This window comes from Panicum virgatum, chromosome 9K (genome assembly GCF_016808335.1).
Source record: "Panicum virgatum strain AP13 chromosome 9K, P.virgatum_v5, whole genome shotgun sequence".
In the NCBI taxonomy this organism is placed as follows: Eukaryota; Viridiplantae; Streptophyta; class Magnoliopsida; order Poales; family Poaceae; genus Panicum; species Panicum virgatum.
In genome coordinates, this window is record NC_053144.1 from 63,353,259 (window position 1) to 63,413,888 (window position 60,630).

Genomic DNA, 60,630 nt, shown 5'->3' on the forward strand with positions numbered 1-60,630 from the left:
AAACGGTGTAATCCAGACGTCTGTCGGTTTAAGGATCGAAAAACACTGGAAGTCTCGCACAAAGACGAGCACAGATGATTACAAGCAGACAAAAGTTCTCAAGGTTAATTTACAAAGCGGAGTTTTACAAACAAGTTTACGTAAAATATCAGAGTTCAAAATGCAGCGGAAACTAAATAGAAGTTGAGTTTAGAAAAACAACGATTACAACGATGACGTGAGGACGTCACATCGAGCCCACCGATGTGAATCCTGATTAGCTCCAGCCAGCAGCAGTTACCTGAAAACAGGGTGACAACAAACCCTGAGTATACTAATACTCAGCAAGGCTTACCCGACTATGGGTATACTTAGCCCACTATCTAGACATGCAAAGCTTTTTGGCTCTGGAGTTTGTTTTGCTGAAAGGCTACTACTAATGAATCCTTACTTTCAATATTTTAGCTCAATTTAAGTTTATCTAGTACCAACTAGATTTGCCTGACATCTAGAGCAAGCATGGTTGATCACATCAATTTTTATAGAGTATCATCATCATTCCAATTCTTTACTACGATGTGACAAAGAGATCAAGGCTCTCATAACCGCGAGTCACGGCGAATCGATCTGATTTAACCTTGCAAGGTGGACCTAACCAACACGGCACGTATATGCCCCGTCGGGCTATACACACCAACCCTTCACATATGCACACCAAATAGTCGAACTGCCCTGCGACCCGGGACTGCTAGCCCCACCGATACCAATGAAGGGTCAGCCATGAGTTTCTATACTAGCTCCACTGGTGAAGACAGTATCAAGTCCGCCTACCGGTGCGCATATGGTACTGAGCTTACCGGTTTCGACTACCTCATACTTCCGGCATGTGGTTAGTACTGTTCAATCCTCGATCAACACTGCCAACAACGGAACGGTCCTCAATCGACACAGGCGGAGGCTTACTTTCCATCCATTCCATATCCATAACCAATTCATCTCCGCCCGGTCTCCAGTTTTCCTTTCTTTTCTCAAAGATTCCTTCTTCAGTAACTTTCCATAAGTAACAAGCCTAAATCTCGCGAGTGACAGGAATCACTCGACTTCTACCGGGTCTCTAATTAGCAAAGCATTTCTAACGGTGCCTGTATACTAGTAGAGACTCATAGGTACTTAGGGAGAAACATGCATACTAGGGTTTCATTCAACTTCTAAAAACTGAATGCACAATACTTAAATAATAACCTTGAATACTTGAAAATAAAGGTTATGCTCCGGGGCTTGCCTGGGATCAACACTGAATTAGTTAGTGTTGGTTAGATGATATTCGCTTGGCGGACATTTTCCTTTGGGTAATGCACATCGGGTCCATCCATCCATCTTCTGGGTGCGTCCACCGTTACACCACCTTCTGGCTCGGCTGCTGCTTCGGCTTGGGGTTCCCCTGCTTGCAGCTCCGAGATCGTATCCGCAACCAACTCGTAGACGGCTTCGCTCGTAGTGTCTATACGTATGAAAGGATGCCATGCTAAAGTCAGAACCACAGCAATGCATGGATGCTCATGATGCGACCCATTTCAATACAAAGCAATTGAAAGAACCGACAGAGCTGACATGCATCAACTGAGTAACCACCACAAAGGAAGTAACAACTAACGATTTGAGTGCTTAGGTGCGGTTCCGAAGTTCAACTCGTTTTAGCCTGAAGTGTTTCCTTCAAAACAATAGCTACTAAACTACTTAGGACGACTAATCGCCCAACTAGAGCACAAGGAAAACATAAAACTACGGACTTAGAATTTACTAACCACAAGAATCGGGGATAAAAACCGAAACTAAGAATTAAATAAAGATCAACACTTAACACGCCACAAGGATCTAGTAGCATAACTTTTCTATCATGAAAAGGTACTGATGAGGAGTGCATAAATAAATTACCAACCTTTACTGATATAGAAAAGTATTTACTTTAACTCTAGGAAAGAACATCAAACAACAATATATCCACAAACATGCACATAGGCCAGGCACCTGAAAATTTTCCAGTGGACTACACATACAAAGAGTAATCTACCGAATAAATTTCATAATTGTTAGAGCAACGGAACAACCGGGGTTAATTAAACTAGCTAAAACGCAAACCACAATTTTAGCAGGGGCAAAAGTGACATTTCACAAGCGTGAGCATTTTTCTTCTAAAGATCTCGATTTTAGAAACCTAACAAAATTTATTTTGCATTTTTCTCACTTCTCTATATTTTCTTACAATTTTCCCTAGCTTTCAGCTAAAATATAGAAAAACAAAACAAAACAAACACTAAAAAGGGGGCTGACACCCGGGCCCCACATGTAAGGGAGCCCAGGCTCGCCCCTCCTTCCTCTGCTTTGCCCGCTCGGGCCGTGGCCGGCGCGCGGCCAGGCCTACCGCGGCGGCGGTGTGCCTCGCCAGCGGTGGCCGGCCAGCGGCTGGGCCGAGCCGCGGCCAAGGTCGCCCGAGGGTGCGGGGGGGGGGGGGGGGGGCGGGGCTGGGGCGCAGGGGTGCGCGCGGCGTCGGCGGCGGCGCACGCGGGCAGGAGCAACGGCGCGGCGGTGGCGGCGGCGTTCCGCCGGCGCGGGAGCCTTTTGGCAGGGCCAGGCAGAGGGGTCGCGGTCCGCGGGGGCTGGCGGCTGCGGGGCACATGTCAATATGTAGAATCTTGCTTCCATGATCCTGCTCATATTTGGCATCCACATTTTTTTTTGTGTAGAAGGATTAATTCATAAGGAAAAGAATGACATGGAGTTGAAGCAAGAAATGTGGTTAATTTTTCTTAAGCAGGGCGCAGTACTATCTGGTACTGCTTTGGTCAACCTTGCGCAACCTGGACCTTCTGCCTTGATGACGGAGCAAAGCAAGAACTGGTACGGTTAAGCACTTACTAAGCATCAGCTACTGGTCAAATCTCAGCGGTAAAGTGCATAGATCCTGCACAAGTCCTTGTATGTCACAAGTTCCCTTCACATGCCAATTGGCAGCCTCGACCAACGCGGGCTGGTTTGCAGGTCAGCCTGAGCTCTTCCAGGGCCGTTCAACTGGGGCAAAATTCTGTCGGTGCAGAAATCCTCGGCGCGTTTTTTTTGTCTCTTTCTCTCAACAACCATCCCATTTTGACACGCTGATGGGCACGTTTTTGCACGACAGAAAAAAGAAGAAGAATAAAAGTATCGTTACGCAGAAATTAATCGCCGCGCAATATATGCAAGCGTTTCTTTTTCTGGTCGATGAGGAATCGCTGTCAGGTGAGTCAATTTGACAGCTTCAAAGCTTTGATTGTGTAGTCCTACCTGCTCACGCGATGTCTCCATTGGTTTCGTCTCTTTTGGGGGGCTCAGCCGTTGCTTCCTCGTCTTCTCGGCTCAGCTTCTTCCCTGGCCTTCCAGGAAACTGGCGCGCTATAGAGCGTTCAGATTTCAGAAAAGTTGACACGGTCTGATGATCGGGGTAGATGTGGGAGTAACTAGAGAGGGTTACGTCGGAAGAAGACTCAACCAAGTTAAAATTCAAAGATCATGAGCCGTTTCACTCAAGGTGAATGTGAATAATATCATGAACTAAAATTGGTATATGCTCCATCACCATATAAAAATTGATGGTCAATTGTCTCTAGACCATTGTAAAATGGTAAGATGCGCTATGATATAAGAGAATTTTGGTGAAAATAGAAGGACACTCACCTTTTGACGAAATCGCCAATACACGTGCAAGAAAACGATGGTATAATATTCTTTGAAAAAATAATTCATGTACAATACATTACATATTTTTATAAACTATAAAACCATGCTACGACATATAATCCACAAGATCAATAACATCCGCCAATAACCGACTTACGTTCAAAGTATAAATATTAAAAGATCTCAAAGCTAAGTTAGTAAGCTTTCAAAAAATTGCCCGGAGGGGAAAGAGAAACCCACGAATTTGGAGAAAAAAAAGGTAAAATAACATTTATAAAAGAGACAAAAGGAAGAGAGAAAAACATAAGAACCAAACAAAATCCTCCCTCCCCTGCTGGCGCGCGCGCGCTCTCTCTCTCTAGCCGGACGGAAGCGGAAGGGGGAGAAGCAGCAGGCAAGCAACCTGAACCTGCAACCCATAGCCGCGGCCATCGCCTAGCCCCGGTCCCGGAAGAGAAATCCCCAATCCCTCGTCCCCAAAATCCCCTGCGGATTTCGCCGATAGGCCCCTCGCGCCGCCCCGTATTTGCACTCCCGGCACGCGGCGACGCGCATTGCTATTCCCTTCATTATTTTCCTCTTTTTCTTCCCTATTAGTATCACCCGTGCGATTAGCATGTCTCTGCCCAATGCCACCGCCTCGCCGCCGCCGTCGCCGGAACCCTAGGCCGCCGGAGTCGGAGCTCCCGTCGGCGGGGGACCGGGAGGGGGAGGATGCAGCTGCGGATCTCGCCGAGCATGCGCAGCATCACCATCTCCAGCAGCAATGGCGTCGTCGACTCCATGAAGGTGCGCGTCGCACCGCAGCCGCCCCCACCGCCGCCGCCCCCGCTCGGGCCCGGCCGCCGCGGCGGGGGAGGGGGCTGGGGCGCCGGCTGGTACTGGCGGGCGGTCGCGTTCCCAGCCGTTGTGGCGCTCGGCTGCCTCCTGCCCTTCGCCTTCATCCTCGCCGCCGTCCCCGCGCTTGAGGCCGGCGGAAGCAAGTGCTCCTCCATCGGTAAGATCGACGGGCGCGATCTCGCGGCGTTTTTTTTTATGTTTGCATGCGATGGGTTGAGTTGTTGATTTGGTGCGTTTGGGGAGGTAAAGCTTGGATCTCAGCTCCCTTTGGCGTTGGATTTCGCGGTGTCGGTGGGAATGTGGTAATGTAGAAATGCTTACTGTCTAGATTCAATGTAACAAGGTCTGGGCGATCTCATTTGCTCGCCCACGAGCTTGAGATTCAATGTAACAAGGTCTGGGCGATCTCATTTGCTCGATGTGCTGTTTTGAACTGAAATAAAGGGAGTTGACTATTTGGGTTTATGATTCAGTTTCCAGGTGGGTAAATATGTGGATCTTAGGCATATAATTTCCTGGCATTGGCCAAAATGTGGCATCCGTATGCTATAGTTTTAAGCCATAACTTTGGTTAGATTGGGGGGCTGCATTTAGTGCTATCAGCTGGAGTGTTGGCTTTGGAAGGTTTCTTGTCGTAGTTTTGAGCTGAATCGTGCAAGACTGTAGCAGAAACTGTACTATGATTGATTCCTGAAATTTACTATCACTTCTTCCCTGTGATCATTGGTTCATGAAGGTATATAAAACCGTAGCAAAAATCATACCAATCTGACTGCATACCTGGTTAATTGGACTCCAAAATATTTGGCCCTCTTGATTACTGTGGCTTCATGGATGGATATACAAGTTACTGGGATATTGCTAAACCCTTGATGCACCCACCCAACTTATTAATTGTAGGTAGAAATGCTAAGCTTCAGCAACATCACTTATCGGGGCCCCGTTTGGTTGCTTCCTGGAAAGTTTTTGAAAATACATCTCTCTACATTTGAAGTACTAAACATAGACTAATCACAAAAATAATTACAGAATTCGTCTGTAAATCGCGAGACGAATCTAATGAGCCTAATTAATCCGTCATTAGAGGTTATTTACTGCAGCACTACTGTAGCAATTTAGCATCTGATTACAGCCTAATTAGGTTCATTAGATTCGTCTCGCGATTTACAGGCAGCAGTCGCAATGCGTTTTTTATTTCGTCTAGATTTAAGTCTCCATGCAGGTGCCGGAATTTTTTTTTTGGAATTTTGATTTTTGCTTCTAAACACGGTTATCTTCAGCAACATCACTTATACTGGGGCAGAACCTAGAGTTTGTGCAAAAAATATATTTTCAGTTTTGGTACTATGAACACCTTAACCGTCATATGCTAGGGATATTTGTACTTGTAGCCTGATATTTGTACTACGATTTGGGACTTAGAACTTGATCTTGTCTGAAAAGCCTCCATGGTATGTGGATGGCGGATTGTATCAATTTTTGTTTGTAAAATTTATTGACATAAACTATCTAGTATGATTTTCAAAAAAAAAAACTATCTAGGATATTGTTTTCTGTAAGTTGCTGATACAATGAAAATTGTTGTTATTCATGCGTCATAGGTCATTTGGTATGTCAGTGGTGCTATATGATTATTTTTCACTGCTTACTGTAGGTGCCCCACCCTGTTCCATGGTTAGCTAGTGTCGGTACCCCAGAACTGGGGTACCCCCTCTTGCAGTGTCTAGACAAGAGCCTTGTGGTTATCCTTAACTACATCCAAACAGCCGGACCCCTGCGATCCGGAGCCCTGTTCACCTGACAACGGTCCCGGACCCGTCCCCCGGCTGGGGAAGGTCTGGGAGCACCACGTGTTCCGGAAGAAGCAGGCGCTCAGCCCAAACGGCCGGGGCTCCGGACCTCCCGTAGAGGTCCGGACCCCCGTGGGGTCCCGGACCCCCCATAGGGTCTCGGACCCCTTGTATAGTAACCGGACCCCCCACTAAGGGAGGGGATTGACACCCCGCCTCGGGGAGGTCCGTAGCTGCCACGTGTCTGCAAGCACAGACACGTATGTAAGGCCGCTTGGTCTCCATACTAAGGTTCACCTACCACTACATTCATTGTGGTAGGTGAACGTCCGCATTGATATAGCAGAGGCCGAGGCGAGTCTTTGACCAGGGGACACTATTGATCGCGTATTACCAAGACGTGTAGTGGAGCCGCTGGCGCCGCCCACGCCACGCCTGTCAGTCTGCCATGACAGATGGACACGACGGCTCGGCTTCATCCATTATGACGCCTACATAATAGCCACAACAGGTCACGCCGCAAGCTACGTTCCCCCAACGGGCACCTTGCTGACGGAACAAGAGAAGACCTCCCTTCGTTAGAGGGACAGCAGGGGATGGAAGCATATCGGAGGAAAGATTCGTAACCACTGTAGCCATTTGAGTACTCTGCGCAGTATGCTGCACAGTCACGTTGGGCCCACTTGTCGGGGCCCCAACGTCCTATGTATCCGCACCCCTTGGTCTATAAAAGGGGGCGCCCGCTAGAAGAAAAACCCAGGCTGGGTAAAAAGCCAAGACCCGGCAGAGGATAGATTCATACACAACCAAGATCAAAACCTCTCCCAGTGGATGTAGGGTATTACGCTCCGGCGGCCCGAACCACTCTAGATCGTGTGTTCTTGTGTGCTTGTCTCAGAGCTAGATTAGCCCAATCGCCTAGTACCTTCCCGAGCACTCCCTCTCTGGGAATAGGCGGGTGCGTTCCGCCACCCGGCTGTGGGTACCCTAGAAATCCCGCGACAGCTAGTTTCTCTGTATGGAACTGACTTTGCATCTTAGGGCTTGCAGCATGTGTTGTAACATTTGTAATCCTGTTTTGCAGATTGCTTGGGGAGGCGGATAGGGCCTAATTTCCTTGGTAGGCAGGGAGGCGATTCTGCAGTAAGTTAATGATTTAATTCGAGTAAATCATTGCTCTTTGTTTCACTGGTTTTCTTAAAGGCGAAGCAAGATTAATTTGTCGATCTTACAACCTTACTCAATGTGAACAGAGGCTGGTGCAAGATCTGTACAGAATTTTTGATCAAGTTAACAATGAGGAGTCCCCTTCCAATGAAAAGTTACCAGAATCATTCAGGGATTTTCTTTTGGAGATGAAGGATAACCATTACGATGCTAGGACATTTGCTGTTAGGTTGAAAGCTACGGTACGGAACTAACTTTCCTTGTTTAATCTCACATTGTTTCATGCTTTTTCTTTAAATCAGCAATACCTAAAATTGAAATAGTCTTTTTGTGATGTTTATTTGGTAGCCCCAAATATGATATGAACTATGTATGTTTTTGGGCACACATAGTCCATATCATGTTTAGGACTACTAAATACACATCACAAAAACCAATTCAGCTGTACAGGAATGGCATGCACATGGGAACTCCACCCTATTCTGTAACAATACTGATAGTGTGGCATTATATGTTCTGCTTTGTTAAAATTCTGAAGACGCGCTTGGTTTATTTTATGTGTTCTCTGAAGGAATGATATGAGCTCTGTTTTTTAATAAAAACAAAAGCGCAAGACATGACCGCTCAATAAATGGAGTTACAGTAATGTTTGGCAGTTGCCTGAGTTTATACTATTTCTGTTCTAAATAACACAAGTATTGGTATATATTTACCATTTTCCAAATTTAGTTTACCTTTTATGTTGATAATCTTTTTCAGCATGCTGGTCACCTTTATATTAGTCATTCTTGTTGTGCACCGCGTAATGCAATATCGAACTTTGGCTCTTACTCCTGATAAGGTTCTTTAGTGCATTATGTTGTGTCTTCAACATATATATTCTAATGCATATGCTTTTTTGCAGATGGAAAGCATGGATAAGGAGGTAAAAGGGTCAAGGTTGGCAGAACAGCTGTATAAACATTATGCTGCAACTGCCATTCCCAAAGGAATCCATTGCTTGTCTCTGCGCCTTACTGATGAATACTCCTCAAATGCTCATGCACGGAAGCAGTTGCCACCACCAGAACTGTTACCTTTGCTTTCTGATAATTCCTTCCAGCATTATATTCTAGCCAGTGATAACATTCTTGCTGCTTCAGTTGTTGTCAGCTCAACTATACGATCTTCCTCAGTGCCTGAGAAAGTAGTCTTTCATGTCATTACTGATAAGAAAACATATCCTGGGATGCATTCATGGTTTGCTCTTAATTCTATATCACCCGCCATAGTTGAAGTAAAAGGTGTTCACCAGTTTGACTGGTTGACAAGAGAAAATGTCCCAGTACTAGAGGCTATAGAAAATCATCGTGGAGTCAGAAATCACTATCATGGAGATCATGGTACAGTTTCCAGCGCAAGTGACAATCCTAGGGTGCTCGCTTCAAAGCTGCAGGCTCGAAGCCCCAAATATATATCCCTGCTGAACCATCTCCGCATTTATTTGCCTGAGGTGCCTTTTCATCAGAAACATTCTATTTTAGCTTTCAATCTGTTGCACTTACTATACAGCTGTTTCAATTAATATAGTTTTGTCATCTCCGCATACTCTACCGTTAAATGAAGTAGGACATGCTCAAACCAATTTCAATGTAGCGAATTAATATACCTTAATCTGCCACATTTATATGCATTTAATTTGATTCAATACCGTTAGAATGGGCTTAACGGTTACTAACCCAGATCATTACCACGCTAACCATCTCACTATTAGGATGCATGCTTAGTTCTCTTTCTAGCATGCATGAAACTTCGGAGCAGATTTCCCACGCTAACCATCCCACTATTAGGATGCACGCTTAGTTCTCTTTCTATATGTGATTATAATGAAGACAATCAAATGCGTTTCTATTTTCTGTATGATTACCACGTGTCGTGTTGTGCACTTACGCATGCTGCTAAAATGTGCCAAGCTGCTATATTCCACTTTCCCTTTTTAAGTTTCCATTATCTTTTTCCTTTATTCTGGTGATAATTGGATTGCACAATCAGCACCTTACAAATTTCAAGTTAACTTATAAGAAATGTCATGAAACTTTGTGGTGTGGATTTTTTTTTTACCTGATCGATCCCATTTATTCAACCAGCTCTTTCCAAACCTCAACAAGGTGGTCTTCCTTGATGATGACATTGTTGTTCAGCGTGACTTGTCTCCCCTTTGGGAGATCAATCTTGAAGGGAAGGTAAATGGAGCTGTGGAAACGTGCAGAGGTGAAGACAATTGGGTGATGTCTAAGCGTTTCAGGACATATTTCAACTTCTCTCACCCAGTGATATCTCGAAGTCTTGACCCAGATGAATGTGCTTGGGCATATGGGATGAATATCTTTGATCTGGCAGCTTGGAGGAAGACAAACATCAGGGATACATATCATTTCTGGTTGAAGGAGGTAATGTTCCATTATGTAGTTCATTGACTATGTTTTTGCATTGAAAATGTTCTTGTATTTTGCATGCCTATTTTGTGCTGTGTCCATCGTTCCAAAATCTTGAAAAAATATTGATTCAACAATCTGGTCTAAATGTAAAAGGTTCAATTTCATTCCCTTCTATCCGCTGTGGCACCATGTGTCATTATTTGCCATCAAAATAATTTCAATTCGATCTCTTCTGCAGAATCTGAAATCTGGTCTTACTCTCTGGAAATTTGGTACTTTACCACCTGGGCTTATAGCATTCAGGGGTCATGTGCATGGAATAGATCCATCTTGGCACCTGCTTGGCTTAGGATACCAAGAAAAGACAGATATTGACAGTGTCAGGAGGTCTGCAGTGATCCATTATAATGGCCAGTGCAAGCCATGGCTAGACATTGCTTTTAAGAACCTACAACCATTCTGGGCAAGGCATGTAAATTACTCCAACGACTTTGTTAGAAACTGCCATATTTTGGAGCCCCAGTATGACAAGGAGTGACTTAGCAAATACTGGACACAGTGAGTGATTATAGTTCACGATTCATTTGACGGCTGGAGAGGCTGATTGCTGTTGGATATGAAAATATTGGTTACTCAGGAAAGCTATCGGCATTGGATACAACTGACCATCCCCTGCATCGACCGGCATGCAAATACATGGAGTTTTCATCTGTATCATAGGGGAACACATTCTTTTCATCTGTATCATATGGGTGCATCATTCTTTTCCATACTGTAACTGCACAAAAGAGCTCTGGGACTGGGCTGATCCGTCGTCACAGAATAAGGGCTAGAAGATTGAACGAGTGGGTGATCACGACGAAGAAAGGAGGCGGATATTATGAGGGCAGAAGTTTATATGCTTTCCATCCATCCATCCATCCATTTAATTCTTTTTTACTTGGATACACTTGAGTCATTGAAATTTTGTTCCGGTAGTTTTGTGATTGCTTTGGTAGGTTGGAGATGATTGTAGTAGAGATGCCGTTGTTTGTGAGTAACCTACAGGATATTGTTACAACTGTTGACATATTAAAGATGTGCAGATAATTCTTTCAAGAGTATTTATGCTGAAGCTGAACTCCCATGGTTAGCCTATCAAAAGTCAGGATGGTGACGACTGACGAGGAACGCAACTCAGTTTGCCTGGCGGAAGCTTGTAAATAGCCGTTGTCAGATGCCTTGGCGCCTGTAGTATAATCAAATCGAGCAGTTGCTGAATTATTTGCGGTCATCGAATGGTCAGTCGCCAATTAATGAGAGGGAGAGAGAGAGACCCTGTGGGCTTGGCCCACGAGCTCATGGGCTGTAGCCTGAAGGATGTTACTCACACGTAGTAAAATTTCAACAGCAAAATAACTGATGGAACATTCCAAGCCAAACTGCCGCAAAAAATATTTATTTCAAGATTCAAGATTAAACCTAAGAACAAGCCTTGGCCTCAAACTTGGGTAAAACCACAAAGGCGATGGATGTTGGTGCTAGGTACAGCGGCGAATCGACAGCTCCGAGCACTGGATTCATAGCTGGAACACTGCCATCATCTCCCAGTTCCAACGGAACACCGTTTAGCAGCATTGTCTTGCTTTGGAGATTGCTGTCCTTGGCCATCAGATGATACTCCTCCCTCTTCTTGGTGTCGCTTGATGGCGTACTTCCCAGCCATGAAACTGCTTTCCTGAGCTTTTGTGTGAAGGAACTGCGCTTCTCAAGGTTGGGTCTTTTACCAAGGCTGACGTTGATGTCATTCTGGAGAGTGACATTGTATCCAGTAGTGTTGCTTAAATTGATCACGAGAAGAGTGATGCCTTGCTGCAATATGAAATGAACATTTTTAGAATGGGTAATCTAGCCGACTGAAAACTAGACAAGCTGCTATCTCTGTGGAACAAATTCTCAGAAGACGAAATCTGTTATCTAGTAACAGCCAACCAAAATAACCATAGCAATTAAGCTTAGTACTATAGTCCAAAATCTTCATGACTCGTCAAGCAATTCACTTGAAAAGGTATGTGACCAACTTACAAAGAGGTGCATCTCATACCTGTTGTCTTCTACAATGAGCATAAGCACGCAGCCTACGTGGTGCAATGAGTGCAATGACATCAATCGAAAGAACTCCATTGCCCATAAGCCGATGCCATAGTAGAGCACTGATAACAAAAGAAATGGTCGAAAAATATTTATCGAACCAACCTAAATCATCTTGTGAATTTCATAACTGAAGACTTGCCTGTAGTAATCGGGATTTGGCAGAAAAGTTTGCGTGTCAAGCAGACCGTAGTTCCCACCGATGAGAGTCTGCCGGCAGAACACCTTTGTATTATACTTAGATGCCATTCCAAGCTGATCTAGATACCTGCATGCATAAAAGAATTCCATTACAAACTCGCGCATCATACTGGATCCCAGCATTAGAGTAAGCTTGTGTCAACCATGAAAAGGAACGAGAGCTGACCAGATGCTGTTGATGAATGTATTCGACACCAGCGGGCCACCATTGTTGAAAACACCACCACTTTCACTGACCCAAGCAGAAGCCCATGTTCCATGCCTTTGGATGGTAAGCTGCCTGTCTCTATAAGTATCTTCAGCACGATCTAAGTACTTTGGATCCAATATCTTCCTTATAAGGTGAACATCATCCCCTGAAAACGATGTGTCATTCTTGATTCATATTGTCTATTGACTACATTAGTTAGCACCGTTAATGATAAAACAAGAACATCTGGCTAATATTGTAGCTATATTTCTGACTGGATAGAACTGATGCCATGCTATTTTAAGATAAAAATTCGAAAGAGTAGCTTATAAAGTTTTTTTTCCCCTTCTAATGACTCCATGCAGCCTTTCCTTCACTCTTTCATGAGTAATTTTTATCACAAAAGGAAGCAATTAATTTAAACAGAATGCATCTGAAATAACAGAAAGCGTTAAATAACTTATCATTTGGCATCTCATCAAATTATAGGTCACTTCTTTATTTAGCAGGATCACACGTTTTTAAAAAATACAAAAGCATTCATATAATATACGGATTTTTGGTAAGTATGGTTTTTCCTACAAAAAATGCCTAGCCATTTATTCAGATATATTCAGAATAAGCAAAAAGGCTCTGAAATGGTTTTGGAACACTGAAATAAGACTATTGGATGAGATTAGAGTCAAAACAATAAATCAAATACCTCCTCCAAGATTATATACATGGTGAGTTAAGGCATTAACAACACCATGACCTGAAGTCTGAAGTAGCTGAGAATACCATTGTTGATCAAAAAATCCTCCAGGGGCTAACAGGAGTGGTTGGGACAGTGGCGCCTTATACAATTGTCGAAGGATGGATTTAAATTCAACTACATCCTTTCCGTAAAGTTTAGCATCAACTTTTGCTCCGATTCCATGCCCACTCAGCTCATTGCCTGGAAAAATAAGAACCTGTGTAAAATTGTGGTTCCCAAACTTTATCACCCCTTATCATCAGAACTCGCGAACTTCCCTTGGAACATAGTAAGGAGTAGTACAAAAGGTTTCAGTAGAAAAAAAAGTTACAGTATTACCGAATTCCCATGAGCCAACAGGATATCCCTTTGAGATTGTGTATTTTACAAAATCATATGCATTTGTGGAGTTCCATTTGCCTGCCCAGATGGAACGTCTAACATTGTACCTCCCGTAGAGTGCATTCACACCAAATGTGACAATTGCTCTGCAGATAGATGTTTGCTCACCCATTAGCTAGTTCAGTTAGCATGTGAAAACCTCAAATAAGGCTTTCAATCCATTAGGAAAATACATTTGAAAATTCCCTGTTATGTAGATGCCCATGTATTAACATATGCATGCAGTTACACGGACAGGTTGAACTTATCATATCTTACAGTATCTGCTAACAAATTAGTATTCCCAAAGATGTCTAGAAATGATAGCTTGTAGATATTTTTCTCAATTACCAGACGAATCCACAAAATCCATATGTCACATTACATGGTTTGGGAATACGTGTGCTCAAATGTTTTAACATTTGGAAATCTATGCTGGCTACAATTAAGTTCTCACAGTACGGTAACAGAACGAAGCTTGAAATTAGAAGTCTCGCCCTGTTTTCTGGAATAGATCATTCAGTTTGTCCCACCTATCCAAACCAATGCAACCAACTGAGAAACCAAACAAGCCATTGGACATATTTCTGAACGGGGAGCATGGACTTTCAGTTCCCACATCATAAACAACTCTATCTTGCAAAGAGCCTCCCAACCTAATCCTCAAATTGTCAAATGCTGCAGCTAAAGTTAAATAAGACTGTTTGAGACATGGAGCAAATTAACCGGCCATCAACCTGCCTATTATTAAAGTTAGGAGGGATGACAAGTATGGAAGCAGCAACCACTGATTGTAACTCCAAGGGCCTACCTTGAATGGCTTGAGCCAGAAATGGGTGATCCAAATCCTGAATGGACCAGTTGATGGCATGAAAAGTTAGTTCGTACATCAATATGCAGCTGTAGCCCGCCAATAACAAGAGAAGAAAAATGATATAAAGCATACCAAATTCAGAATTGAAGACTGGCCCCATGGACACTGATTGTAGTTGCACTTCTCCGGGGGCCACCAGTCAATTGTAGCACAGACGTAGTTCTCATCCGTCTCAGCAATCCTAGTGGAGCCTTTAACTATGACTGTCGCCTCCTCCGGCTGCTGAGCCGAAGCCCAGCGAGGAGCAGCGTGCAGGCAGATGAGCGCAAGAAGCAGCAGCCTCACCTCCATTCCTCTACCTAGAAGACAAAACCACAAGCCAGATGTGTGTTATGCTCTGCAAGACTAGCCGCCGCACCATTTCCGCCTGAACAACTTCTTGGAACATAACGACTTGATGCGAGAAGCAAGTAGAATTCAAATTTTAAGCTCTAATCCGAACTCAACAACTGAACACCGGATACTAGGCAAGGCAAATGCAAACCGGATTCACGATTCAGAGCAGCAATTGTACGAGCAAAACTTTCACCAAGAAAAGATGCCATTGTTAAGCCGAGGAAGGAAGCAAAGAATTCACCTTTCTCGAGCAAAACTTCGCATCTGTCGGAGAAGGAATCGCGGATTTATCGAGGTATACCCTCCGACGCCGGTCGCACTGGCGCAACGTTCCCCCTCGCTCCCGGAGTCCCGGCCCCGGAAAAGCCGCTTATGGGAGGGGGACCCCGGGAGTTCCGAAGGAGATCCGGGTACCGGAGGCGGATTGGGAGCTCAGGCCGCCGATCTTCGGGCTTCAAACCACCGCAGATCAGCTGCCTTTTGTGATGCTACTGCTAGCCTACGCGGCAGCAGAGCCGAGCGCCCGAGCAGCCGGGCGTCGCAGGCTGCTGGTGGGCGGCTTCACGGAGCAACGTGGCCACGTGAAGACAGGAGAGTATACCTCGATCACGCTGCAGCACAGCCAGAGCGGTCGGGTTCCTTGATTCAGGTGGTCTGTTTGTCTCGATGACTACGATTTCCTCGCAAAGAAACTAGAAAGCAGCATCACTGAATTCTATTTCTTTTTTTTTGCGAAAAAATTCTATTTCTTTTTTTTTTAAAAAAATCATATAGATCAGCAATAGCTGAAGATTCAGGATTTTAGCACGAGTGATGCTTTGCTGAAGGCGGTGGGCATGGCTGTACTTTGTGGGATTAGGTGAACACGAGAGCAGCCAGACAGTGACACTGTGCCCACTCCCCCTTGTTCACTGTAGATCTGCTGCAATTAGTTCAAAACACACGCAGAGATATGATGGTTGGCTGTCTTGTGTCCTGGGTCAAAAGGTTTTGTTTAGGCTGCTGCCGTATAAGGTGGTTTCGTTCCACCATAATCCTGCTTTCGCACCGCCTAACCAGTAAGTCATACACAAGCACGTTTCAGGAAAGTTTCCATTTCTCCGGCTCAACAGAGAGTGGTTGGGGGATGCTTTCCTGTTGCTTCAGCTTCAGTCCAAGAATCCAGCCTGCCGGTGCGTGCACCAAGGCAGTGTTGGATCTGATCCAAAGGCACCCCAGTTGTCATCCTGCTGCTAGTGGCACTCTTCTGATTTTGCTGCGGTTTTGCAGATTAGATTCCTTGATCAAGGTGGTTATGAGCTTCGAGGGCGACTAATTGTGCCTTTCAAGGAAACTTGCAAAGCTCGTGCACGCCTCCTACCACCTCCAAAGATGCCGTCCGACCAACTGAAAACAACTGCTCGTACTGAACTAGTGATGACGATGAACCGTGCGACCCTCAACGAAATCCGGAAAGGCCGAGGCAAATTGAAACCACCAGATAACCAGCCAACGCACATTTTCTTTGGCCGATTAGCGCGTCCGTTTCTGCCGCCGTACCGATACAGGCAAGTTTAATACTCCGTGTACTATCCAGGCAGCGCAACAGTCCGGCTCTGTACGAAGGGAGGCACCTGATCCTGTTTGCACACACGCACTCGTTGTTGCGGAACTGCACGGCTACGAAACTGGTGATCTTCCCTCTTCAGGAGTGCAGTCTAGTCTTGGTCTAGTCCGTTACTCTGTTGTGATGTGCTGAAGCATGAACGCCCTCGTCTTGCCGTCTGGTATGAGCCCCATGCTCCGCATCTTCGTGTACACCTTGTTGGCTAGCCCGATCTTGCCTCGCAGACACAGCCCGTGGATGACGGCGTTGTAGATTGAAGAATCTGGAGCAACCTCCTGTGGATGATTCAGAATTTATCAGTACACCATAGATGAAAAATGGGTGATTTGGGAGCACAAGAACCGCAAACAAGTTCCATGAGATAATTCTGTAGATTATCCAGCATAATAAGTTGTTTGGGAAGGTCGACAGCTATCAGGTGTTGTGTCGATACTTGATAATTAATACATTGTTATTCTAACACCCACAATTCAGCAATTTACACAGCCATAATCCTTAATACATATAATATGCAGGGTGAGAAGAATCTGGAACTTTGCAACTCATTTCTCATTTTCTATCTCTCTTCAAGTGTAGATAAACCAAAACCATAAAATCTAGAGGCTTGCAAACCACAAATAATTGGAGTACGAAATTAATCATGTGCTTCAAACTGAATATCACTAGTGTAAAGAACAAAAATACACTAGGAACAACCTGTAACTAATTCTTGAAATGTTTTAGAGGATAAATAATGCAAACATAAAATAACTGTTGTTCAAATTAATCCTGCGCTTCAAACTGAATATCACTAGTGTAAAGAAAAAAAAATACACTGGGAACATTATGTAACTGTAATTCTTGAAATACAAGTGCAGTTATGCCCTTATGCACAAGAAGGCTTTCATAGTACCATCAAAATTCAGGTTCCCAGTGTAACTTATACACTGAAGGTTCTCATTTTCTATTATCTTGTTCAAATCCTTCGCTCATAAACCAGGAATTATAGGCCTATTGCCTATAGCATATTTGTATCTGGCAACAAGGTTTTAGCACTAACCCTAGAAGATTGCTTCATAATCGAGCAAGGATAATGCAACTTTGAGAATCAAAATCAGACTATCAGCCACTCAAGGTTTTGGTTTGGGAACAGCACACCAACCCACAATTAAGCAGACAGAAAATTCAAATATTTTCTGCCTCTTCAACAGAAACAAAATAGCGAGAAATGGAAGTAGTACCTCTAATATATCCTCTACTTCATTCCAAAGAGATCCCCAGATGCAAGCTCGTATAACAGATAAATGTGTGAATGTGTCTGGTGAACACCTTTGGTTAATCATGCGCTGGTACACTTTAAGAGCAACTCTTGGCTTGCTAGCAACCTCACAAGCACATATCACATGATTGTAAGATACTGCCGATATTTTGAGTTCATCTTTTTCCATCATCCATAACAACTGCAAACCATGTTCCCATTGACCAAGCCTTTCACAAGACATCAAAGCAATGTTGTAGAGATGATCATTTAAGAGCGTCGGATGATTGGCCTTAATTCCTTGGAAAAGCTCCAGGACATCCCAACATCGCCCAGACTTATATAATGCTGACAGTAATGCACTCCATGTATATTGATCAGGCTTAAGGCCTGAAGATGTTAGTAGATGGTACATCCTGAATGCAAGTTCATCTTGACAAGCCTTCCCGAGTGCATTGATCATTGAATTGAACAAAATGATATTTGGCTCCACTCCAGCACTGAGCATTCTGCTAAACGTTGCCAGGGCAAACTCCCACTTGCCCTCTTTGGTGCAGGATGCAATGATAGCCTTCATTATATCTTCGCTCGGATCAAGTCCATTCTGGAGCATTTCCTGATAAGAGGCAATAGCTAACTCAGACTGTCCACATTGCACAAATATGCTGACTAACAAATCATAGGTCAGCAAAGTTCCATTCAAAGAACTTTCCTTTAGCTTTCTCCATAGTTTCTCCACAAGCATCCAGTCTTTTGCTCTTCCACATACAGATATCATTGTATTATAAACGATCACATCAACGATTTTCTCTGAATCTTCCTGCTCTTCAATCTCATTGAACATTTTCAATGCAGAAGCATAACCCTCATTGCTTGCAACAGCCTTAAGAATCAAGGTATATGTGTGCCCTGTTGCCATTCGTTTCTCCTTCATGAACTCAAACATCCTCATCGCATCAGCCAACGAACTTTTACGCACATAGCAAGACAAGAGGGAGTTACAGGCATGCGCACTTGGCTGTAGCCCAGACGCGCGCATTGAGTCGAACAGCTCAGTGGCACTCCTGACCTTGTTGGATTGGCTGAGCTTTATCAACCTTATCGACAGCGTCTCCTCATCCCTCTCCTCCAAGAAGTGCAGCCTCGACCCACGATGCTCAGATTTCCTGTCCAGCTCTGCCGCCATCGCCGGCAGAGCACTTCCTGCGACCACCCCGCTCTTGTCCACAACGGTCGGCGTCCTCACCGGACGCCGACGCAGCAGGGGCGGACCCAGCATAGAACATGGGTGTACACATGTACACCCGATAATTCTTGCAAACGAAATCGAAGTTAGTAGGTCCGAATACAAATAGTTTTGTTAGGATTTGGGGTACTCCGTCTCGCACAGCAGAAGGAAGAGAAGGGGCGGGCATACCTGGAGGATGCGCTCATCACCGGCAAAGGGCTGGGCTAAGACAGGAAAAATGGCGCCGCCGCTCGCCGAGTCGTCGCCGCCGGGGAAGGAAGAGCAAGGGAGGAGATGAACCTGAGCGGCTGAGCCCTGAGCGGGAGCCGAGAGGGCTTGTCAATGAGCCGAGCTCGAGCGAGCCTGCCACCAAAGCTAGGTTTGGATTGGAGTATTTTTATAGGAAAACCAAATAAATAAATAAATAGAAAATTTTATGAAAGTTTTTTGGTTTTGGTGTTTGGAACAGAGGAAAACTGATTTCCATCCTTAAGGAAAGGCTTCTATTCCTTCCAAAATATAGGGAAAAAGAAGTATCTAATAGAATCCAAAGAAAAAATTCCTACGACATTTCATCAAGATGGCCCTACAAGAAAGTAGGTCTAACTATGTTACTGTACTTCATGATTTATTGCTGATGAAATTCGTGCATTGAGTCTAAAGTCTCGTCAATTTAAATAGTAAAATGTGGGAGCTTTAGAAACAAGAATAAAAATAAATTAAAGGAGACGGGAAGGGATATGATTAATATGGGTGAAAGAAAGGAAGAAACAAGGAGAAGATTTGAGAAAAAAATATATAAGAATTTATTCTTATGCCTTAGCAAGTAAACTTGAATTTTTTTTGAAATAATAGTATTTTAATAAAAAAATGTGAAAATAAATACTGAAAAAATTGTAAATAACCGACAGCGGACTTATCGGCTCCTGGTCGGCCATCCTGGGCGACTAGGGGTGTCGGCATTTGGTGGGCTGACACCACGTATCAGTTGCTGAACAGGCGATAAATCTATCGGCTCTTGGTTGGCCGCTAGGCCAGTCGGCTGGTCAACAGCGGGGCGCTCCTCCGAGGCGCCTCTACGTGAACCGGGCACCGGCGGCGGCGGCGGCGCTGGAGGAGGAGGAGGACTCAGGCGGGGCGCGGGGGTGTGTCGTCGTCGACGTAGCCCATCGACAGCGCGGGCTCCTTCCTGCTAGACCTAGGCCCCCGTGTCGCCGGCCACGCCGAGGACACCGCCACGGCACGGACCGGCGGGGGAGCGCTCGTCGTCCCACGCCAGCGACGAGGATGAGGGTGCGTCCGCCGTCCCTCTCCATGGGGCAGTCCGCGTTCGTGGAAATCTTTAAAGAGCACGGCACCCTTAACCCCGTAAGCATCCTTCCAAAAGAAATCTGATCGCAGCAAGCTTGTATACTATTCCGACCTCGTTCTTGGTCTTGACTCTTGAGAAGGCTGCGCTGGCGAAGCAGCTCAACCTCCGGCTGCGCACGTGCATGACGAAGCTGAAGCAGACAGAGATGGATTGCGAGTACCTGAAGCGTTGTTGGACTAGAGGTGCTCGCCGAGCTGCGCGCACAACCGCAACCGCGCGCGGAGAGCGCCGGCCATTGTCGCGGGCACAGCTGGGGGGGGGGGTGTGGCTCTGACCCGCGGGTCAAGGCAGTTGTGCGTGCGATGGGCAGAGGCGAAGACCGGGTGCGCCGGCCGGAGGCGGGGGTTAGGGGGTGGTGGTGGTGGACAGCCGATAGGCCAATCGGCTACCAAGGAGCCGATGATGCACCGCTTCACGAGCCGATAGCATCTTGTCGGCTTTCCTGTGGCCGATAAGCACTTTATCGGCTATATTGAGTAGCCGATGGTCTACTAGATTTACAATTTTTCTTTTGTAGTATTTATTTTCGTATTTTTTTATTAGAATACTATTATTTTATTAGAATGAACTGCTGGAATCTTGTTTCATTAGTATTCGCAAAGGTTTCGTATTTTTCTATTATCCAAACGACTTAAACTTTCCATTATTGTGTTTAAAGATGCAACAGAGTGGATGAGGTGATTAGAGATAATGATCGGATGGATTAGATGGGCCTGATTTCTTCTTTCTAGTGGGCCTGAATATTTGGTTTGGCCCACGAATCCTAGTCCGTCCCGACTTCATTTTAGCCCAGCAGATTCAAAGCGATTTTGATTTTATCTTTTATTTTCGCGTAAAAGCAAAAGCCAAACGCTAGTGTCCTTGCCTTTGACAATAGTATGAACACTCCATGCTAAATGCGTTGCGGGCTTCTTCTCTCTCTTTTTTTAAGGGGGAATGCGTTTGCGGGCTTGCATGGTACTACTTTCCGCCTCAACTATATGATCTGTTAGTTACTTTTGCAACAACAAAAGATTGTAAATCAGTATCTCTTTAGGAGAGAACAAATATCAGCTTCTCCCTTTCTAGGGCACTAAGAAGGTATAAAGTGGCTTCTTTCAGAAGGGCAAATCTAATCTAGATTGACACCATTACGGAATAGATTCAGCACTTAGTGGTTGCTGATAAAGCACATATTTCTTCCTTGAATATTCCAAGGAGGGCAAACATCGAGCTCTGAAGACTGAAATGGCAAGGAACAGGTTTGATTGTTTGAATACTGCACTGCCATCTGTAACTCTGATTGTCTGACATGATACCTTACTAGCTATGCTCATAGTAGTATACTACAAGAAACTCGAACAGTTAACAAACGTAACCCGCAAATATGCCGATTTGCACCAACGAAAGTTATTCCCTGAATGTTTCAAAGGAATTAGGCTAGCTGTCTTCAGAGTTCAGCCAACGGCAGAAACGGTAGGATCGGAGGTGTGACGGAACCGCCAAATTAAGACTTTAAATCTAAATTAAGTGTAATGACCGTCATTTAAATACATCGGGCGCATTATCTTAATGACTTAATTTGGCGATCCTTTCTCAATCCACGGCCCGATCGAAACAACACCGGTAGTCCCACGCGAGGGCGGGCGCAGATGGTACAAGCACAACGAATACTTGAAAATTACAACACGTGACATAATAGGATAAAATACACTTTTACAAACCAACTTCGAATACAATAATTTTACAAACCGGGTTTAAATACATACTTGATATACAAGTCTTCCAACTATTAAAATTAGAATTTATGACAAGGAAAAGACTATACTACACTACCCTTAGAGGTTCAGCCTGACTCCACCGGTCAGGCCGGTGCATCCCACCGGTGAGACCGGTGTGCATGGGTTCCCCACGTAGACACCGGTTAGACCGGTCCCTCCGACCGGTCAGATCGGTCCTAGCAAAACAGAGGGGCTGCACACTCAGCCCCAAGGGTGCAACCCGCCAAAACTCTAGTCTGGGGTCTCGCTCCACCACTTCCCACCCCCCTGCATCTCGGCGGATAAATTTAACGTAGCAGGGGCAGAAATCCACGTCCGTGTGTCCTGGAATAAATTGGATATCAACAAACCCTGAGCAACTAATACTCAGCAAGACTTACCCGACCAGTGGGTATAATTTAGCCCACATACCTAGACATGTAAGGCGTTTGGCTGGTGGTTATTTTGTAGAAAAAACGACTAAAATAATTCCTTACTTTCATTATTTTAGCCCCAAATTTTATATATAAATTGACTCTAATCTAACATTTGCACGAACCAACTATAACAAACATGGTGGTGCAATCAAAATAATTCAATATGTTCAACAGTATATACAGATAGCTCACATTCTAACATTTTGCTACGATGCAGCAAAGAGATCAAGGCCCTCATATCCGCGAGACACGGCGAATCGATTCGATTTAACCTTTCAAGGTAGACCTAACCAACACGGCACGCGTATGCCCCGTCGGACCACACACACCAACCCTTCCCCTCCCCGTCTCGAACTAAAGAACCACCCCACCTTCATATAGTCAGCCGAACTCAACGTGAGACCACCAAAAGTAAACATATGCATCACGTTTCTCCGCGACTACTCGACTCGCCCTAAGGGGTGGTGATGCAGTTCTGTACTTTCGAAGCGAGGCGGTACTAGGCTTACCGGTTTTGACTACCTCCTACTCCCGGCATGCGGTTAGTACAATTCAATCCCCAATCAGCACTGCTGACAACGACAGGTCCTTAATCGACACAGACGGGACTAAGACACCCAGGTACCCTGTCCTGCTACCATTCCTATGTATCCTCATCATTTCCCGTTCGGTCTTGTAAGGATCGTGGCCTAAGAAGGGGGTGTTGAATTGAGACTTTTTCAAATTTCTACTTAGTCCTTAACCTAGACTAGTATTGCCCAATCTACAAATTTGAAACCTAGTCACTAGAGCACGCTAGCAAAAGGTCCTTAGGTAGGTAAACATACTATTATGATCATATTGTCTAGAAGGTTGCACACTAGCAAGATCAAAACCTAAGCAAGAGTTCACACTACCATACAAGTTGTCCTAGTCAATCTACAAGCAATCAAAAGCAAAAATAACAACAAATGGATTTAATTGCTTGAAATAAAAGTAAGGGACACGAGACAACCGGATTTTTTTCTGTGGTATCGAAGAGTTGACGCCCCCCTAATCCATATTGGAGTACCCACACAAGGGTATAGCTCCCTTACTTCACCATGTAGCAAGTGATCACTAAGAATGCTCCTTCTCCATCTCCGAAACGGCGAGCTTCACACCGTGTACAATCGTCGTGTCTTGGGGCTCCCACAAACTCTAAGAGCTCACCAAGAACCTCCCGATCACCAAGACCGGCTAGGTGCCGTCAAACACCAAGAGTAACAAGCTGCTAAGCCTTCACTTGACCTACACTCAGTTGGCCCTAGCTCAAGTACACTTGCTACACTTGCAAAGGTTGAATTCTTCAAGGTTGAAGCACAATCAATGTACTAGATCTTCTCTCTTATGCTCAAAGCACTTTCTCTTCTTCTCAAAGGTGGCCTCAAGTATTCAGGGTGTCAAAGGCACTGCAAATGAGCCAGGGGGTGCCCTTTTATAGAGTGGAGAGGGTCACATAGCCGTTGGAAGTCCACTACAGAAAAACCGTGACCATCGGAAGAACCGATGGGGTAGAAAGTGTATGCGTCGGTTCAACCGGTCTCTCTGTGTCCAATTAGTAGCCGTTGGAGTTTCTGACACAGTATCCAGGGTTGCGTCATTGCACCGGTGCATGCTCCGTAGAGGCATCGGTTCAACCGGTGCTGAAGAGGTTCACTGATCAACTCAAACAAGCTCTCTGGAACATAGTACATCCAATGCACCGGTGGTTGATTCTGAAGCGTCGGTTCAACCGGTGCTGAAGAGGAGTTGAGGTCCACCAAAACATGCTCTCTGGAACATAGTACATCTAATGCACCGGTGCTTTGCTTGGTACCATCGGTTCAACCGGTGCTATAGAGATTGTTGATTTGATTTCTGCTTGCATCCAGAGAGATAGACCGACAGAGGTGTCGGAACTTCTGCCAAGCGTCGGATGCACCGATGGTGCTGTTTTTCTTTGTTTTCAACTAAATTGACTTGGATTTGAATGTAACTTCGATTGTTTCTTCTTCCAAGCGTTGTGTTAACTTCTATTGACCATCTTGGGTTGTTTTTGAGCGAGTGTGCAAGATTTCTAAGGCCAACTCAATTTTGGTCAAACTACTAACTCATGAACCCCTCTTAATAGTACGGTCAAGAACTAAAAACTATAAACCCTTAGCTAAATCAAGTGTCCTTCATCTCCTTGTGACACTTGAGACTAGAAAGGTCCTTAATCTTTTAAATTGAGTCCTTGGCACGCATGGTTGTTTCGAATTGAGGGGTCTCCTTTCACATTTCATATGAGACTAGACTAATCATTAATTTATACTTCAAAACACACGTTAGTCGCATACGGTTGTCATTAATCACCGAAACTTACCATTAGCATCTATCGGCCTAGATGCGCTTCAATCTCCCACTTTTTGGTGATTGATGACAACTCAAAGTAGAGATACAAAGATATGAAATTGAAACACGATAAACAGGCATGCATTACTCGAAATAAAGCACATGTAGGGACATGTTAACACAGAGCATACACAATATACAAATAATATGTCCATACACAAAATCCATGAAGATCCAAACACGCCACAAACCACCAAGCTCCCCCTATCTCTACTCCCCCTATCTATCTCCCCCTTTGGCAACAAAGCACCAAAAAGGAAGGCGATCTAGTCCTAAGCTGGAGAAGGTGGGGTCTTCAGGCTCGGTCCGGTGGAGAACTAAGCGGCGGAGTCGTCGGAGTCGTCGTCCGTCCAGTCGTCATCGAGCGAAGAGGACTTCTGCTCGACCGGAGTCGTCGTAGCAGCAGAAGTAGCTGGAGTAGCGGTAGCAACTGGCTCGGTGATGACCGTGGAGTCCGTCGGAGGAGCAGATGTGATAGGAGTCAGGTCTGGCTGAGTAGGGCGCACAACGGACGGACGGAGCACCTCAGGCTGTGAGGGTGACTCGAACGTGAGGGACTGAGCTGAGGGGTGCTGGAGCTGATGCAGAACCTGCTGCTATTTGAGGAACTCTGCACGCTGCTCGGCAGTCCAGACACTAGGCTGTGGAGCATGAGCCGGAGCAGTAGTGGAAGTAGGAGCAGGACTGGCAAACAACCCGGTCTGAAGAAGAGGTGACATCGGGAAGGACTCCAGGGGTGTCTGCACAAAACCGCCAACAGGTGGAGGAGGAGCAGTGGGGTCGAACTGGAGCTGCTGGGGTGTAGGGAGCTGAGGCTCAGGCAGTCCAGTGTGATGGTACAGCTGACCGAAGCATCCCGAGAAGAAAGTGAACATCTGCTGCTGAATCTGGGACTGCTGCTGAAGCTGTAACCTCATGGCCTCCTGCTGCTGCCGGATCCCCTCAAGTACAAGTGTCTGGGCCTCCTGCTGGCGAGCCTGCTCGGCTTGCATGCTCAGCTGAGCTGCAGCAAACCTGTCCTGCTGGTCAGAGAGCCTCTGAAGAATAGCAGCGAGAGAATCAGGCTGAGTGACCTGAGCAGCAGTAACTGGAGGAGCAGGGACTCGGGCTGCACCAGAGGAGCCTGCCTCATCATCATGAGCACCTCGAGGGGCGGTAACCGTGGGTATGAAATCATCGTCATCCTCCGAGTCCTCTGAGTCTGTGACCAGGTAGTGTGGGAGCTGGACCTCTACTGCTGCGAGTGAAGCGTCCTCAGCTGCAGTGGGATCATCCACAACTCTACCCTCAGCCAAAACACGCTCATCCAGAATCCGCTGTGCCCTGCGCTGGCCTCTCGGGCCACGACGACCGTCTCGAGGAGTAGTAGGTGAGTAAAAACTGAAGTGCGTCCTCGACTGCTCCAGCTCATCCATATGAGCATTCTGACTGAGCTGAGCGAGTATCCAGCAGATCCAATGAGCAAAAGGATGGCGATGGTGAACTGTCATCCCATCCAGAATCACGTCCTCTAGCTCGCAGATAAAGAAGTCGACGAGGTCAAAGTCTCGTCCTGTCATGATATACAGTAGAAGCCACTGCTGCAGAGCTGTGATCCCCTCGTTGTATCCAATCCGGAACAACAGACTCTTCCTCAAAGCTAGGTGTATGGAGTGAGCTACGGGAGTCAGTCTGTTCGAGGTCCTTGGTGTGCCAGGCAGGAAGGGCTGCTGAAAGAGAACACTGACCTCCTCGTCAGACGGGGCATGAGTCTCATGAGGACGACGAGGAGGCACCGTGTTGCCATAAGTAGGGCTAGAAACGAGTCGAGCCGGCTCGCCGCGGCTCGGTCATCCAGCGAGTTGAGCCTGGCTCGGCTCGGTAATTTCACGAGCCGTTGAAAGAGGCTCGGCTCGTCTCGTTATCGGCTCGCGAGCCGGCTCGAGCCGACTCGCGAGCCACAGCTAGTTATTGCATATTTGCATCACAGTTCACAGATTCACAGATCACATACAAGAGTGCAACCACATCAAGATTTTAACAGTACCACATAAAGATTTTAACAGTATCATATTAAGATTTTAACAGTACCATAGCCACAACAAGGTAAAATGAAGAGAAAACATTTTAAATTACATGATAATTGATAAGTGGTCCATAGGTGGCTCAGCTCGCGAGCCGGCTCGCGAGCCAGAGCGAGCTGGCTCGGCTCAGCTCGGTATTTTAGCGAGCCGAGAAAAGAGGCTCAGCTCGGCTCGTTCCAGACTCGCAAGCCGCTCCGAGCCGAGCCGAGCCGCTCCGAGCCCGAGCCGGCTCGCGAGCCGCGAGCTTTTTTTCCAGCCCTAGCCATAAGCCTGATAGTGCAAGAAGTGTGGCTCCTCGGCAATCTGAACTCCTAGTAGGGTAGCCAAACGTGCTCAAGTCAATCTATAATGCCTCTGCTGGAACATGAAGTCAATGAACTGCCGGTCCTCCTCAACAAATAGGGTGGCGTAGAAAACGCGAACCCACTCTCTGATGTACCGAGAACTCTCATTCAGCAGAGCTGGTAGACCCTCATATCTCTCAAACAAAGGGAGGATAGGAATGCCTCCTGCTGCCATGCGCATAGCCACCCAGTGAAGCATTTTGTGCTCACTGATCTTGATGTCCATCTGGGTATAAGCGTGGTAGAAAGATTCCTGGAGCAGAGTGTGAAAGCGACGGTCAACTCCAACATCCCTCTGCTCGGGAAACCACTGCTCCAGGGTGACATATCTCAATCTCTTGACCCTAGGTCCTGAAATGCCCCGAAGATCAAGCAGCTCAACCTGTGGAGGCTCCTCCTCTGCACCACTGTCCTGACCAGCTGCCTCTCTCTCTCACTATCACGGCCTGCTGCCCTGTGAGTACCACCACCTCGAGTCCGTGGACGTGAGCGGGACTCAGGTGTGGTCTGAGCTGTCTGAGTACGTCCTGAGCGACTTAACTGCTATTGTGGCTCCCCTGAGCCTGAGGATCTCTGATCCTGAGTGAACCCTGCATGTCTGCTGCATCTGCAACTACCTCTGCTCTCTCTCGCTCTCAGTCCTCACGAGTGCGCTTCTTCTTCTGCACAACTTGCTTGCCTTTGCCCTTTTTGTCTCCTGCCATCTGTCATAGAGAATTGATAGAAGATAATGGAATTAAGATAGGGAATTATGCATATACGAGATATCCACTAAAGGAAAGAATGTCGTTAAGCAAAGTATGGATTTGACTGAGCCTAAAACAGGAACATCTAGTGGATAACAGCCTCGATAACGATGACATACGAAAAGATTTAAAAGATATCTATGTGTGCATATGCAAAACAAGTGACATATGTGGTCATGTGTAAAAAGGATAATGTATCAAGGGAACTTCACATACCAAAGAGTGTGTAGACCATACCCTTGCAAATTAGAAGAAGAATCCACAAAGAAATTGATGAGAATTTCTTTGAGGCAAAACATCGAACGCCCTGAGGGCACACGAGCAAAGGGTGGAGGGAACTCAAAACGGACTCGAATCCACGTGCGTGGGAGAAGGAGTGGAGCAGGAGAGGCTGCGCGCGTGGAGAGGAGGAGGCTTCCCAGCGGCGACGGTGAGCAGCGGCTCGGCGGATGAGAGGCGGCGCGCGGGTGGCGCAGGCGCGAAGGGACTACGCACAAGCGGCAGCGGCGCTGAGCAGCGACGCAGGAGCGGCACCCGAGCGGCGGTGTGGAACAACGGTGGCGTAGCGGCATACGGGCGAGGAGCGGCGAGCAGAGCCTGGTGCGGGGGCGGCGGTTTCGCGAGGAAGAAGAAAGGAACCGCGGTGACTGACGCGCGGGGCCCGCGGATGGGTTAAGTGAAACAAAACGAGCGGGCCCGCCAACCCTAAAGCATCAGAAGGTCCGATGGTGCAGAGACATGAGCATTGGTGTATTCACCGGAATAACTTTGACCGTATTTGAACGAGTTTGAACGAGGTCAACAGAGGGGCATCGGAAGATCCACCACTGGGTCATCGAAACATCCGATGGGCGTCGGTGCAACTGCAGGAGGAAGGTCCAGAGACACAGCAAGGGGCAAAACTCCACGCAGTAGCACCGGTTGAACCGATGCATAGGCGTCGGTTCATCCGCCAACCATCGGATGCACCGGTGGCCATCGGTGTAACGGTCGGAGGGTGTTCCAGAGACGATGCAGAAACTGAGCCACGAAGTGTTAAGCACCGGTTGAACCGATGCAGGGAAAAACAAGGTGTCGGTTTAACTGGTGGTTAAGAAAAAATTTCTGTCGAACTACAAACTCTACTTCTGATCCAAATATCCAAAACCAAGGCCATAAACGCTTAATTTGGACCATTTTCGAGAGACAACCTTACCCCTCAAACACTCATACTTATAGTGCTCGCAAGCTTTTATATAAACATAGGCAAATTAAGATCCAAGCGAGGTTTTAAACACAAAAACCAAATGTATGAGCCACTTTGCCTATGAACTTAGAGATTGAAACTTTAAGTTCGATAGGACGTGACTCAATAGACATGAAAGCGTAATATTGATCTTATCACTCTTGTAGAGATGATATATCATATTTAGCATGAATATCTTTCTCGAAGTGTGATTTGCTCCCTTGTGATGCTACTAACGTGATGTAATGACAATGCAAAGCTAGAAATTAAACATGGATGCATTCTATATGACAAGCACATGCATTGCAAGAATTTAAATCTATCTTGTCAAGTTTGAACCATTGGCAAGCTTCTTCATGATGAACCATTCTTCATGCCATGAGCGAAACCAAGACCACCGGCTCATGCAAAACCCATGTTCATCACTATCTTGACAAGGTTAGACAAGCCCCTAGCATTTGTACATATGAAATGCATCTATATGACAAGACAATTACATGACGTTAGAAGCATCTAGAACGTTAAGCTCACTTCGCAACCTACAAAATGTGCTCTCATCTAGAGGTTTTGTGAAGATATCCGCCAATTGATCTTCGGAACGAACACCACAAAGTAGTATATCATTCCTTGCCACATGATCTCTTAGAAAGTGATGGCGAATATCTATGTGCTTGGTGCGAGAGTGTTGAACCGGGTTATTAGCAATTTTAACGGCACTCTCGTTATCACAAAGGAGCAGAATCCTATCTAATACTACACCATAGTCCAAGAGGCTTTGCTTCATGTAGAGGATTTGAGCACAACAAGCCCCGGCAGCAATATATTCCGCCTCCGCGGTTGACAAGGCCACGTAATTTTGTTTCTTTGACAACCAAGACACCAAGGAACGCCCTAGCAAGTGGCACCCACCCGATGTACTCTTGCAATCCACACGACATCCGGCAAAGTCCGAATCCGAGTATCCCAAGAGGGTAAAACTAGCGCCTTTGGGGTACCACAAGTCTATGCTAGGCGTATGCTTGAGATATCTAAGGAACCTCTTAACAACACTAATGTGTGATTCCTTAGGATTAGCTCGAAAGCGGGCACACATGCATACGCTAAACATGATATCGGGCCTAGATGCGATTAGGTAAAGAAACGACCCAATCATGGAACGATAGAGAGTTTGGTCAACCGATTTACCTCCCTCATCCAAGTCAAGATGTCCATTAGTTGGCATTGGAGTCTTGATCGGCTTGCAATCATCCATCTTGAATTTCTTGAGAATATCCTTTGTATACTTTTCTTGATGGATGAAAGTCCCTTCCTTCAATTGCTTGATTTGAAACCCAAGGAAGAAATTGAGCTCATCTATCATGGACATCTCGAATTCTCTAGCCATCATTTCTCCAAATTCTTTGCAAAGAGTGGGGTTAGTTGAACCAAAAATGATATCATCAACATAGATTTGACATACAAATAGCTCTTCATTGATGATTCTTGTGAAAAGAGTTGTATCCACCCTCCCGATCTTGAAGCCCTTGTTGAGAAGGAAGTCACGAAGGCGTTCATATCAAGCCCTTGGTGTTTGCTTAAGCCCGTAGAGCGCCTTATGCAACCTATAAACATGATTAGGATATCTAGGGTCATCAAACCTGGGAGGTTGTTTAACAAATACTAACTCATTAATAAAGCCATTTAAGAACGCACTCTTCACATCCATTTGAAAGAGTTTCATGTTATGATGTGAAGCGTACGCTAAAAGGATACGGATGGCTTCAAGTCTTGCAACGGGGGCAAATGTTTCACCAAAATCCAACCCTTCCACTTGTGCAAAGCCCTTTGCCACAAGTCTTGCCTTGTTGCGAATCACTACACCATGCTCATCTTGTTTGTTGCGGAAGACCCACTTAGTACCAATGATATTCTTGTCTTCAGGATGTTCTTCAAGAACCCAAACTTCATTGCGGGTGAAGTTGTTGAGCTCTTTTTGCATGGCCAACACCCAATCCGGGTCCTCAAGAGCTTCATCTATATTTGTGGGTTCCAAGCAAGAAACAAACGAGTAATATTCACAAAAAGAGGCATATTGACGTCTACGTGTTTTTACTCCACCGGAGGGATTACCCATGACCAAGTCAATGGGATGATTTCTTGAAGTTCTTGTAAGCCTCTTTTGTGCTTGAGACATTGATTCTTCTAGTGGTTCACCATCTTGATATTGAGCTTGGGCTTGTTCACTTGTGATGTGCGTGTCATCAAATGGAAGTTGTTCTTCAACCACTTGTTCATCTTGGGCATCATGGAGAGGAGGTGAGGCATCATCTTCTTCATCGGATGACTCATCATGGTGATGTGGTGGTGTAGACTTGTCTTCATTCTTTGAGTCATCCTTGGAAGTGACTTCAACTTGAGTGGATGAGACTTGTAGCTCTTCTACCTTCTCCTTTGGCTTAACTTGCCCAATAGTAATGTTCTTCATGACTTCTCGAAGTGGTTCATCACCTACATCATCACAAGAGAAAACTTCCCCTTGGGAGCCATTAGTCTCATCAAACTCCACATCACAAGTTTCTTCAATCTTGCTAGTAGCACTATTGAATACTCGATATGCTTTGGAGTTTGATGAATAACCAACAAGAAAACCAACATCACATCTACTTTCAAACTTGCCTAGGTGTTTCCTTTTCTTGAATATGTAGCATTTGCAACCAAACACCCGAAAGTAGGAGATGTTGGGCTTCCTCCCAATGAGAAGCTCATAGGGTGTCTTTCCCAAGAAGCGGTGGAGATAAACTCGGTTGGATGCATGGCATGCGGTGTTGATGTCTTCCGCCTAAAATCTTTGCGAGATGCCATAGTCATCCAACATTGCTCTTGCAAGAGTGATTAATGTCTTGTTCTTACTCTCCACCACTCCATTTTGTTAGGGTGTGTATGTTGATGAAAACTCATGCTTGATCCCCATGTCGTTGCAAAGCTCTTCTACTTGAGTGTTTCTAAACTCCGTGCTATTGTCACTCCGGACCTTCACAACACTTGACTCAAATTCATTTTGAGCTTGCTTGCCAAAAATCTTGAACATCCCCATAGTCTTGCTCTTGTCCTCTAAAAAGAAAGTTCAAGTATATCTAGAGTAATCATCAACAATTACAAGACAATAGAGATTACCGCCAAGACTTTTGTAGGTGGTTGGCCCAAAGAGATCCATGTGTAGTAGCTCCAAGCTTCTTGATGTTGACAAATAAGCCTTCATGGGATGTGATGATGCAAATTGCTTCCTGGCTTGACAAACACTACACAATTTGTTTTTGTCAAAAGTAACATCTTTGACACCAACCACCATACCTTGTTTGAAGGTCTTCTTGAGTTGGCTGATGCCAATATGAGCAATGCGGCGATGCCAAAGCCAACCCATGGAGTTCTTGGAGAAGAGACATGTCACCAAGCTTGCATCATTAGATGAGAAATCAACAAGTTAAATGTTACCATGTCGAAATCCTTTGAATATTAAGCTCTTGTCCTCCTTGCTTGTCACTACAACCTCACTATCACTAAAGGTGCGTATTAGTCCTAAATCACAAAGTTGAGCAATAGATAACAAATTGAAACTAACCGACTCAACAAGCAACACATTAGAGATAGAAAGATCCTTGATAATGGCTAGCTTACCCAAACCTACCACTTTTCCTTTTGAGTTATCACCAAAGGTGACATGTTCATAATCACCCACATCTTTATCTAGTGAGGTGAACATCTTTACATAGCCGGTCATATGTTGTGTACATCCGCTATCAAGCACCCAATGCTTGCCACCGGCTTTGTCGTTCACCTACACACAAATGAATCACTTTTGAGGTTTGGGAACCCAAGCAAGTTTGGGTTATTTGACATGAGTTACTAAAGCTTTAGGAACCCATAGTTGGCATGGTAGCTTTCCCTTCATGTGAGTGCCAATAAATTTTGCCTTAGCCTTGCCACTTTTAAGCTTGCTTAACAAAAAATGATGTTCATTGAATTGAGACTTTTAATTAGGAGGCAAGGTAGGAGGTGGACGAGTAGGAATTGGACACTCCCTTGTGTGATGCCCGATGATTTGACAATGTTGACAATATGAGCCAACTTCTTTGTAGAAGCATGCCTTGAGCTCCGGCGACTTGGGACAATTTTCCGGAGGCTTGGGAAATGATCCAAGTCCATTTGTCCCAAAGTGCCTTGCATTGTGGAAGAGAATCTCCTTATGCAAGTATTCTCCCCTTGTCACATTAAACATGCATTTGGTCATGCTTTCAAGTTCCTCCTCAAGTTGTTTCTCCCTATCATGGTTAGTCTTTGAACAAGAAGGAGAAGTATGATGACAAGTAGTAGGGTGATGCAACTCCACAAGATCATCACAAGAGGTAGCTATATTGACTTTGATGACTTTCTTTTGAGTTTCTTTTAGTTCTTCATCCAAAGCATCAAAGGCAATGTCAAGTTCTTGATACATCATACTTAAGTTAGCATAATCAAGCTTAAGCTTCTTGTTGCATGAAGTAAGTGATTTGTTAAGCACAACTACTTCCTCATATTTAACATTCAATTCATCATGCTTAACAAGTAGCTTGTCATACTCCTCTCTAAGTTGCTTGCTAGGAACAATGCTTGTATCATGAGTTTCTACTACCTCATTGTGCCTAACAATCAACTCATCATTTGAGGCCTTAAGCTTGGCATATTCAATTTTAAGAACTTTACATTTTGATTTATACTTCTTGATCAATTGTTGGTACTCATCTAGGATGTTTTGCACTTCATTAGAAGATAAGCAATGTTCACTTTCATCACTAGAGGAGTCGTCATCATCACTCACCTTGGAGTTACCTCTTGCCATGAAGCACATGGGTGGTGGAGGTAGAGGTGCCTCATCACCATCATCTTCATCATCATGCATGGCAATCCCCACAATCTTTTTTTTGGATTCTTCATCACTTGAGTCATCATTAGAGGATTCACCATCCGTGATCCATTCTCCAAGGAAAGCCTTGACCTTCTCTTTTCTTGTGAAAGACCCTTTCTTCTTGTGGTCCTTCTTCTCATGACTTTTCTTTGATGTCTTGTGTTGATTGTCATCATCTTCTTGTTTCTTGTTGAGTTTTGAAGGCTCCGGAAAATCATATGAGAGGTGGCCATATTTGCCGCAATTGTAACAAATTTTCTTGACATTGTCCTTGCTTTTCCGGGTAGGAAACTTATTTTTCTTGGGGTCATAGTTGTACCCTCTCTTGTTCAACCTTGACATCATCTTGGAGGTTTTCCTCATGAGAAGTGCTAACTCAACATCACCATCTTCATCACTTGAATCTTCGTTAGCTTCATCTTCGCTTGAGCTTGGTGATGGAACTTTGCACTTGTTCTTTTTCCTGGACTTATGATCACTCTTAGCTTTGAGTGCAAGATCTCTCTTGTCTTGCGGTGGATCAACTTCTCCCAAGAGGAACATCTCATGAGACCAAATCTTCCCAACAACATCACTCACTTCAAGTGTTTCAAGATCCTTCTCATAGAGCAATGAGGTGACGATGTTGTATTTGGGCTTGTGTAGATAATGAAGGATCTTTCGGATGATGTCACTAGTAGACAAAGGAGAAATTTCAAGAGCGTTAATGTCCTCAATAAGCACATTCAATCGAGCATACATTTGTTCAACCAACTCATTCTGAAGCATTTTGAATTCATTAAGTTTTTCCTTTAGCACTTGATATTTTTCTTCACGAAGCTTTTTAGAACCAACATAGATAGCTTCAAGTGCTTCCCAAATTTCATGAGAGGTCTTTTTGCTGTGAACACGAGCAAAAATCTCCTCACTAAGAGCATCAAACAAAGCATTCTTCACTCTAGCACCATATTTGACTTGATCTTCATTCCAAGGACCAACAATAGGTTTTTCCGTGACCGCCCAAGCGATGGGATTAATAGTCTCAAGGTAACCCGACATGCGAGCTTTCCAATAAACATAGTTTCTCCCATCGAGCTTGGGTGGACCACCACTCCCCCCGGCCATACTCTAGGATTTTAAGCCTAAAAAGAGAGCCCTTGCTCTGATAACAATTGTAAGGATCGTGGCCCAAGAAGGGGGGGTTGAATTAGGACTTTTTCAAATTTCTACTTAGTCCTTAACCTAGACTAGTATTGTCCAATCTACAAATTTGAAACCTAGTCACTAGAGCACGCTAGCAAAAGGTCCTTAGGTAGGTAAACATACTATCATGATCATATTGTCTAGAAGGTTGCACACTAGCAAGATCAAAACCTAAGCAAGAGTTCACACTACCATGCAAGTTGTCCTAGTCAATCTACAAGAAATCAAAAGCAAGAATAACAACAAATGGATTTAATTGCTTGAAATAAAAGTAAGGGACACGAGACAACCGGATTTTTTTCCGTGGTATCGAGGAGTTGACGCTCCCCCTAATCCACATTGGAGTACCCACACAAGGGTATAGCTCCCTTGCTTCACCATGTAGCAAGTGATCACTAAGAATGCTCCTTCTCCATCTCCGAAATGGCGAGCTTCACACCGTGTACAATCTTCGTGTCTTGGGGCTCCCACAAACTCCAAGAGCTCACCAAGAACCTCCCGATCACCAAGACCGGCTAGGTGCCGTCAAACACCAAGAGTAACAAGCTGCTAAGCCTTCACTTGACCTACACTTGAATTCTTCAAGGTTGAAGCACATCAATGTACTAGATCTTCTCTCTTATGCTCAAAGCACTTTCTCTTCTTCTCAAAGGTGGCCTCAAGTATTCAGGGTGTCAAAGGTACTGCAAATGAGCCAGGGGGTGCCCTTTTATAGAGTGGAGAGGGTCACATAGCCGTTGGAAGTCAACTGCAGAAAAACCGAGACCATCGGAAGAACCGACGGGGTAGAAAGTGTATGCGTCGGTTCAACCGGTCTCTCTGTGTCCAATTAGTAGTCGTTGGGGTTTCTGACACAGTATCCAGGCTTGCGTCATTGCACCGGTGCATGCTCCGTAGAGGCATCGGTTCAACAAGTGCTGAAGAGGTTCACTGATCAACTCAAACAAGCTCTCTGGAACATAGTACATCCAATGCACCGGTAGTTGATTCTGAAGTGTCGGTTCAATCGGTGCTGAAGAGGAGTTGAGATCCACCAAAACATGCTCTCTGGAACATAGTACATCTAATGCACCGGTGCTTTGCTTGGTACCATCGGTTCAACCGGTGCTATAGAGATTGTTGATTTGATTTCTGCTTGCATCCAGAGAGATAGACCGACAGGGGTGTCGGAACTTCCGCCAAGCGTCGGATGCACCGATGCTAAGACATCAGTTAAACCGTTGTGCTGTTTTTCTTTGTTTTCAACTGAATTGACTTATATTTGAATGTAACTTTGATTGTTTCTTCTTCCAAGCGTTGTGTTAACTTCTATTGACCATCTTGGACTGTTTTTGAGCGAGTGTGCAAGATTTCTAAGGCCAACTCAATTTTGGTCAAGCTACTAACTCATGAACCCCTCTTAATAGTACGGTCCAGAACTAAAAACTATAAACTCTTAGCTAAATCAAGTGTCATTCATCTCCTTGTGACACTTGAGACTAGAAAGGTCATTAATCTTTTAAATTGAGTCCTTGGCACGCATGGTTGTTTCGAATTGAGGGGTCTCCTTTCACATTTCATATGAGACTAGACTAATCATTAATTTATCCTTCAAAACACACGTTAGTCGCATATGGTTGTCATTAATCACCGAAACTTACCATTAGCATCTATCGGCCTAGATGCGATTCAAGTCTCAATTCTCTATTTATTCCATATCAAATTCGACATCTCATGTACTGCAATATAATTATATCTCATGTCTCGCGAGTAACCGGAAATTACTCAACTTCTAAACATCCTATATCTCACGAGTGCACGAAGTCACTTGTCTTCTACCGGAAAACCATTAAGCATAGCACTTCTATCGTCCTATACATACTAGTATAACTCAGAGAATCCTAGGGATCATACAACTAGGGTTCCAAACAATTTCTAAACTTAATGCACAAGTAATAAATACATATATAGGTGTCATAATTTCAAATAATAGGATGTGCACCGGGACTTGCCTTGAGTCTGCTGCTCGGCACTAGGGTCGGCTGGGCCTGGGGCCGCCTCCTCACGAACCTCCTGCTGCGGGGCTTGCCCCTACGACTCATGTGGCTCCATAACCACCTCGTATACCACCTCCTCCGCGGCGGCTGCTACACGTGTGCATATGCATAGGATATGAGAATACATGTATGATTTATAAAAATTACAAGTAATCTATATCCGAATTAATTTCTAACTAATTGCACCAACAACCACCTATTTAACCCTCTCAGCCACTGCCCTACCGGTCAGACCGGTACCCCATACCGGTCAGACCGGTCCCATTTAACTTAACCACGACACCGGTCAGACCGGTCCCTCCGACCGGTCAGACCGGTCCTACCCAGACCAAAACCAGGATTCTTGGCGCGGCGAAAATCGCCCACTAATTCCAATATCCTTCTAGGAACTAGGTCCAGGGTGTCATTGGAGGTGTTTGACCAGAGGGAATCACCTAAGATCATCTAGAAAAGGAGATCGAACCATCCTTAGCTAAAATACCTTGGATGACCTTTCCCCCCGCGAAGAACTTGGATCCTCAGCTCCCCAGGGAGGGAATCACGAAGAGGAAGCTCCCCCACGCCGGTTTGATCCTTTCTTGGCCTTGGGAATCAAAGAAAATGGAGGATTTGGGGAGTTTAGGGCTTGGGACGGGATGAGCTCGGGGAGAGTGAGGGAGAGAGATGTTGATGATAAGTAAATTGTTGGGAGAGAGAAGAGTGGTTTAAATGATGTGGGCCCAAAACCCACAAAATAGGTTCAATCGCTCAGACCGGTCACCCCGACCGGTCAGACCGGTCTGGCCCAGACTGACAGAACAACTTGATTTGGTGAATTGTCGCGGAAGTTAGAGCTAATGGCCGAAATTAATTCTTAATTACATATGATTAATACCTGAAGTGTTACAGGAGGAGGCGGCACAACGGAGGGATGAATATCACGCACTGTCTCGCTGGGTCCCCACAGGACGGTGCAGCCAAAAAGAGGCTGGATTCTTAAGGCTGCCATGGGGTTAAAGCGATCCCATTTCCACTCCTCTTACCTGCCCTGGAGACAACAGTTCTCGCTCTCTGCCTTCCCTCTCGTCCACCACCTCTGTATGCAAGCAAGCAGTTTTTAATACGAGGCCTTCGCTTAGTGCTGAAGCTGTTTGCTTTGCCTTGGAGCTGTTGCTGGGCTTCTCTACAAATGCTTTGCGCGCCATGGACGGCGACTTGAAGAAGCTGAGGTAAAGCAGGTGCCTGCAGCAGTATCTAGGCTTCAATCTGCTGAAGGGTTTGATCTTTCATCCTTTTGCCCGGCTCACCGTGAGCTTCAAAATGGTTTTATGCCATATTGTTCTTGTTAAAAGACTTCATGTTTTTCTCGAGACAAAAGTTTCTGGGCTTCCTTTTTGGGATTAGTGATTCTTAAACCTTCACCTTAAGAGTTGAAGAGAAAAGGTTATATGGCTTAATAGAGAAGAAAAAGTAGCTTATATGCCACATGTTATGGATTCAGATTGAGAACACCACCTTGTGTTCTTGTGATCATTAGTTCTTGTGATCATTAGACAGTAGCAGATTAAGATTTCACGATTCTTTTGCAGGGTTCGGTTTCCTGGAGTACGAAAGGGAAATAACTTTGGAAGACAGACTTCGGCGGTACCACCACAACAAAGCACTGCTCTTGGAAGTTGTAAGTGATTAATACATGGTGATTCAGCTTTTACAAACATGAGGAGCACAAAAATTATTTGAGTTTAGAAGGTGCCTTGATGATCCAAAAACATTGTTATTCTAGTATTCAGATAGTATTACATTTCTAATCACTATGATCAAATGGTTAATTTATACGTTGTAAAAAGTGGAGGTGAAGCCTGGAGAATTTAAACATTCAGATGATCTGAATAGGGAAAAGCACACCATAGATGGATGTGCAGAAACGAGTCATAGTTTCTCCAGAAGAAAGAAACCTATCAAAATGGAAGCGAAAATCTGACAAAATGTCGTTGCAATTTCCAGCTGAGATGAGCAGTGGCGGGGAATATGACGCTGCATTCGCAGCCACAATTGCAGCAGCAGCATTCGCAATTGCTGCTCGAGAAGAGAAGCTTCCAACTCAGAAGAAGCCTATACCCATCGAGGCGGTGCCGCCTGCCCTGTCACCAGTCAAGAGAGGAGAAAGCATGAAAAGACCTGGAGGAGGAAGCAAAATCTCAAGATGGTTCAGTGGCAAAGAACCCGTTGAAGATGATGATGACGGACCAGGTAGGGTAAACACGTTCACCTTACTCTCAACATTTTGGCATGTGTGCTGTAGCAAAACCTGCAAATCTCTTTGTGACAATGCTGCAATGGATGATCCTTTCAGTCAACGTATCTGTAAGGAAGCCGCTGAAACCAGCACGTGGAAAGCCTGAAGATAGAGCTCCAGATCATAAGGTGACACCAAAGATGCTTGAAACTTCTATGAGTGTAAAGAAGGGTTCAGGATCCTCCAACAAAGCAGCAGATAGGAAAGGCAGCAAGAAGTTTGAACAAGAACAGGCGATTCAAAAAGTCCCGTCGACCGTCAGGCCAGCTACATCGTATCATTCTAGACGGAACGGAGAAGGCACAGCTGGAGTGACTGCTACTGGTGGCACGGGAACCAAGGCTGAAGAATGGGAGAAGGCAAAGCTTGCAAGAGTTAGGGAGGAGTAAGTATGCTTTTTATTCCAGATTATGCTTGCCATTTGACTGAATTTATGCTGAAATGGCCGTCATTTCAGGTACGAAAAGATGATCGAAACCATAGCTGAATGGGAGACTGAGAAGAAGGTGAAGGCGAGACGCCAAAAAGAACAGAAAGAGGTTTTTCTTGTTAATTTATAGTTTGAAGAACACTGCACTTCAAATCCAATATTTCCTTTTTTGAGAACATCTATGATACAAACTCTGGAGTCTGGACACAAATAGATCACTTTAGGAAGTAATCATGACTGATTAAATTGATGGGGCTGAAGAATCTGAGAACTGAATTTCTTAAATTGCAGACCGAGTTAGACAAAAAGAGAGCAAAGGCACTGGAAGAATACAACCAAGAGATGACAAGGATCAACAAAGTTGCTGGAGGAGCAAGGTCAATGGCGGAGGAAAGAAAATATAATGATGAGAAGAAGATCAGAGAGAAGGCATACAAGATACAATCCACTGGAAAGCTTCCCCGCACATGTGCTTGCTTTTGAGAAAAGATCAATACTGTGAAATTTGAAACTACTTTGTATCAATATGGTGAAATTTACAATACATATCAATACTGTAAAGCCCAAAGCATAATCTGGGTGTAAAGCTACTTTATATCAGTCGCCCTTTCAGGGGCTAACTGAAAATGAAATCCAGGTGGGAAAAAGTGAAACTCGAAGGATGTAAAAGCCACAAAATTGTTATGTATTGTAATATGTATTTGGTTTGAAAACTGATGAGTCTATAGAATTCTATGCAGCATCCCACTGAAAGCAACATCAACATGTTTGAAGGGTGTATAATCGAGGGATAAATAAGAAACATTTCTGCATTCATACTCTAGATGAGATATACTAGTGACTGACATACCAAAAAATGCCAGAAGTAGGTGCAGCAAATAAAATCAACTCTTCTAATAGCATTTAGGAAATCCAAGCCAAACAAAAGCACACTTGGTTTTACAGTGTATTGATTGATTTACAATTAAGTAAACTTAAAGGCACTCATTCCATGGAACCAGATAACTATATACTATCTGCAAACCCTTTTTAGCAACTTTTGTTCTACAAGATAAATCTGCTGTACAAACTAATACATAATCCTCTCTATCATGCTCAATTCTAGAGCCCATAAAAGAAAGGAGCCCGAAAGTCGAATGCAAACATGGCAATCTTCGACAAACATACATATTCTATTAAGCTTCCTCAGGTGCATTACCCTCATCATCAGGAAATAAATCTTGGGAGCTACCAGCTTGTTGTGTCGATGGTGTGGGTTTGCCATCCTGAAGAGAAATCACTGTTTCAAAAGCACCAACTAAAGCCTTTACCTTGCTTTTCCTGGATTCCACTAGCTTACTTGCAGTCTCTTCGATTACATTATTGAACAATCCTTGTGCATCTTTCTTCTCTTGTGCATCTTGATGCCGCAGTTTCACACCAGAAGATTCAATATCTGGGTTAGTAGGAACAACATTACTTGTGCTATTCCTCTTGTAAATCCTTCTTATTGGCTGGGTTTCATGATTCGAAACTTCATTTGCAGACTTTCTTCTAAATTTCAATCTCCTTGGGCCACTGCTGTGTGGTGGGAGTTCTACAATTTTGCCCCTCTTAAACTTCATTTTATAAGGTGTGAGACTAGTATCATCCAGTTCACCAGTGGAGATTCTTCTTCGCCTTGGGTCACCAGATTTTAATGATTCACCCCTATCTCTGTTGATTGTTGCCTCTTCATCTTCTGTACAAGATTCATCTGATTCACTTGATTCAAAATCATATTCTTCAAAAAATTCATCATTTGATAGTTCTTCTGGTGACTGTGAAATAAAAACCTCTGATTTCAGTCCATCCCGTTCAAAGGTATTTTCATTACTGACACTTGCTATCTCATCAACAGCAGAATCACTTGGTTCAATTAGCATGGACTTAGGCTCCTCCAGAAGTCCACCATCTGATGAAGTTTCTGAAATTGATTGGCATTGAGAAGTATTGTTATTCATCCTAGCATCAAAAACTTCATCAGCCGTAGCATTCTCTACTGCATTTCCAAAAGCAAATCCAAGACAAGAATCAGGCTCCTCAGCATGTTTTTCATCAACCGCCAGTAGTTCTGGGGATGTTGCGAAATCTTCGCTTACTGCCACTTGGTCCTTACCTTCAGAGATTAGAGACTCCACAGGTGCATTAACTTCAACTTGATCATCCTCAATTTTTGAATTACTTTCAATTAATACAGAGTCATACACATTTGCATTTTCAACAACTGTTATATGTTCTGATAGTTGACAAAGAGCTGCATCATCAGCTTGGCTATCTTCATCCTTTGAAGCTTGAACACGAATGATATTCTGTTCTGCTAATTTATGTTCTAGATCAGATTCACCTAGCATAGCATTGAATTCCTGGCCATGTAATGATTTCTGCAGCTCATGAGAGATGACACTTTCCAGGAGGGCTTCGCCTGCTATTGATTCACTTTTTTCAGTGCTTCCTACCCCATCATCCACCGAAATGGATTCACTTGTTTCTTCTGGTGCTGGTCGAGAATTGTATCCATTTTCTGTGGCATTTGGAGACAGTTCTGCTACTGTTGACTCAATAGAATTCATTTCCATATCATCCTTTTGTTTTTCAACAGAAGAAATTAGCTTGGGTTCCACAGATAAGGATGACCCGGACATATTTATGGCTTGCTTCCCTTTTATAATCACATCGCTTGATCTTGTAGCACTTTGTCTGGGTTTTGCACGCACTCTAGTAATAGTTGCTGCTGGAGATGCCTTTCCCTTCGGAGTACTTTTATCTTTTGAAAGTACATATTGACTAGAAGCCTGAGATAGAGCAGGCACTTGTTTAATCATGTTAAGTTTACTGGGAGATGAGGCTGGCCTCTGATGCCTTGATTGATTAACTGTTGTGTCTTTGCCCACAGTAATAGATTTCTCAAGTGAGGCCTTCTCTGCAAACTTTGACTTCGCAGGAAATATGGCCCCCTTGGCTGGCACTGTGTCCCTTTTATCAATTTGTTTAACTCCATTTGAGTACCTCAAATTTGTTGGGACCTTCTGTGCAACAGTTGAATACTTCTTTCTTCCATCAGAGCTCAAAGTTTTATTTTTAGCTGCTGTATCTGTCAGCAGGACCATATGTTCATTGGATGCAACACCTTTTCGGTTTGCTGATGCTATTCTGGGTGCAGCCCGTACAGCTTCACCCAGAGATATACTCGACTTGGCTAGTGAAAGACTCATGTTCCTGACATCCTTGGACCTATCCAAGATAGCTGATCTGTGCAACGACAAATTTTTCAGATGAGCAGGGAGTTTCTTTCTTCCTCTTCCTGATAAATTCGGCTCCTCTTCAGAAGGATTTTTGTGTCCATACTTGCAAAAATCATGGCATGAGCCTCTAGAAGCTCTGAGATAATTTGGCGCGGTCTTCTCATGCTTTTTTGACTCTGGAGGTGAAGCTGAACTTATAGGTGTGGTGCCATCAGGTGAACTCTTTTCCAAAGCTTTGGACATTAAGGTCTTCCAGAAGCTGAGAGGGTGCTGGTGCCAGATGAATGTTCTTCCTTTTGAATTCGATAATTTTAGGCTGTTGCAATAAAGAACATGTGTCATTTCTAGAGATTTGCACGACCAGAAACTAAGAATTCACATAATTAAAATAAGAGCTGAAATTTTACTTGAGCAACATGTAATTTTAATAGTTCCAACTATCTTTAAAAAAAATCACAGAAACTGAGCTAGATCAATTTCCTGCTAATGTTTCATTAGATAACTGAATATTAAGTGCGGGATTTGCAACACGAGATCTTAACTATTCAAACCAACAAAAAGGAATCATTGTCTCTTTGATACTTAGCCAGTTTGAATAGCTTGAATGGAAATTAATTGAAACCATACGAAAAATAATTAAATGGATTAGAGAAAATACTCGCACACACATCAGAAGCATACCTCCTAAAAGCAGGTTCCTGCAGTCGTTCTGCTCAATCAGCAATCCTTAAAGAGTGCATTCAAATTCCATGATGAGTAGGTGGCCTGAATTCGAAAGGAAACAAGGTCATCATGACCAGTTTGCTTATAGCCAATAAAGTGCCCGTCACCAATCATATTACAGAATTTCTATATGAAGAGTAGGAGAAGGTGGAGGGGATGAGCATAAAGATCTTGGCGAGCGTCTGGATGAAAGCAATAGAGCAGACAGAATGTGACAGGACACCAAATAAGAATTCAACTGTCCATGTCTAAAACTAGCATACGAGAAGGCACATCGGTAACCATTTCAAAATTGAGCTGTCTCTATCATACTTGACACAGTACAAAATCCGAATACAAGAGAATACTTATCAATCTACAAGGCCGCAACTGAAAAGATCTCCAAATCAGGAACTATTCATCTCACAGTACCTTGAGCTACTTTCCAAGCAAAGAGGAGATTTGCTCACTCAACTATTTTTTTTTCGAAATGGACTCAACCTATGATACGCGGATACTTCGCAAAACTCACGTACCGGTATCGGATACCGTATCGGATACCCGTACTCCACAGATACTCCCGGATACGTATCCCGTAAATATCGGACTATTTAGGTATTTTCAAATAATAAAAATAAATCGGATACTCGTGGGATACCTGTGGATACCTGTCCGATACCTTCAAACCCTAACAACACCACTCAATCACTTCGTACAAAGGTCCTCCGTCCAGCTGTGCCACCCTCTCATCCCAACTCGCGCAGCCGCAGGCCCGCAGCAGCCTCGCACGGCTCCCTTGCTGTCACCGCCGCTCGGCCACCCGCCCACGCCTCCTCCTGCTCCTTCCCCGCTGCTCATCGCTCCCTTGCCATCACCGCCGCCCGGCCACCCGCCCGTGCCTCCTCCTGCTCCTTCCCCATCGCTCGTCGCTCCCTTGCCGTCACCTCCGCCCGCCCACCCGTCCGTGCCTCCTACTGCTCCAGCGGCTGCGCGGCCTGTCCAGACAGAGGCCCGCACATCTGTTAAAGCACTATTTAGGGTGGTGCTGCGCTGCTGGAGCTCGCCGCTGGCGGGCCGCCACGTCCGCCGGAGCGCGCCTCTGGACGGCCCGCGCGGCCGCTAGAGAGGGAGAGGATGAGCCGCGGCCTCCGGAGAGGGAGAGGAGCCGCGGCCGCCGGAGTTGGCCGCTACACAGAGAAAGAGAGAGAGTGCCGGAGGTTGGGGAAGAAGATGACTAACATCCATTCGTGGAACAGACGAACATGTAAGATAAGATTGGTTCTTTTTTCCTTTGCCCCTTCCCTTTTCTAATAATTATAGAACATATGAATATATGAGTTTATGACGCATTATAGTCCCTGAAACTTCTATTTTCTCACATTCTAGTTCCTGAAACTTTTATTTATTTTTATTTTTTATATATATTGGCGTATCCCTGTATCCTTATTTTTGGAAAAATGGCGTATCGGAGTATCCCCGTATCGCGTACCGGTATCCGTATCCGCGTATCCGGGCAACATAGGACTCAACTACTAGGCCAAAAAAAGAGAGCAAGAAATCAGTCTGAGGGGTTGTTTGGATCCAAATCTTTAGCCTTTGGTTTAAATCTGAACCGATCCCTGCCTATACTAGAGCCATCTTTTCTGCTACTTCATCTAACTAACCGATCTTTAAACAGAAGCAAAATTTTCCTAGCCAGGCTGTCTTAAAAAAACACTGCTCCACAATTAGTCTTTCCAGCTCGAGGCTGCAAGGACTGATGAGTAAAAGCGCGAGATGCCAACCAAAACCCCCCACGGAAATTTACGTTAAAAAAACACGGAAACAAGTGGACCAACGGCATTATTAATCTAAAAAGCAGTACCTGGACCGTGGTAATATATCGAACTTGAAAAGTAATCGCTAACCGGGAGAACTGAAGAAAGACCAAATCATATTTTTAACGCGTATTACACCAAGCAGGATCATTGTTCAAGTTACATAAACATAACCAGAGACTTTTGCATATGCCATCAGCCTTGAGAGGGATACAAGCCGAAATGGAGGCGGAAAATTTGAAGAAACCGCGGGACGCAATGACTTGACATCGAAACACCATGAGCTTTCTTCGTAAAATTTTACTCTTCGTAAACAAAGAATTGCTACAGAATCGATCGGAGCGACGGCCAACACACGCATTTGCGCCCACCCAGTCAACCCTCAGGAACCAAGCCGCATCGCAGAACACAAAGAAACCAGACGAATCAAAAGCAATCGCACAAACCTAAACCAAGACGGCAAAAGCCCACCGGACCCGGAGCAAGGCACGGCAAGATCATACCTTTGAGAGATGGCAGAGGCCCCCGGCGGAGCCGCGGAGCCTGCCGCCCTCGCGACCGCAGAGAGCAACCGAAGAGCGAAGAGGCGACGGCGGTGGAGGACGAGAGGCGGTGGCGGCGGAGGCGACGCGGCTGGCTGGGCAGGTAGGCAGGTAGGCCCTTCCTTTTCTTCTGGAGGGGACTGGTGCGGTGAGGGGAGAGGGAAGTCGTGCGCGCAACCAAAGAAGAAGGCGTAAACCCAACCCAAGGGAGCGGCGGCGGCGGCCGATTCTTTCGTTTCAGCTTTCCGCGTCCTGGCAGCGTTGCTTCGTTTCCTGTTGCAGCTACCTTTCCTGAGCTGACCCTGCCGTTTAGCAATTGCATTTGCTTTGCCAAATTTCCTTTAATTTTTACTGTCATCCTACCATAAGTGAAATTACGCTTTGCTAAAACACCATCGAGTGTGTACGAATGACATAGGGCTTGCTCCAGCTACCGTTGACAAAGCTCAATAGCAGCGTTTCAGAATGGATCTCCAGCATTAAATTAAACTCCACACGGTACTACAGTGCGATATTTCATTTCTCAATTAAACTTACAAGTTCTCTCGACAATTCGACTTACAGATACTCCTTCCATCCTGGCAATATGAGACGCGCACGTCTCCTCCGAACGTAATAAAACTGCGTGGCACTGATGACAATGCCTTTGGTCAATCAGCTAACACTGTGCCACGGGAAAGCGTAATACTACTGCCGTGAGTACTCAAAAAGGCTCCATCAATTTGACTTGCCGCTTGTGTGTTCAAAGCTGCGGGAAGCTTTAAAAAAAAACTTGGTATACTAGTAGCACGAGTACGAGCATTTGCGTGGGGAGAAACCTCTGGTACGGATCATTTGCGTTGAGGCAGAACGGCTACAAGCCGGCCAGGAGATGGGATGGTTGCGTTGAGGCCAAACATGCCGTACGTGCACCATCCCATCTCCCACCGGCCACCATGCGCAGCGCAACACGTACGCCGCGTCGATCATCCATCCCCGTCCGTACAAACAGACCGGCCGGAAGCGGCGGCGGCGGGGCACGCGTGCGTCCGCGTCGCGCGCTCCCGCGCACCGGTCGATCGACGACGGCGCGCTCCGTGGCGGACGGGATCCCGGTCGGTCGGCGGGCGAGGAGCGGGATGACGCCAAGCGCATCGATACTACGAGTAGTATACGGGCCCATGCTCCACTTGTCCAGAGGCGAATCCAGCAGGGGGGGCTAGGGGGCTCCAGCCTCTCTAAGCTCTCCTAATTACACGTAAAATACTGAGTAAAATTATCAAATCACCATTAAATTTCCACACAAATCAACCCTTCCTTGCCTCTCATCCTGCATCCTCCACTGCACCTGTCCACCATGACATCTCCGCCTCTCGGATCGGATTCAGATCGACGGCATGGGCGCGCGTTTGCTGCCTCCGATCCGCGCTGATCCCGAGCAGTAGGTGCGCGGGCACCTTCGTGTGACTGGAAATGAGGCAACTAACTAAGGGCGACACATCAACCAATCAGCAAGTACGGGCGCGATCTCATCTCGCGTGCGTCGATCTCCCCACTTCTTTTTTTGAAAAGCAATCGATCTCCCCACTTCGTGATCGCATTCTCCAGAGATTCAAAGCAGCGCGACGTGCACGACCAAGATGAATAGATGATCGGTCAGTCGGCCACATCCCCTCTATTTTAGCGCAGAAGAAGGGTCCAGAATTTCGGCTAGTAGCGCAACAGATTCCCCAGCTTCAACGCGACCCTGCATCTGCACTGGTATGGTAGGGAAAAGAATGCAGGCTACTACTGTGGATCATATAACGGAGAAAGGGCAAGGAGTCGATGTTCAGTCCGAGCGGCCGAAAGCATGCACTTAACAATATCGTCAGGTCATCTATAGTACCGCCGAAGATGGTAGATGAAATGATTAGTTGGGCCAGGATTGATTAGCATCTTGATTAGTACTGCCGCGTAGCTTTGATCTCAATTCTCAATCAATCATTTAATACGAAAGACGCTTACTTAGTTCGCTGCTAATGGCAGCACCGCCGCGTCTCGAAACAAAACGCAGGCATGCTTTGAGGCCACGCAAGGGAGGAGGAAAAGGAGACTGCCAGTCTTCTTCCTCCCCGTTTCGTCTTTTTACTAGTATTTGGTTGGTTGGTGAATCATTGCTGCTCCATTTCGCTAGATCATGGAGGCATTATGAGATCTGCAGGGTTTTGTATTAGGGCGCTGGACCTGCCATTCTGGATGCCTGCCGACGCCACCAAAATATATATTTTTCCAAAGGCGCCCGAGATCACGGTCTTGTTTAGATACATAAAATTTTAGGTGTAAAACATTGTAGCACTTTCGTTTGTATTTGGTAATTACTGTTCCGTCATGGGCTAACTAGGCTCAAAAGATTCGTCTCGCAAATTATAGACAAACTGTGTAATTAATTATTTTATTTAATTATATTTAATACTTTATGTATGCGTTAAAAAATTTGATGTGATAGAGAATCTTGTAAAGTTTTGAAATTTTAAAAGGAACTAAAGGCGTACATAGAGTATGCGACGCACGGCTCTGCACTCCATCCCTGTCCGGACAGCCGAGTTCTTGCTACAGGTTTTGACAGCACACAAGAATAGGGAATGTACTGAGGCAGAACCTAGCTTGTCCCTCCCAACACTATTCAGCAATCGCCCTATCCAACAACCGGCAATTTACCCTGTTGCTCGGGCGGAAAATCTGACCCGACCTGTCTTCTCTCTGCCACAGAATTAAGCAGCATGAGCTATAGTGACTAGCTACTGATCAATCACCAGGTAGAGTAGAGTTTCCTAGTTACTGATTGGAACCATGAAGGTGGGATTGGAAATGATTAATCGATGATAAAAAAAAGAGTAGTATATACTATGATGCATGATCGTTGACCGATGCAGCGCACAGCTCGATAAAAATTCCGACAGACAGCCAATTCGAGCAGCGAACTGATGGACCATGACTTTCTGCTTCTGGACGGAAGGAACAGCTAAGCGATCATTCCAAGGTGTCAGATGGGCCTTTTGATCCAGATGCACGTTAATTGCTGGCCAGGTCATGCATCACCAGCAGAACGCAAGGCAACGCCCAACGGCACGGTCTGGTGCCGTCTGCATGAGGGACTGACTGCTATAGTGGGTGATCAGATCAGACGTCGGCATTTCAGCGGCCGTCGGGTCACGTCGTACCGGAGGTGGAATGTGGTGGCTACGAGCAAGCAGCCCTCGTCGTCGTCGAGCAAATCGCCGGCCACGCTTCTCCGGTTCCGTTACTCCACCAGGCAGAACTTACGGTTCCCCAATCCCCCATGCAATGCATGTGCGTGAGCTTCCAGGATGGTAGCGGCTGTTATTTTTCTCTCACATCAAATCAGTATCAGACATCAACCACCAGCATACTTTTTTCTTACAGCAAATCAACACCAACCACAACCAACCGAACAGAGTGAATGTCGCAGGAGCAGACGCGGCCGGGGACGGGGTGTCTAACAATCAATTTTGAAATATTACGAAAGAACATAGCAATTTTGATTTTTGGATGATTAGCATGCCTTGGAACACGTTCAAGCAGAACAAACACATCTAGAACCACAAATAAAAATGTTGCCGATCATTTTTAATAAATAGATAGTTACATCAGAATAAGGGGACACATAAGGCAAGAAAAGAAAGGACATGAAATCAGAAAAGACTATACAGTGCCCAGAAGGCAGGTGGCCATGGAATACCATATATGATATATCATGTACCAGGGAGCTATGATTATGAACTGTGCTGTTGAAATTAAGCGAAGATCTCTCTGACAAGCCAGTCCAAGCTGGGATAAGCGAAGTAGAGGATAAAAAACGATGGCAGCGCAAACAAAAATGTCACAAGGACATACAGCACCAGAACAGCAGCACTCGCGGGGACAGCATAAAGGGCTATCAGCAGGAAGATTATCACAAGTGGAAACTTGGCTGTCAGCTGCATGAAGCACACCATGAGCTTTTGGAGAGACGCACCGATGTTGTCAGTGTGGAAAATGTTATGGATGAAGTTCGTATCTCCAGCAGAAGAGCTCTCTGCTCGGATAACAGCATTTCTTTGGTGGTGATGACTGGAACTTGGGCCAGCACTGGAATGCCATGAGGAATGATGTTCATTGTGATTAGTGGAATGGAATTTTGCTCTCTCACCATTCATGCTCTCAACCATCCAGAGCAGAAAGTAATTCTTGCGTGGGAACCTGAGGTTGCCTTTGTACACCAGCCGGAAAGACAACAGATTGCACCAGGGGCATGAGATGAACAGTGGCAGCTGGATAGGAAGGGAAGGAAACTTGACAACAGCCCAGTGAAGACCAAGGATACAGTTCTTGCACATTGTGTGGCCACACCACAAGACATAGGGAACATTCTCCACAAGGTTGAAGGATTCCCAGCATATTGGACAATCAAGGCCTTCCTCTCTGCTTGTACATGAAGAAACCTCATCATCAGAACAGTCTGGATTGGATGTGCTGCATTTTGAAGGCTGCGCCTTTTTCTTTAAGCTTCCAGCTATGGCATTTGATGCAAAACTCCACATGATGCCCTCACAAAACAAACCTGAGAAAGCAATGCTGAGTACTTGCCTTAAGAGATAAAAATATAACTTGCTCCAGTATGGTTGACCACAAAATCAACTATACACGATGTGTAAGACAAATTTCAGGTGCAAACTCAAGCCTAACTTCTAAAGGACAAAGTAATGTTCGCAAGCAGGATATTTTTCTATTTCTAGACTTAACAGGTCATGAGAACTTGTGTTGAAAATCAACAACAGCTAATTGTATTATGTAACGCATAGACTAAAGAAACTGATTAACTGCTCCAGAATCACATTTGTAGAACAGGGGGGATACCCACCTTTGGATATTATAAGACCACATGAGCTTACACGTTAATCAGAAATATATTTTGTAAATAGTTTAGAAAAAATTTGACACATACGTATATGAATTGGAAGGAGCAAACAGATCATAAGGCTAGATATTGTCGATATTGTGCTGCAAGCTACAATTTTGAAGGGCACACTGTGCAATGTAGAATAACAAAGTGCAGGATTGCGAATTTACCTCTACTCTACTTGTAAATGCACCGACACAACAAAATGAGTTATTTTAATGCATCAAATACAGCAATCCTGAAAATGGATTTGACTTCTCATTCAATTGAGTTGGAATGGCGGACAGTTGCAACATGAAGTGTTCATCATCGTAAAGTATCTAGAGCCTATTTGGAGGACCTCTTGATTAGTCAATGACTCAATGTAATGTCTTTTTCAAAAGGTTTCCTTAAGATAGCTTGTACAAGGAGAGAGCCAACAGGTAATATGCCTATGCCAATCACCCAGCTCAAAACTCAGTATCAACCCTGCTTAGGCAAGTGGGACTATTCCATGGTCTATCCTCTTGAAACTTTCAATTAACACAATCGACAATCTAAACAGAGCTCCAATTGCATTTGGAAAGGATCTGAAGCCTTTTCGCCAGTCAACATGGGATTACAACACATATTTCTCACAACATTTGACCATGTCTACCGGATGCCCCCCAAATTCCGATCACTAGCAGTAACTGATATTTATCACAGTTACCACTCCCACCGTAACATCAACCAACCCATACCTAACCAATCTATTCCCCATCCATGCCCCTCCTATCGTATGCACAAGGCACCCACTCCCTTGTACCCAATGTTTCGTATGCATACAACCATGGAAACTGAAACCGGGAATGTCTCCCTTCTCACCGGCGCTGACAACCGGATCGAATACGACGTTTGAAGATTCAACTCGAGCACGAGCGCGTGCAGCACAGCAACGAGAAATTCTCAACAAGTGTGTAAGCGCAGGTAGGAACTTGACGCGAATCGGGTAGATGACCCGAGAATTAGGGGAAGGTGGAGGCGGCGGCTTACCGAGGAGAGCCCGGATCTCTGTCTACCAGAGCACGGGGAGGGGGAGGTTTCGCGAGAGATCGGCACCGGTGATCGGGGAGGTGCTCATCTCGGCGACGGCCGCCGCCCCACTTGCTGCTAAAGGCGTCGCGGGGTCGAAGTCGAAGCCGGGGGAGATGACAGGGAAGGAGGGAGACGGGCAAGGGTCGAGGAGGAATGCGCCAATATTGCTCTCCTTATTCACACCACTCCTAGCTCTGCCCCCGTGCCGTGGTGGCGAGATCTGGGCCGCTCGCCCCCGGTTTTGGACGGCTTAGATGGAAGCACCTGTTCTTCTAGGTCCAGGGAGCAAACTGGCCGATGACATGTGACATGCTCATATATTCATATCTATCATTTCATCGCGAATTCTCCATTACAAAATTTCATTGTCGGGGTCGTGCAAAGGAGCCCGTCAGTGGTTGGTTGACGGCAGTGAAGGCTGAAGAGCGTGTCCGCGACCTGAAACGAGATCTCTGAACTGAACTGAAGCCGATCTTCACCTGCAAGATGGTGTTGTATAGCTGAACGAAACGGAGACGAGAGCAACGGCAAACGCTCTGCCTATTGCTCTCTGACCCTCTCCATCGGGTCACCTGCGCCTCCATGTCTGAAGTCTGAACTGCGAACACACCTGCCGGGCCTGAGCCGAACGAGATCCATGCAACATTTCTCCTGATTGGTGAGTGAGTGAGTGACAATCTGAGGCATTTGATACTCAGGAAACTGATATTCTCCCGGATCCTCTACTGTAACTACACATTGCAGCATGAATTTACTTGAACTCGCACGTTTTCTCTTTATTCCTCAGAAAACTGAGAATCACAGAACGAAGCACGTTCCGATTTTACTCCAGCTCGTCGATAAAGACCAACGATTAACAGCACGAAACACGATACTATTATCAGTGTGCAGGTTCCCACTTAACAAATCCTAAGGTTTTACTTGTTGCTGTCTTGGGACAACGAAAATATGAGGGCCAGAGAGAGCGGCACGACGACGTAGGCGCCCCGCCTGAGCAGCTCCTCGGTGTCCTTGGAGATGGCGCCGATGCGAGACCAGTCGCCGCTGTACCTGCAAGCACCGGAAGCCAGTCGCTGTAAGGCCAGACTGCCAGAGCAGGCAATGCAATGGCGAAAGCCAGACACTGCGAGTCGAAGCTAGCTCACCCGGCATCGACGAAGCCGAGGGCGAAGAGCGCGACGCCGGACCGCAGCAGGACGCTTTTGGAGAGCAACAAGCTACCTCCGGCTCGGTCGTCTTCGCCGTCCGCTGGCTTCTTCGCGCGGCCAGCCGGGGCCATAGAAGCCGGGAACGTGGAACGTGGCCACGTTCCTCGTTCCATGTTCCTCGTTTCGGAACGGAAACGGGAACGTTCCGGGAACAATTTAGTGTAAAAAACCTTCATAAGCGCTGTTCCTCGTTCCGGGAACGTTCCGGTTCCGGGAACGGAAACGGGAACATGGCTACTAAGGCCGGGGCGCGAGCTGGTGCGACAGCGCGGGCGTGGGCGGGGCGGAAGCGACGGAGCTGGTGGCGCCGGCGTGCCACCGCAGCATGCCGTTCGTCTGCGCCGCGGGCACGGAACCGCGGCTGGCTTTATCTTTCTCTCTCGTCCACACGTGTGTTAGCAGCAAGCAGCCAGCAGAAGGCTGGGTCCTGTGTTAGCATCGCGTCGCGCCCTTCCGGACGAACTATGCTGTCCAATATTGTAGCCTTTGCTGCTGAACACCGTAGAATACTGAATACGAGAGTAGTTTGTTGAATGGTGCACGCTCCAGCGTTGATTTCTCCACGTATAATTACGTGGGTTCGAGTAAATTGCACCACAAAGTCGCACTCTCCAATTCGAACATTCTCGGGCAGAAGCACGATTCAGAGAGAAGGTGAGAGATGATGCACATCCATCATCTGAAAAAAAAAGGCTCATCAATGGAGGACTGGATTGTTAATCTTGTGGGCGCGCCTTCGCGATTATGGACACGGGATGACTTTCAAACATTTCAATATTCATAACTAGCAAGGAGGCCCGCGCAAATAGCCCAGGTACCTAGCATTTTTTATGCCGACATTTGAGTATTTTACTTTAAAGTAAATATTTTATATTTTTAATATAGATATAATTTTTAATTGTTGGCCAGTTATGTATATTTTTTAGTTATGGTGATAAATTATCCTTGCACTTTAAAATGATCTAGATGAGTGTCTACTGTATATAATAAATAGAATTTGAATTTGAATTTGAATCGAAACATTAATAAGAATTGGATGCGACCTCTCAAGTTACGTATTTAAATATCTCTTTTATTTTCTTTGTTCTTCAAGCTTTAATTGCTACATCTCCATACATACAGCTCCCCTTGTCTCATAGTTGGAGCACTTTTTCTCGCCAAGAACCGTGCAACATCACTAACAATTTTGTTGTTACGCTTGAAAAAAAAACTCTTCTAGACACTTCACATTTGTAGTCTATACCTTCCCAAACACCCAATTGCAAGTCAACCATTTATCATTTGTTCTCTAAATTTTTAGTTCTTGAACAACCACTGATCACAATTCTGCATAGAAAGACATCACCGTCTCACTGCTTTTTATTATTATTAGTGGTAATCACCATACCTCAACTCAATGGCAATGACAGTGCAGACTAAGTTAGGGTGATAGTCGTCCCAACAACTGTGTTGGAATCATGTCGTGGCTATGATGTAGTGCTATCATTTGATCCTTATCTCCGTAAGTGGTTATCATTGCACTTTGCAAGTCTAACGACTCTCATCGCTTTGTAGATTGAATTCTCTTCTTAGTTATTGCTGCTTTTTCTTCTATCTGTTGTGTATTTATTTTCTATTTGCTCCTATGAAGCTACACTTCTTTTTAGCGAAGCAAACCTATCATTCGTAGTTGACATCACCTTCTCAAAATAATATGACTAATCCTGCCTCTCTCTCTCTCCCCCCCTTTGTGTTAGTAATATTTTTTTCCTGTAAGTTTTTGTTATTAAGTTAAGATACTTTTATCCATGGTTGTCCTCTCTAAATTGCACACTATACAATTCTCTTTTAGTTTAGAATTACTCCACGAAAAGTTAGATTGCCATCAATCTAACTACAGCTAGAGTCACTTCTTTGCGGCATCACCGCCATAGTGGTGTTTGAGATAGTAACATTACGATGAAGGGCACATCTAGGCTCAGTAGACACTATGGTTTAGCTGCTACTTAGCTACCAATCCAAACTAAATTATTTGTAACATTTATTCTTTATTTATTTGCTGGTAGCTTGATCAGAAAAAAAACATGCATCTTTGCAATGATCTTCAAATTCACAATTTAGTAAATTGTAACACTCGTGTTTTGTTTCATATGCTTGAGCTGTTTGATATTGCACTTGCATGCATGTGAAGATCTTTAGCTTGCTGCTTCCAGTCCAGATGTTGGGCATCGCTATCTGGTGAGTTTCTCTATCATAAAAGTGACAAATTTTATGTAGTTTGTTGTTTTCTGCGACACCAACAACTACTCATGCAAGACTATATCTATGTGGTAAATTGGTTATAAAAGAAGAAAAATAAAATGCACCGGTAGTGGTTGTGCCCGAAGATGTGGATGTATATGACACTTTGGTTACACCATTGTCATATCTCTATTTCATGCTACTTTGCTGGATCACTGGTACGCCATATCTTAGATTCATGTTATCTGAATAGGTGGATAGACTGATGACTTCGCATTCTTGCCGGCCGGCGATATGCATGCCATATATAGATGGAGATGCATGTATATATTTCATCAATTGGCTATTTCCATTGCATACGTAGATCAAAAGTGTATGATGTAGAGAATTATTGGCTAGGGCCCTAACAACTCCAGTGACACAACAATATGGGCTTTGCCTTAAACTTACAGCCTACTTTGAACACTTTTGCATTAGGGTTTCCAAGCTGTATGGTTCGATATACAATTTTCTAACTTTTCTCCTATGTATTTACTTGCAATTCAGTGGCATTGAAGCCTGCTAAGATATAGTAGCAGGTGATATTGATTAAAGAAAATAATGGTAGATGATATCTAGTCCTATCGCTTCTCAACATGGAAAGTAGTCTGATTAGAAAATAAGTTTATATAATTCCATGCCTCTTCTCTCGTCATCGACGTGGAATGTAATCTAATTAGAAAATAATATTTATATATTTAGTCTCTCTCCTATAGTTGTAATGGACATGCACCTTTTATTTCTGTTTTTTCTATTTTTCTAATTCATAAATATTTAATAGGAATCTTTAGGTAGTCTATATATTTATTAGTTTTACTTGACATGGACTCTTTAGATTAATCTCGACCGTTAGATCTTCACAAAATCCAACGGTGTGTATCTTTCTCTGAAAAATATTAATGTGAGAATTTCTAGATCCTCTCGGCGAACGTGGTGACTTCTTTTAATATTATTGTATTAAGATAAAGATAACAACCGGTTCTTAATATTACAAATTATAGTTGTGTTTCATGTATCAAGTATCTAAGTATCTACATTGTGGCTAGTTCCGGATGACCTACCATATAATTAAGAGTCATGATTAACACTTGGATCTAATTTCTTGGCGAAACAAAACTTCTCAAAAACTAAGACCCTCACATTCCACACGTTAACACGGGAAGCGTCTATTTTTAAGACCGCCCGTTGCTGCACCCCCACCATCCACCGCCTCCCTCAGCTCAGGCGCCGCTCTGACGCCTCCGCTGCCACCCTCCACTACCGTTGTCGCTAATCTTTATCGCAATTCCACCTTCGACATGAGCTCTCCCACCGTACCCGTCCGTCCGCCATCTCCCATTGCCTCGTGCGGCACCAACCTTATCGCCATATCGATCAGCTCCACCGTCGGTCCAGCGACCTTCTAATGACCCTCTATAGGCCTATACCTAAGGAACCCAGCAACCCTAACCACCTTAACCAGGCGGCAGCACAACTACCGGCTAGCGGCGGCTCCTAACAATGGGGCGGATTGCAGTCGCGCGCACAGTTAGTAGATTCTCCATCGACACATATCTAGCTGGAGGGACGGAGCTGAGAAGAGAATGGGTGGGACCCGTCATTCATGCTGGAGAAAAATAATGGAACATATTGTGGTCGTAAATCGCTGGGACTTTTTCTCGACGTGGCTGCTACACTTAAGGCCAGTCTCAGTAAGAGTCATGTGAGTGTCATGGTTATTAAATACTGTGACACATCAACAAAATTGCTGATTTGGCAACAGAGTTAAGAGGAGAGAGATGACCTAGGTCATTACCATGATCCTCTCGTGGCACGGTTACCAAAGCCATGACACGGGGATGACACTCCCACTGAGAATGGTATTTGTTGAGTTTTAGTACATTTGATCACACAACTATTGTACTATTTTAATGTTGTAAGGTGTTTACTGAGAGTGACTATATCATTCTAGTGTCAAGTTTACGTGGCACTTTTGGCAACTGTGCAATGACACTCCCCATTGAGACTGACTTAACAGATTCACGCGCGTACAGTTAATAGATTCTCTGCATACCACGCTGGCTGCTACAGCTTTAACTCAAAGCACATTGCTCGGTGCCCACTTGAGCACTTTGGCCAAATCTCATCGAAGTATTCTAGCTCTTGTTTAGTTGCTTTCAAAATTCTAAAACTTTACAAGATTCTCCGTCACATCGAATTTTTGAACGCATGCATGAAGTATTAAATGTAGCTAAATAAAATAACTAATTACACAGTTTGTCTGTAATTTGCGAGACGAATCTTTTGAGTCTAGTTAACCTATGATTGGATAATAATTATCAAATACAAACGAAAATGCTACAGTACTTTACACCCAAAAGTTTACGCAACTAAACAAGGCCCTAAAAAATAAGGCTCATCAAAGTGTACGAAATGTTGAGATGAGGTCAGACTAACTAAGGCAGTCTCAATAGAAATTTCGTGGAGGGTTTTATGACATTAAATATCGTCACTTTTGTTGACATGCCAATAAGAAGGCTGGAGTTTTATGGGATGTGAGGAGAGTTTCATCACCATGAAACTCATCTGGCACAGTTACTTAGTTCTCAGTTTAAATAACTGTGCTCATAAAATTTCTACTGTGACTGGCCTAACACTCAGACTGTACTAAAAAAGAAAAAACTAACACTCAGACTCAAGGGATATGCCCGCCCAAACTAAATTCGAGTACTCCAATAACCCGTGTCACGTTTTGACAACGGCCAAAAAAAGCTTGATTATTTTTAGATCTACTCCCTCCATTCTAAATTATAATTTATTTGATTTTTTGACCTTAAGTTTGATCATTTATTTTATATTAATAAAAGTTTTTTTTAAAAATAATTTAAATTTGACTATATGTGTAAAAAAAAAGAGAACCGTGGGAGTAAAATTTACATCAAGCATGTCCAATAACCCCATCAGACGGCAAATTTAGATGGCATTCGAGCTCGTGCCTGACCGCCCACTATTTTTGAAAATGTTCAGGCTAGACTCGGGCCGACCCGTTTTTTACCTGGACCACCTCAAAATGACAACCGGGCCGGCTCAGCCCGTAGTTCTTGGGCCGAGCTGTCAGGCCGGGCTCAGTTTACTCCAGTCTAGTATGGCCCAAACCAAACACCAACCCGCACCCTTCCCAAACCAGCCCTCCCTCCTCCGAGTTTTTTACATTTTTACTATTATAAGTAAGGGTACTCACTCGTTTAGCACTTTTAGAAGAGCTCCTACAGATTTAGCACTACTATAGCTATAGCTTTTATATTTTTACCACTTTGGCTGACGTGGCACGCCACAGAGGCATGACACGTTGGCGCACAGTCCGTAGCGCCACGCGAAATGTTCTTCCTATCCCTCCTCTCTTCTCCCCCTCCGACAGCTGGGTCCCACGGATCCTCTCACTGTCAGGTGGGGTCCATTTGTCAGTTTCATCTCCTACCTCCGGTTCCTGCCTCTTCGCTGCACCCGCGCCTACCAGGGCCTCCTCTTCGGCGCCGACGCCGGCGGGTGTCAGGTTGATTGGAGGGGCCATCGCACCGCAGCGCACCCGTCGTCCGCCGCTCGCCTCGCCTCGCCTGCTCCACGACGCCCCGCCCCGACGCGACGTGACGCGGCATCGCCCGTGGCGGGCGTGCGTTGCGGCCGGCCCCGCAGCCGGCACACCGCGTCCCACCGCGACTGCGCTGCCGCCGGAGCCGAGCGCCAGGCACCGTCCCCCTTTCTCTTCCTAATCGCGCCGCACGCATGGTTAGTTGGCTGATGCTAGTAGGAGGATTCGGTTCCCCAATGGCATCAACATGATGGCATAAAGCTCCTTGCTTTCCCTCCCCACGCCGGATGAACAGGACGAGGAGGAGGTGGTGGCGTCGTCGCCCGAGCCCGAGCAGGACTTGCCAACGCAGCTGGGTATGTAGTCGCGGAGCATGTCGGCGACGTTGCGGTAGCGCCTCAGCACGAGGAGCGCGCGTGCTCGGAGCTCCAGTGCCGCCTCTGACCGCGGCGACATCTCCAGAGCCAGGCTCACAAAGCCGAGCGCCGCCGCCGCCGCGCCGTCCCCATCCTTGGTGTCCTGCGCCGCCGCAGCGAGAGCCGCTGAAGCGTCCCCTCATAAGAGAAGACTTAAAAGTGATACAATATCAGTCCCAGGAGGCTGATAACACTTTTATTACATCAGATGGTACATCACCGTACAACTCTACGCGGAAGTGGGCAGTGAAGCGCCACTATCGCGAGGATAACAACTAACACACACACAACGATATTAACTACGAAAAGGGGGTTATCGGAGTCTTGCACCATACGGAACTTCCTGCGGGTGACCCTATCCACATGCAAGGCTGGGTGCAGGACGGAACCTCTACTCAACGTCTTCGGGAACGAAGTCTGAATCTTCTTTTGTAAAAATTAAGAATGGGGTGAGTACAAACGTACTCAGCAAGTCCAACCACACCCACGGAGGGGGTATAAGCAGAATATAATGCACAGGGTAAATCAAGGATGAGGCTAGGGTTTTATTTGCGGAAAACAAATTTTGATGCAGGGGTTCATTTAAAAGAAAGGATTTTCAAAGCAAGTTTTCTTGTACCAAGTAACACATAGTGTTGATCCACACAGGATCCAAGTTTTAAGTTGCTACCGGACTCCTCATCCGCCATAGCACACGGCACAACTGCCGGATATTTTTCCAAAACAACTCACGCTAACCCATCCCAAAAGAAACACTAGTTGCGTGACCACACCGTAACTCGCCCAATACCGTGGGCACGTCTATTTGAATAGATTCTTAACTCTGCAGAGGTGTGCAACTTTATCCACAAGTGGGGTACCACAGCTCGATCACCGTAGTGTCGGTGT

At 45.2% G+C, this 60,630-nt stretch overlaps 7 protein-coding genes across 16 annotated transcripts; 2 read left to right on the top strand and 5 right to left on the bottom strand.

The window, feature by feature from the left end:
- The first annotated feature begins 4,044 nt into the window (after positions 1–4,044).
- Positions 4,045–11,010, top strand: LOC120646894 (probable galacturonosyltransferase 14). The gene is made up of 6 exons (XM_039923414.1): positions 4,045–4,690; positions 7,408–7,466; positions 7,577–7,732; positions 8,395–8,982; positions 9,617–9,919; positions 10,146–11,010. The coding sequence occupies exons 1-6, from the start codon at positions 4,408–4,410 to the stop codon at positions 10,443–10,445; spliced, it is 1,689 nt and encodes a 562-aa protein (XP_039779348.1). The 5' UTR covers positions 4,045–4,407; the 3' UTR covers positions 10,446–11,010.
- Positions 11,011–11,283: 273 nt separating this feature from the next.
- LOC120646895 (heparanase-like protein 2) lies at positions 11,284–15,143 on the bottom strand. 4 transcript variants are annotated; one of them, XM_039923417.1, is made up of 10 exons: positions 14,997–15,143; positions 14,492–14,718; positions 14,357–14,393; positions 14,043–14,223; positions 13,504–13,652; positions 13,132–13,365; positions 12,405–12,594; positions 12,180–12,305; positions 11,991–12,099; positions 11,284–11,758 (listed from the first exon to the last, which is right to left on the bottom strand). In XM_039923417.1, exons 2-10 carry the CDS (start codon positions 14,708–14,710, stop codon positions 11,369–11,371), a joined length of 1,635 nt encoding a protein of 544 aa, XP_039779351.1. In that variant the 5' UTR covers positions 14,711–14,718; positions 14,997–15,143; the 3' UTR covers positions 11,284–11,368. The 4 variants fall into 4 exon arrangements, with proteins under 4 accessions (XP_039779351.1, XP_039779349.1, XP_039779350.1 ...); XM_039923415.1 differs by having other exon boundaries at positions 14,043–14,229; XM_039923416.1 differs by having other exon boundaries at positions 14,043–14,229; positions 14,492–14,731; positions 14,997–15,119.
- Positions 15,144–15,728: 585 nt separating this feature from the next.
- Positions 15,729–19,192, bottom strand: LOC120646896 (pentatricopeptide repeat-containing protein At3g29290-like). Its single transcript, XM_039923419.1, has 3 exons — positions 19,016–19,192; positions 17,582–18,911; positions 15,729–16,636 (listed from the first exon to the last, which is right to left on the bottom strand). The coding sequence occupies exons 1-3, from the start codon at positions 19,030–19,032 to the stop codon at positions 16,472–16,474; spliced, it is 1,512 nt and encodes a 503-aa protein (XP_039779353.1). The 5' UTR covers positions 19,033–19,192; the 3' UTR covers positions 15,729–16,471.
- A 19,061-nt stretch (positions 19,193–38,253) lies between these two features.
- LOC120646899 lies at positions 38,254–40,703 on the top strand. Of its 2 annotated transcripts, none has more exons than XM_039923426.1 (6): positions 38,254–38,493; positions 38,854–38,942; positions 39,269–39,514; positions 39,618–39,945; positions 40,018–40,066; positions 40,282–40,703. In XM_039923426.1, the coding sequence occupies exons 1-6, from the start codon at positions 38,468–38,470 to the stop codon at positions 40,471–40,473; spliced, it is 930 nt and encodes a 309-aa protein (XP_039779360.1). In that variant the 5' UTR covers positions 38,254–38,467; the 3' UTR covers positions 40,474–40,703. The 2 variants fall into 2 exon arrangements, with proteins under 2 accessions (XP_039779360.1, XP_039779359.1); XM_039923425.1 differs by having other exon boundaries at positions 38,264–38,493; positions 40,018–40,099.
- A 157-nt stretch (positions 40,704–40,860) lies between these two features.
- On the bottom strand, positions 40,861–46,572 carry LOC120646898. Of its 4 annotated transcripts, none has more exons than XM_039923423.1 (3): positions 46,276–46,572; positions 43,935–44,018; positions 40,861–43,569 (listed from the first exon to the last, which is right to left on the bottom strand). In XM_039923423.1, the coding sequence occupies exon 3, from the start codon at positions 43,494–43,496 to the stop codon at positions 41,166–41,168; it is 2,331 nt and encodes a 776-aa protein (XP_039779357.1). In that variant the 5' UTR covers positions 43,497–43,569; positions 43,935–44,018; positions 46,276–46,572; the 3' UTR covers positions 40,861–41,165. The 4 variants fall into 4 exon arrangements, with proteins under 4 accessions (XP_039779357.1, XP_039779356.1, XP_039779355.1 ...); XM_039923422.1 differs by having other exon boundaries at positions 43,935–44,102; positions 46,276–46,435; XM_039923421.1 differs by having other exon boundaries at positions 43,935–44,158; positions 46,276–46,435.
- Positions 46,573–49,877: 3,305 nt separating this feature from the next.
- On the bottom strand, positions 49,878–52,488 carry LOC120646900. Of its 3 annotated transcripts, XM_039923428.1 has the most exons (4): positions 52,250–52,451; positions 51,483–51,562; positions 51,406–51,425; positions 49,878–50,896 (listed from the first exon to the last, which is right to left on the bottom strand). In XM_039923428.1, exon 4 carries the CDS (start codon positions 50,874–50,876, stop codon positions 50,091–50,093), a length of 786 nt encoding a protein of 261 aa, XP_039779362.1. In that variant the 5' UTR covers positions 50,877–50,896; positions 51,406–51,425; positions 51,483–51,562; positions 52,250–52,451; the 3' UTR covers positions 49,878–50,090. The 3 variants fall into 3 exon arrangements, with proteins under 3 accessions (XP_039779362.1, XP_039779363.1, XP_039779361.1); XM_039923429.1 differs by having other exon boundaries at positions 51,406–51,562; XM_039923427.1 differs by lacking the exons at positions 51,406–51,425; positions 51,483–51,562 and having other exon boundaries at positions 52,250–52,488.
- Positions 52,489–52,950: 462 nt separating this feature from the next.
- On the bottom strand, positions 52,951–53,861 carry LOC120648866. Its single transcript, XM_039925506.1, has 2 exons — positions 53,437–53,861; positions 52,951–53,341 (listed from the first exon to the last, which is right to left on the bottom strand). Exons 1-2 carry the CDS (start codon positions 53,673–53,675, stop codon positions 53,209–53,211), a joined length of 372 nt encoding a protein of 123 aa, XP_039781440.1. The 5' UTR covers positions 53,676–53,861; the 3' UTR covers positions 52,951–53,208.
- Between the last annotated feature and the right edge of the window lie 6,769 nt (positions 53,862–60,630).

Excerpts from the sequence above, each read along its gene's own strand:
- LOC120646894 (XM_039923414.1), top strand. The coding sequence starts at position 4,408 with ATGCAGCTGCGGATCTCGCCGAGCATGCGCAGCATCACCATCTCCAGC. Across the intron at positions 4,691-7,407 it reads AAGCAAGTGCTCCTCCATCG|ATTGCTTGGGGAGGCGGATA; the intron begins GTAAGATCGACG and ends CCTGTTTTGCAG. Across the intron at positions 8,983-9,616 it reads TCCGCATTTATTTGCCTGAG|CTCTTTCCAAACCTCAACAA; the intron begins GTGCCTTTTCAT and ends TTATTCAACCAG.
- LOC120646895 (XM_039923415.1), bottom strand. The coding sequence starts at position 14,710 with ATGGAGGTGAGGCTGCTGCTTCTTGCGCTCATCTGCCTGCACGCTGCT. Across the intron at positions 14,394-14,491 it reads AGTCTTCAATTCTGAATTTG|GATTTGGATCACCCATTTCT; the intron begins GTATGCTTTATA and ends TGGTCCATTCAG. Across the intron at positions 13,366-13,503 it reads TGTTGGCTCATGGGAATTCG|GCAATGAGCTGAGTGGGCAT; the intron begins GTAATACTGTAA and ends TTATTTTTCCAG.
- LOC120646896 (XM_039923419.1), bottom strand. Across the intron at positions 16,637-17,581 it reads AAGTAGAGGATATATTAGAG|GAGGTTGCTCCAGATTCTTC; the intron begins GTACTACTTCCA and ends AATCATCCACAG.
- LOC120646899 (XM_039923425.1), top strand. The coding sequence starts at position 38,468 with ATGGACGGCGACTTGAAGAAGCTGAG. Across the intron at positions 38,494-38,853 it reads GGCGACTTGAAGAAGCTGAG|GGTTCGGTTTCCTGGAGTAC; the intron begins GTAAAGCAGGTG and ends ATTCTTTTGCAG. Across the intron at positions 39,515-39,617 it reads AGATGATGATGACGGACCAG|TCAACGTATCTGTAAGGAAG; the intron begins GTAGGGTAAACA and ends TGATCCTTTCAG.
- LOC120646898 (XM_039923423.1), bottom strand. The coding sequence starts at position 43,496 with ATGTCCAAAGCTTTGGAAAAGAGTTCACCTGATGGCACCACACCTATA.
- LOC120646900 (XM_039923427.1), bottom strand. The coding sequence starts at position 50,876 with ATGTGGAGTTTTGCATCAAATGCCATAGCTGGAAGCTTAAAGAAAAAG.
- LOC120648866 (XM_039925506.1), bottom strand. The coding sequence starts at position 53,675 with ATGAAGGTTTTTTACACTAAATTGTTCCCGGAACGTTCCCGTTTCCGT. Across the intron at positions 53,342-53,436 it reads CTCGGCTTCGTCGATGCCGG|GTACAGCGGCGACTGGTCTC; the intron begins GTGAGCTAGCTT and ends CGGTGCTTGCAG.